The 60,292-nt window shown below is 37.9% G+C and overlaps 1 protein-coding gene across 4 annotated transcripts; it reads right to left on the minus strand.

Moving 5' to 3' along the window:
* Nucleotides 1-515: 515 nt before the first annotated feature.
* Nucleotides 516-43,899, minus strand: CD47 (CD47 molecule). 4 transcript variants are annotated; one of them, XM_036930764.2, is made up of 11 exons: nucleotides 43,525-43,899; nucleotides 31,374-31,721; nucleotides 22,822-22,911; nucleotides 15,086-15,193; nucleotides 12,355-12,447; nucleotides 11,277-11,369; nucleotides 9,860-9,952; nucleotides 4,742-4,773; nucleotides 3,300-3,324; nucleotides 2,638-2,670; nucleotides 516-740 (listed from the first exon to the last, which is right to left on the minus strand). In XM_036930764.2, the coding sequence occupies exons 1-11, from the start codon at nucleotides 43,634-43,636 to the stop codon at nucleotides 736-738; spliced, it is 1,032 nt and encodes a 343-aa protein (XP_036786659.2). In that variant the 5' UTR covers nucleotides 43,637-43,899; the 3' UTR covers nucleotides 516-735. The 4 variants fall into 4 exon arrangements, with proteins under 4 accessions (XP_036786659.2, XP_036786660.2, XP_057358410.1 ...); XM_036930765.2 differs by lacking the exon at nucleotides 43,525-43,899 and adding an exon at nucleotides 42,914-43,367; XM_057502427.1 differs by lacking the exon at nucleotides 2,638-2,670 and having other exon boundaries at nucleotides 43,525-43,894.
* Nucleotides 43,900-60,292: the final 16,393 nt, after the last annotated feature.

Here is a 60,292-nt window from a genome sequence, read left to right on the forward strand (position 1 = left end):
GCAAATAACAGGAGGACAAGACAGAGTTTAAAGGGTTGTGTGAACAGAAGAAAAACACATCTGCCAATAAAATTACCCTAAATCTGAAAATGATCTGTTATACTGTATGTTCAAGGAAAATGCTGTGTGAATGGCAACCCCCAAGAATGACAACCATAATGTCCATTGATACAGCATCACACATAGGTGGCACACAAGTTCCCAGTCAAACTCCTGTCTGTACTTAGATTTGCTATTTCTTTGACCAGAAGTGGCAAACACATTATTCAGCGAACACCATAAATGCCAAAGGGGCTGTGAGTTTGCTAAGGTTTGATGGAAACCATTGTTGTTCATAGGTATCTCTGGGTAACCACCAGGTTATTCTCACCCTGAACAAATTTACACTAGTGTGACCTAGAGTCAAGAGGCCCTATGATCTGAAAGGCATAATTCTTGGAAGTTGCTCACTCACTTTTGCCCCTAACTGAATAAAAGTAGCAATAAAAAACTGGATCTCAGTTGGGCACACAACACAGATCATAATTCTTTTATTAACTAAATTACAAATGCTTTGAATAAAAACTTAACCGTAACAATCACTTAAGGGTCAATGATTTATTTTCTCCCAAAGATGTAAACCAGTTACTTGTTTCCTTCTCATGAACCACGAATCAAGGCCATGGTGCTGAAACACAAGCATATTCCTTTCATGTCTTACTACTCTCCAAATCAGAGTCCATCACTTCACGTCAGTTACTCTGGAAAATAAAAAAATAAATATATAATCATTATTCGTGCCTACTTTCTATGCATTCACAGGTTGATATATTAAAAATTTGGAATTGTTCTTCAAATGTACAGGATCTAAAAATAAAGTATTTGATCTTAGGTCTGCAAAGGTCATAGACATAAACCAGGCAATTCATTAGCCTTTTTTTTAAAAGGTGCAGTAAGTAAAAGGCCAGTGCCAAACGAAAATAAAAATTGATAAGGTCTGATAATCTCAGTTTGCTGGGTTAGCTGAGAAGCAAAAAGGGGCTGATTTTTCAAAGCAAAATATATTCATCACAGGATAATATTCTAGCACAGTCACTTTAGATTTACATCATCCATTGAATGGAAGTGAAACAAACATGCAATTAGGTGTAAGTGGAAGAGGAAATGGTGTTGGGGTCCTGAGGAGGGACATCACTCACTGACCAGGCAGACACACTGTCAAGCAGTCTATCAGTAGGAACAGTCCACAGTAAGACATTAAAAAACAACAACAAAAAAACCCCAACAAATTATGAACAGCTAAATATTTACAAAATTAAGGGAATTTCAAAGGTCATCATGGATATCATTATGTTATGAGCACATAAAAACTACTGTATCTCCTGATAGAGTGATTCAAAGAAAGTCACATCTTAAGGGAAATTAACAAACGAAAAGGCACCTAAGACTCTTATACTGGCTTTCTGAAAATGGAGAGAAGTTCAGTTTCTTCATGTAACTACAGAAGAATGACACCATAGTAGGAAAAGGAAAGAGAAAACAATTTAACAGAAAGAACACCAGAATGCTAACATGGACAAACCACGCCACAATTCCAAGTACCAGTTCTTTTGTTAAGGTCATTTAATTTATTCCTATTAACTACATTTTTTTTAAAGGAGGACAGTATTTAGTGTAACAAAACATGCAGTTTTGCAATAAGGGCTGTGACACAAACCTACGAAAGTAGGATCATTCTGTGACTCCCTGTTGAACACAGCCTAAGCATTGTTTCAAAAGTCAATCAACACACAATCAGTGTGTTTTTAATTTTGCGCAAAACTTAATTTTGCTCAGGGGAATAAAGCCTCTTGGGTTAAATGCGCTTTGCTACAGAGGTGAGCGGGTAGGTCACAGACTTTAAAATAGTAAGAGACAGCAAATTATTTACATGATCAAGGAATGATTGCAAATATCAAAGGTATGAAGACATTTTTGATAAACTAAAAATACATAGTTATTAAAATATTAAAAGAACTGAAGTATCGTGGCATGTTAAAGTAAAATAAAATGAATACTTATAGCACTCAATATCTCAGACTTCTTGATCTTTAAGAACAAATATATATGTCTTTAAAATATTCAGTAAAAAGTAGAAGTAGCTCAAAGTTCCAGAACAAGAAGCAAAAGCTGCAGAGACTAAACATTTCTCTTTTTAAATCCATTCCCAAAAGGCTAGAACCAAATTCCTGCTTAGAAAAGCAGAGATATTAAGTCGCCATGAGTTAAATGCAATAAATTGCCAACACAAGCACAAAAGAAACTCTGTCAAGATGATAAAGATTTGTGTCAGATTATCTACATGTGTTATAAAAAGCACTGTAAAGTTACTTGCCAGTTACTGCAACTGAAAAATATTTTTTAAAAAGCGTTAATTTCTCTTTGCTATGAGCAATATGACTGGAGAGTCTGATAGTAATACCCTACAGCTTTTATTATCACCAGCTTTGCAACTTTTAACAGATTTAAGTTTCATAAATGAGGAAATGTAGACCTTTATGATTTGACAGTGTCCCTTTTACTAAAAAAAAAAAAGCCATACTTTTAAGAAGCAATTTTATTTCTTTTCAGTGTCCATATTTTAGCCAATCTATAATTGTAGGTGCACTTTGTACTTACCATCATTCATCATTCCTTTTGATTCTTTAAATGCTAAGAATTAGTAGTAAACCAAGCAAGCAGTTAGTAAGGTTACACAATTAGAAATCATTTCTAAATAAACAAATATGCACTAATATCATGCCAACTATATACCATAGCTGTAAAGCCAAATTAATTTTAAGGCTACCATTTATTACAAAAGGCTTTCTGTGGATCATACCCACAGCCTCCACAAAGGAAACAAAGTCAGTTGGGATACAGATCTATATTTAGAGAGAAAGAAAGAGATATTTTGTTCTCACTCCAGTGATAGACTGTATCTTTCTGAAATGTATAAATCAGAAGTTGAAATTAATTGAGAGTCTTCTCTAATGGGGATATTACAGGTCATTTTGGCCAATATGAAAAGGCAATGATCCCCTCACCCAACCATCACTTGGCTAGCACAAGCAACTACTTGAGCAACACAGTGCAGTGTATTTTTCTCAGAGATGAAAATATTGCAAAGCAGTACTCTTAATTCTTGGTGAATAATCAAGAAAAGAGAGGTCAAGGAAAGAAAAAAAACTACCTTCTCCCCAAGGTATAGATGGAGCATTTTAACTGCTTTTTGGAGCTAGTTCTAATTGTAATCTAGTAATGGATCAAGCAGAATATACAAGTTTGTAATAACCACATACCATTAAGGGGTTCCTCTACAGCTTTCTGGAAAATATTTAAAATATATTTACATAAAAATAGATTTTATTTCATATCCTTTTGTAATTTATATACACTAACATTTAAATTATATAGTAAACAGTGAATCCTACAATCTAAAAACAAAATAAGGCAATAAAGGTTAAAAAAGCAAACCTTGTCTTCCTAATAGTTTAATAGTAACTGTATCATTTTCTTAATATTCTTTTCCTATGCAGATTTACCCTACCCATCCTACCTCTCTCAAGAAATCCTAACTTCTTGAAAAAATTATTGAAGTGCAAACATAAGTAGCAGGATTATCAGTACAGTTAAACAAGAGATGAGAGCAAAGCAGAAACATTTTCAAGTGATGCAAAATTGAACTCAGTAATAGGGAAAGTGAATGCATTAGGATTGAAGGGTCCAATGGTTGGATTACCTTAAACAGAAGAACTTTAAAAACTGCTGGCTGTTTGTGACCAATGTAGAATAAACACCTGAGGTAAGATGTGCACGTGTGCATGCCACACACACACACACACACACACACATACACACTCCGTATGTGGCCTGCACCCCCCACCCCCCACGTATATATTCCCCAAACTGCTCCAGCCTTGCAGGCCTTTGTGTTGAGATTTATCAGACTTAGGAGTATGGGTAATCCTACCTCCTACCACACACAGGAGTCTGGATTTCACATTCCATAGAGCTGTCACTAATCCTTCACAGGAAGATGAGTACAATACAGTCCTTTCCAGAGCTTATTTTCATAAAATAGCCCTTGGGCCTGTCACTATGATGAGTGTCTATTTATAAGGGATTTTTTTCATACCCCTCCTTGATCCCTCTCAGTTTATCTCCTAAATTTGCTCCTCTTCTTGGAAGTTTCTCAGGTAACTATTAAGGTATCCAAGATACAGTGAAAACTACAGTACTGTTTGGAGGAAGAAAATGCTTATAAGATGGGGGAAGGAGGGAAGTGAATCATAATTCAGAGCAGATATTTTTCAGCAATATTTACATTTTATCAATTATTATTTTTAACAATATCTAATGTAAATCTCTCCCCCTCATTTTAAAATACCATTTTGTACATATACATCAAGTGGATCCAATAGATGATGCAATATATTGGGATCAGCTTTCTTCAACAGAGATAATAACCATCATTCTTACACATAAACTTTCCAGTTTCAGTGTGAGAAGTCAGCCCCATCTTAAGGAATCATTTATTATATCCCATTGCTACCAAATGACCAAACATAGGTTTTAAAATAGAATTGGACCTATTCATGCAAAAGTCATAAAATCACTTCAATGTTCTCTTAATTTAATGTTACACTGAACAGTAGCAAAAGGGTTCAATATTTCAATTACCATTCCTCAGTCTAAACCACCAAGTGATCATTCTCAATTCATTAAAGAAATTTTAACTTACCCTAGGAGGTTGTATAATCTTCTGATTGGAAGCTGATATAATTAAAAAATAAGGAAATGAATTTAATAAATGAAAAAAATCAGGCAATATAACATTTAATTTTATGATAAAATGTTCAGGGCTGAAACTAGACATGCCAGGAACTCCACTGAAAGAGTTCCAGCTTTGATAGTCTATTAAAAAATACAGAACATTCTTGATTACATGCATTTATAGAATACAGTGATCAAATAACCCACCTGCATCAAGTTATAAACATACATATTCTCTCTTTCATGCATGCCATATATCCCCAGAAATCAGCCACTTCCTTGTGGAAAAACACTATCATCTCCTCACCTGCACTGGACTCCACATCCTTCCCTACTCCACCCAGCCAGAATGAGGACAGAATGTGGCAATGACCAGTCTCCACCTTTACTCCTCACCTGCCCTTAGCTCACTGCTCTTGTTCCTTGTAGCCCACTCTTCTTTTATTTTCTCCTTCTACCTTTCCTTTTTCAAAGCTCCAGATAGCTAACAAACTCAAGAAAATATTCAGATCTCCTCTGAGTTTAACGAATTATTCTGAGCAGCTACTTTTAGCCACAACCAAGCCCTTCTCTATGTATTCCTTCTTAGCTTTCCAAGTTACCCTTTTCACTGCTTCTGAATGGACTGATTAATGAAGATGAAGGAACACAGGGCGTGAAGAAAGTGACAGAGCTGCACAGGGAAGAAGAGAGAATTTCCTTACAAAAACTAAGGGAGGAGGTCGCAGAGCAACTAAAATCAGTCCTAAATACAGAACAAGAGTCCCACAAACACAAAGTCTCAACCAGCAACATCTTATGAACTAGTCAGTAGGAGGGCAGTGCTACTGGATAATGTTGTCATCGCACTGTCCCCTGGATTGGACAGCACTGGATTTGCTTAGGAACCAACTGAGGCACACACCAGAACTGCTCTAGGGTTCTGTGCTATTTATTTACTACCACTCCTCCACGCCCACCCCATGAAGCTTCCAAAGCTGATGGGAAACAGGGTGAGACCTGACCCAAGGGCAGCCAATCTACAGTCTAGCCAGAAGCTGGCAAGGCTCTCAAACAGGGAAAATGGCAACTGGCCTGCAAAGTTTCTCTCTCCCACTGGATCCTAAAGAGGAGAAAGAGAAGACAACTAGAGAGTTGGTTATGGGAAAGAAATGTGGCAAGGAGACACTCAAAGCTTAGAGCCAAAGGTAAGGAAAATAATTAGCAAGAAGACAAGAATGAGATAAAAATATAAGGACAAAAAGAGAGGATGAGCTAGTTGGCTAGTAGAGAACTAAAGAGACAGGAACTAAATAACATAAACTGGCAGGAGGGTATCAATGGACTCTTACCGCAGGGAGGGCAGCATGAGGACTCAGTCCTTAGAGATGTATCGGATCCTTCCCATTCCTAACTTACTCACTGTTCTGCTCCAGGGAGGTCCAGTTATGTATCTGCTGTCATTAGATTCCTATCTCTGTCAGTGTCATGTGGCTTTAAAGTAAATCTCCTTTATTGGACACACTTGGGGAGCAATTGGGTCTTTGCAACCAAACAGGAAGACAATTCCTTTTTAAAGTATTATGGAGTGAAATGGGTTACGAATATGGGTGAATCACATTTAGTAGCCTTCCATAGAAGCCAAGTAGAATGACACAAATTTACTAGGGACCATCACAAGTTATACGTACAGTTGACTCTTAAACAACATGGGTTTAAACTGCGTGGGATCACTTATATGTGGATTTTTTCAATAGCTATATTGGAAACTTTTTTGGAGATATGCAGCAATCTGAAAAAACATCTTCTACCTTGCTTACCTTACTGTAACAATACAGTATATAACATAAACATATAAAATATGTGTTAATCAACTGTTTATGTTGTTGGTAAGGCTTCTACTCAACAGTAGGCTATTACTAGTTAAGTTACTGGGGAGTCAAAAGCTATATGTGTATTTTTGATTGTGCAGGGCATTGGTGCCCCATCCCCCCATTGCTCAAGGGTCAATTGTATATATAATTTACTTCAACTAAACCATGCTCTATATCTATGTTCTATCTGGGAAAAGAGAACTGAACTGGTAATGTAAATATGTAAATTTCAGACTGGTAATGTGAAAGTTCAGGGATAGGATTTTAGAGCCATATTTTTGAACTCATAAGTTTATCATAATTCGTACTGAGAACTGCCAAGTAACTCTTTTTCTACCCTAGGAATGTGTAAAGAATAGTTTCTGAGTTCCAAGGAACATCACATTCGGCTAGTCCATTGTGGAAAAAAGAGGTTCTATAAAGAACAAGGATTCAAAGGAACACCTATCAGCTGTGATCCCTCTGATAATATGTATTTAAAAAATAAAAGCTTCAAGGATTCCATATCAACTGACTTGCAATGCCATAAATATATTTTTAGGTGTTGAATTTTCAGAAATACTTTTCCTATGGATCCCAGATTCCCCTTCTTCCAAAAATGGGTGAGACAATATCATTAAATTATATATATATATTCCGTGTCCTTCTAAAATATCTTTGAGATGTTATAAATATGATTTCTGACTGCTAGAAGGCTGATTTGTATCAAGACATGATCATATGCCCTTATACTGAATTGGTAATGGTTTTTAAAAAATGAATTAGATTGGCCCTTAGAAATAATGGGTATAGAAAGTCCTATAAATATCAAGCCCAATGTTAGTGAGTTTAATCTTCTATATATGTTCTCACATTGTTATTGTTCCCATCCCCTGAATTCATTTTATAAGATTTAAATGCTTCCAGTAAAAAAAAAAAAAAAATCCAACATAGTTAAAAAAGATCATAGACAATGCAGGTTAAAACACTACTCTTTAAAGTAACAATTAAGGCCACAAATTTAAACTTGGAAATAATAAAAATTATAAAATTTAAAATTCTCATAGGGTCATTAACTTTCTCTTACAGAGGTAACTTGCATTTTTAAAAGAAAAACTATCTGAGGATTTTATTGCACTTAAGTTATGTTCATTTGGGTTTTCCAAAACAGAGCATCTGCAATGAATAAGAATTATTTTAGAAACATTTACAATTTTTAATTGGTACAAATGCTCAGATTTGTAACCTTACTGTTACATATTCTCAAGATTTACACATTCATATAAGGAAAAAATCAATTTTCCTATTCTACCACATCTAAAGAGCAACTTTCAGTACCTTTTCTCTTCTTGCCCTTCAACTGACCGAAGGTGTACCTCTGAACTCTGGCATCAGACAAGTTGATTTGAAAAATTAATTGAGAATACTCTCAAAATCAGACAAGTTGATTTGAAAAATTAATTTAGAATATTCTCAAAATGTCTTTTATAAACTCAATTCTCAACTTATATATGGTATACTTATATGTTAAATTACAATAAAGAAAAAATAATTTGGGGAACTTTTCAGGATTTCACTTTTGCTTTGATTTTGATGTGAGAACAGTACATTTGTTACACTGGTTTGATGGGTTTCTTAGGGATATAAGCAATGGAGAAAGGGGAAAGCAAGGTCAAAGGGGGTGGCAGCTAGACAATGCCTAAGTCCACTTGAGTCAGCATTCCAGACCTGCTGGCAACTCTAGTGAATATCACTCTTTGTTAGGCATGGGGGAACATGGGAATGCAGGGAGGGCAATCCAGATGACAAGGACAAAAAAGAACAATGATCAGAGCTGACCATCAGTCAAAGACACCTAATGCCACATCACTCTGTACAGATCACATATTGCTCACAAGCATATATAGGGAGCAACACAATCAAAAGTGTCATCTTCAAGAACCAGATAAATGGTAATTAGAAGACTCAACAAAAATAGAATATGTATCAACATTCATAATGTGATGCTCCTGATAGCTACCAAATGAATGCCACTCTGCTTTATAAGTCTTAATTGTGTTTTATTGATTTATGAGGCATGAACTAAGAAAACTGCATTGAGAAAACACCTCTAATTTATGAACACATTAACGAAAGATAGGTAGATTTTCATTAATATTTTAATTGTTTATATAAATTTTAGTTAAGTACAATTGTTTATCTAATAAGCATTAATTAAAAGGGGACAAGGAACATATCACAGAATTCTGAAATTCAGTGATTAATCAACAAAAGCTGAAGTTTAGAAATTAAAATTTCTTGAAAGTATTATGCAAGTTATATGGGAATTACTTGACTGTTTATATTGAGAAACACAGTAAAGTTCACCTAAAGCAAAGCAGGAACATCCATCTTTCTACTGCATTAATTTTAACTTTTGATTATTTTGACAAGTGATTAAGAATTTGCTTTACTTCATAAATAAAAACATACTTTTTTAAGGCAGACTAATGTAAATCAGATTGTAGGACCTTCTTTAGCTTAAGGAAGACAACGTACTAGTTATAGGCACTATTAGGAGAATCTATTCTAGAAATGTTATTAAATATAGGAATTTATAAAGAAACTTGTTATGAAAATTGTCAGACTGAACACAAAGTCTAGAAACAATGAGCTAATTCCGTATTTACTAAATTGATTTTAAAAGTAGTAAAAGCCTAAATTTTGCAACTCAATGTTTTTATTATATAGGTTTTAACAAAATATTTTAAAGTCAAGTGTCAGAGGACACTGCTCTTTAAAGTAATAAGTAATGAAGTTTGAATTACAATTCCTATTAGAGGAGTCAAGGTCTAAAAAATCTGTAAGAAGAGCAGGTGACAAATTGGTCTCTGTGAAAGAGCTCTATCATAGAAACAACGGGCCAATTAAAACTCCTTTTCTATTAATTAAAATGAATCCTCAATAATCTCTCCTATGACTTAAAAGTCTATATATTCTAAAACATGAACCATTTTGTTGTAAACTAGTTTACAATCTAAACCTTTCATTAATTCAGATGACTTCTTTCTCTTTTGTTACCCACAAATCATTCCAATGTTATTATTAAAAAAAAAAAAAATAACCAAACAGCAACAGCATTCAATGTGCTTTCTCATTTTTGGCGTTACTAATTCATTTCTTTGGTCCTAAACTGTAAGAACCAAGCAAAAGCATTTTTGAAATCATATATTTGAAGTTCTTGGAATAGGCTAACAAAAATAAAGCTGACTTACCAACAAATTTCATATAAACTAATCCAAGTAATTCTGCTAGAGCTGTAATACCCAAACCTGAAATCAGAAGAGGGCCATGCACTGGTGTACACTCTGTAAAAACAAATGAAAATTTAATTAGAAATTCAAAAAAGTAACTGAATTTTTAAAAAGAACCAAGAATAACAGTGCTTATCAAGTTTTAAGGAGGATAATTCCTTTCCTAATCACCAAAACCAAAAATTATCTACATAGATTTCTTAACTCATTTAGTGAAATGACTCCAGATCTTAAAAAACAAACTTTGTCTGCATAACGTGTTCCTTATCATATCAAGACTAATGGAAAATAGTGTGTAAAGCCTAAGGCTTCAACCAACTGCACCTGGTTATTTCAAAAGTTCTCCCACAAACACAGTCCTAGTGGTTTGGCTGCTCTAACAATTAGCCCACAAGCCATGTAAAAACTTCTCATGGCAATGTTGAAAACACCATTCTCAGCGTGGGGGAAATGAAAGTTAAAAAAAAAAAGTGCACAACGCCAAATGCTGTAAAGGATGTGGAGCAATAGGAACTTTCACTCATTGATAATGGGAATTGAAAAAGCCATTTTGAAAGATAGCTTGGCAATTTGTTACAAAACTAAATATATTCTTAACATAAAATTCAGCAACCACCTCTTTGGTGTTTACCTAAATGGAGTCAAAAACTTATGTCCGCACAAAAATATGCACATGGATGTTTATAGCCACTTCATTCATAATTGCCAAAAGCTGAAAGAACCAAGATGTCCCTCAATAGGTGAATGGAGAAACAAACTGGTAAATCCACCCAATGGAATATTATTCATTACTAAATAAAGATGATCTATCAAGCCACAAAAAGATATGGAGGAACCTTAAATGATTATTCCTAAGTGAAACAAGCTAATCTTCAAAGGCTACATACTATATGATTCTAACTATAAGATATTCTGGAAAATGCAAAACTATGGAGACAGTAAAAAGATCAGTGGGGATTTAGGGGAGGGAGGATGAATAGGCAGAGCTCAGAGGATTTTTTGGGTGGAGAAACTTTTCTGTATGATACTGCGTCTATGATCCACTGGCTTTACATTTAACAAAATCATAGAATGTGTAACACCAAGAGTGAGCCCTAATGAAAACTATGGACTTTGGATAATAATGGTATGTCAGTGTTGATTCAACAATTGTAACAAATGTCCCCCCTGGTAGGGGGTGCTGAGAGTGGAGGAGGCTATGAGTATGTGGGGAAAATGGGAACTCTTTGTACTTTCCACTCAATTTTGTTGTAAACCTAAAACTGCTCTGAAAAATATAGCTTATATATTTAAAAAAATAAAAGAAGAAAGAGAAGGAAGAGCTCTAAGAAAAACCCCTAGTAAGACAAACTGGGTCTGAGAGGAATAGGACTCTTACCTGAGACACAGAGGCTTAGTCCAACCACAGAGAGCCCATAGCCTAGCACCTGAAGTATCAGTATGGCAATGATGAAGGAGGACAGCCCAATAGCTGGAGGGAGGAAAAGCAGGTTGAGAGCTCTGACGTGGCAATCCTACTCGTATTTCATGCAGTCAAGAATAATATCCTACGACCAAAGACTGACATCCGGATTTCCTCGTCAGATGGCAGCACTCTTTCCCAGTGATCAAACCTTGCCTTTCCACACAAGTAGTAAGCTCCAGACTCACATATTCAAGTGTTTTATTTTCAACTGAGCTGAGCTGGATCACAGATTTTACCCAAAATCATAGGACAATGCTGCTTTTACCATATTTATGCATTTTACAGTATGAATGGCTATTGTGCATGGCTTTGCCACACGGCACACAAACGTTCTCTGGTGCAAAGAACCACTATGCAAACACGCCATTGTAAACATCATAACCTCTACTTGTGAACTTAGGTCTGTGATTTTATAACAAATTAATAGCTCTCCGATGTACAGCAAGCCAGAAATAGGCTCTAAGACCAAGAGTTAAATATGCAAATAGAAAAAAATAGCCTGTGTAACAAAACAAAATTATGTTAGTGGTTTATTCCAAAAATTCAGAGAAGTGATACCAATTATAGGTTAGATGTCTATGTTGTTTTTTAAGAGTACAATATTAAGATCTGCCAGAAACTAAAAAACTACATATTTCCACTATTTGTAATTTAAACAGCATTTTGCAGAACTAGTTTTTTTTAACAGAGAAGCTTAGCAGAGAAGAAAAAGAGCATATTCAATATCTACTTACAACTTCATAAAACTGAAGTAAAAATATGAAGATAGTCAATATATGGAAAACACTTTTTGCAAAATAACTGAATGCCTTGAAAACCTAAGCTAACCTTAAATTTAATCCATATGGGAAAAAAGTCACTTAGAAAGACTTGTGAAATATTTTAATAAACTGACTTTTGTTGAGTTGTTAAAAAATATGAAAATATTTTAACCAAAAGTGCTGTTTTTAAATGAAAAATATGGGCAAAGTCATGCTAAACAAATACTCACCTATCGTAAACACACAGTACTGAAGTAATATTAATATCGCTGTAGGAATTACAATTAAACCAAGTCCACAAGCATTCTTTATGGAATATTCACCTGTTAATAAAAACAATATTTAAAATATTTTCCTACATACTTCCAACCCCATGGGAAGTTAAATGAATTTATTAAATATATTAATGTCAATACTACTCTTCTAAACTGTGAAAGGTTTAAAAAAATAAAGGCATAACTCATATTATTGCACTTCACTTTGTCATACTTTGCAGATATTGCATTTCTTATAAATTGAGGGTTGGTGGCAATCCTGTGTCAAACAGGTCTATTGACACAATTTTTCCAACAGCACTTGCTTGCTTCATGTCTCTGTGTCACATTTCAGTATTTCTTGCAGTATTTCAAACTTTTTTCATTATTATTATATTTGTGATGGTGGTCTGTGATCAGTGATCTTTGATGTTACTATTATAATTGGTTCGGAGTGCCATGAACCGTGACCATATAGGATGGAGAACTTAATCAATAAATGTTGTGTGTGTTCTGACTGTTCCACTGACAGGCCAGTCCCCTGTCTTTCTCTCTCCTCCCCTCAGGCCTCCTCATTCCCTGAGACACGCAATATTGAAATTAGGCCAATTAATAATCTTACAATGACCTCTACGTGTTCAAGGGAAAGGAAGAGTTGCATCAAAGCTAGAAATGACTAAGCTTTGTGAGGAAGGCATGTCAAAAACTGAGTGAGACAGGTTGAAATCTAGGCCTCTTGCACCAAACAATTAGCAAGGTTGTGCATGCAAAGGAAAAGTTCTTAAGGGAAATTAAAAGTGCTACTCTCCAGTGAACACAGAAATAACATAAATGCCATAGACAGTGATTCCTCTGTGGATCTGGGCAAAGTCAGTTGAAAACCTTCTCGAAAGAATCACCATTCTAGATGGCATTAAGAACATTCATGATTCATAGGAAGAGGTCAAAATATCAGCATTCATAGGAGTTTGGAAGAAGTTGATTCCAACCCTCATGAATGACTTTGAGTAGTTCAAGATTTCAGTGGAGGAAGTATCTGTAAACGGGGTGGAAATAGCAAAAGAACTAGAATTAGAAGTGGAGGCTGAAGATGTGACTAAACTGCTGCAATCTCATGACAAAACTGACACATGAGTAGTTCCCTTCTTAGGGATGAGAAAAGAAAGTGGTTTCTTGAGATGGAGTCTACTGGTGAAGATGCTGTGAAGACTGTTGAAATGACAACAAAAGCTTTAGGACAGTACATAAACTTAGCTGATAAAGCAGGAGCAGGGTTTGATTCCAATTTTGAAAGAAGTTCTACTGCGAGTAAAATGCTATCAAACAGCATCCTGTTTCACAGAGAAACTGTGAAAGGCAGCCAGTCACAGCAAACATCATTGCCACAGCCACCCCATCCTTCAGCAAACGCTGCTCTGTGATCGGTCAGCAGCCACCAACATCGAGGCAGGACTCTCCACCAGCAAAAAGCTTACAACATCCCACTAAAAGCTAAGATGACGGCTAGCAATTTTTAGCAATATTTTTTAATTAAGGTACATACACTGTTCTTTTTTAGACATAACAAAAATCTATTTTGACTCACTGTATTGTGACACTGGCTTTATTACAGTGGTCTGAAACCAAGTCCATAGTATCTCCAAGGTATGCCTGTGTATGTTTCCCCCAAAACTTCACACAAAATAAGTGACTACTTTTTTATTATTTAAGACCAAACTTAAGATAGCTGAGTGTCATCATGTAAGTCTCAACTTGCCGAAACCCTGAATTGGCTCTGCCTCCTTTTAACTACTTAAAAACAGAATTCCAATGAGAAACTGTGGAGTCATCTCTCACCATTTCCTTCATTTTCTATGTTCAATCTGTCCCAAAGTCAAAACAGTTATCTTCTGAATTCATCTACCTCCTTCCCATGTCTTCACTAACTCTTAGCTGCAAAGAGAGCTGCCAAATTTATGCTCCTAAACATTACATCTATACTGTGTCCTGTTCAAAAACAATGGCTTTCTACAGTCTACAGTTTGAGTCCCAGCCTATCTTTGCTCTTCTTTCCATGTACTGCATACCTTTATTTTCCATTCACACTCCCTCCCTCCAAATTCAACTACTATTTCAGACTTGCTTCCCCCATTCATTCCCACTTCCATGTTTTGGCCAGTGAAGTTTGCCTTGGAATGCTAACCCTAAAGATCACCTTCTAATTCCCAGAATGTGAATATTAACATATATGGCAAAAGAGTAAGCGTTACATTATATAGCAAAAGATATGATTAAAGTTAAGGATTTTGAAAGGAGAAGTTTATTCTGGATTATCCAGGTGGGTCCCAAATCCAATGACAAGTGTCTCTGTAAGAAAGAGGCAGAAGGAGATTTGACAGACACAGAGGAAAAGAAACAGAGGCAAGGAGGAGGCAATGATGATGGATGCAGAAACTGGAGTTATGTGGCCATAAGCCAAGGGGCTGTAAAGATTGCCAGCAAACGCCAGAAGCCAGAAGGGCTATGGAACCCTGAGAGCCTTGGGAGGGAATATGGCCCACATGACATCTTTGTTTCAGACTTAACGGCCTTCAGAACTCAGAGGGCTTTCTTCTACTGTTTTAAGTCAGCCAGTTTGAGGTGATTCATTACCACAGCCCTAGGAAACCACCTCTCTGTAGCCCTAGGAATGCCCTCGTCTACGCCAGTCCTGCCCCCCTCAGCTTACCTGGGATGAAAAGAATGGCTCCAACAATGACAACTGCAGTGAGCACTAGGCCGGCAACAAATAAAGGAATGGTTTTCTCCTTCGTGTAACTGGATTTATATTTAAGTGCTTAAAAAGAAATCAAAGAATTACATTAACTCAATCACAAGAAGTGAAGCTTATAAAGTGCAGAGACAAACTGATAACTTATATAACTGAATAACCCATAAGGAACAACTGCTTCATATCATGTCAGGTCACTTCAAATCTTCTTCATAGTAAGTCAATGGCTAAATAGTGTTGTGGCCGTAAATATGGATGATAAATTTATAGGTGACACTTCAATCCTCTGTATTTTAAAGAATGCTGTTATATACATCAGGCTTTCTCAGTCAAGGCATTATTAACGATTTGGGCCAGATAAGTGTTTGCTGGGAGGATGCTCTGTGCATTATAAAATGTTTAGTAGCACCCCTGGTCTCTAAACACTACATGATAGTAACAGCCCCCTAGTAGGGTCAATTAAAAATGTCTCCAGATATTATCAAATGTCCCCTGAGGATCAAACCTGTTTCAGGCTTACAACTGACATATATAATGCTGAGGAGAAGTATCTCGCAAATTAGTAGTATCAAGAAAAAGAGAATTTTGTTCCACCTTATATAAAATTAGTATAGCATCTAGAAATCTAAATATTTTATTTTGAAAAAGTAGAATGAACAGTGGACAATCAGACCCTCTTGAAATCCTGAGGGGGGAAAATGCTTAAACTGTTCAACTAAAATAATCTCACAAAAATAAACTACAAATACTCAGTAGACTCATCATACATGTTATCGTTTTTGATACGAGCTCTACTGTCAAGTATCTAGTACCTTCTCTGAAAGAAGAGTATGATAGATAAGCCTAAAAATATCACTTCTTTTATTACTATATATTTACCACTTGGATTTTGTTTGGTTAATATTAAAATCAATTTTTCACTAAGAAAGTTGTTAAAAGTAACCTAACAGCAGACTGAGTAGCAGAGAAACAGAATGCGTGATTGAAATTCTGCTGTGCTTCACACACACACGATATTCTCCATGCTATTAATCAAGGGTAACTCTCTTGAGGGGCACAGTTTTTTAAAGTGCTGCACTTAAATTTGCTTCCACTAAAATGACAAACAGATTAGATATACTCAAACCAACAAATAAATCCTAAATGACCACATTAAATTCAATGTTACAGGTATTATGACCTAGGGTTATATTATAACCTATGGTTAAGGTGTTTAAGGTATAATACACCATAATAACATAGGCACCTGACTTTTAAAAAATCTCTCCCTCCTCATACGTTAGATTATAACCCCAACTTTATACCCATTAGGGGGAGATGGAAGGCTAGGCAATTATCAGTCCTGAAGCTGGGTAACTGGAATCTACATGAATCAGAAGAGTGAGAAACAATGTGGCAAATTCCCCAGGCTTTCACTTGATCCATCCAGTCTTGGAACTCATGTGACAATGACTCAGTCGTGGCCCCACCTTCTCACAAGGCACAGATTTTCACAGCTTCACTATTTTCTAGCTTCAAACACTGGCTAGGATGAAACTCCATGGATAGCTCATAAAAGGCACTGACACAGTTAGAAAAAGAAACTTTCTCTAGACACGTGTTAGATTGTCCATTTTAATTCCATATATACTGTTATCTAAATAGAGCTTGAAAATTCTGCAAAAGGGTTATCAAATAGAAGCCATTTCAAAGGTCCTCACAATCAAACATTCCTAAGAGACTCTTTCAGGTTTAATTCAATACATGAAAGGACTACTTAGATCAAGCAGCAAGAATTCAAGGTAGAGTACAGTAGAAGTTCATGTAAAAAGGTAGGCGTTCCATTCTTAACAAAAGTAAGAGTCTGAACCTCATATAAAATTCTACCTCTTCAGGCTTAGGAAGAGCTATAGAAGAAAAACAATGCCAACAATAGTAATAATAATAAAGCAACACAAAATATTCCTATTGACAATGTTTTACCACAGAATGGCCTTTTCAAAACCTTTGCATTTAACGACACTCATACTGGAGGTACCTTTAGTTCCTGTTGATTGGGTCAACTACTACTTATTTTCAAGGCTATCCCAACTCTTCTTTAAATTAAGCAGCCATTTCTAACAAATATACTAGTAAGGTCTATTTAAGTAACCATAAGCAATGAAAGAATACCTCCATGTTCCATTTAATAAACCTTTAAAAAACATTTCTTTTGACTTATTTTCTTTGCTCACAGTGACCATATTTTAGCAGGTCCTTAGGAAGTGTGAAGCTATCCTGTTGCTAGTCCAGTTGTCAAGTTTTCCAGTGTAGCTAAAGGGTCAGGAATCTAATATAGATGCCATAGAACCCAATAATCTCAAAGATTCTTTATTGGTGATCTTTTCTTATCCTTTGATAAATAGATTTATCCTTATTTATTAAACCTATCAAAACTTTAATTGTAACAGAGAAAATAAATTAAAGCCATTTCCCAAACATTTAGCATTAAGATGAAGATAATTTAATATGTTCTTAATAACAGGTATTTGTCAAACTTCTTGGTATGATTTTCTGGCTGCTTGGCAAGACAGTATAAGTCATTTAAAAAATCTGCACACTTTAAGCTTCCCTTTAGTTAACAGTACTGAAATTAGTATTGAAATCAAAATAAAATATGAGAAATAACAGTATTTACACTTCTTAAGACTACTTTTTTTGGCATAGTTTTAGGTTTATAAAAACATTGAGAGGGAGGTACCGAGTAAACCCATATACACCGTACCCCACACATGCATAGACTTCCCTATTATCAACATCACTTACCCAAAATGGTATGTTTTTTACCAAGGATGAACCTACATTGACATATCATAATCACCCAAAGTTCACGGTTTACCTTAAGGCTACTTTGGTGTTTTATGTTTTATGAGTTTGGAGCAACGTATAATGACATCTGTCCATCATTATGTCCTACAGAGTATTTTGTCTCAGAAATCCTTTGTGATCTGTCTATGCATCTCTCCCCCATCTCCCTGCTGCTAGTGACCACAGATCTTTCATTGCCTCTAGAGTTTTGCCTTTTCCAGAATGCCTCATAGTTGGAATCACATAGCATATAACTTTTTCCAATTGGCTTCTTTCTTTCACTTACTAATTGTTGCTTCAAGGTCCTCCATGTTGTTTCATGTCTTGATAGCTCATTTCTTTTTAGCACTGAATAATTTTCCATTGTCTGGATGTACCACAGTTTATCTGCCTACTTTGAAAGATATCTTGGTTGCTTCCAAGTTTTGACAATTAGGAATAAAGTTGCTATAAACATCCATTTGCAGGTTTTTGTATGGACATAAATTTTCAACTCCATTTGGATAAATACTGAGGAGCATACTTGTTGGATCATATGGAAAGAGTTACCTTTAGTTTTGCAAAAACTGCCAAACTGATTTCCAAAGTGGCTGTACTATTTTGTATTGCCCCCAGCAGTGTATGAGAGTTCCTATTGCTCCACAGTCTCACCATCATTTGGTATGGTCAGTATTTACATTTTTAACAAAAACTTAAAAACTTAGTGCTACCTGACACAGTAATATCCAATATATGGGGGGAGGCAATATCACATTATTTTTTAACAAATTAGGCATTCTAAAAATCTCCCCCTTTATACCCTTCTATAAAATAATTACATACAGCCAGCTATGTCTCAGAAATGAGCTAGGCTGGTTCATACATTCATTTTACAAATATTTAGTGTATACCGACAATGTAGTAGGCCTTTTTCTTAGTTGAAATATCAACCAAATCAAAGTACAAGTAGATCAGTCTATTCAACAATAACTGAGCACCTATAATGTTACAACCACTACCCTAAATGCTGGCATTGAACAGAAAAGACAATACTCTTGCCTTAATGCCCTTACATTCTAATGGGTGAGTGAGGATCTATTTTGGGGAGTGGGAGGAGTGAACGATAGAGGGTGTTACTCCCAAGATCTTCTCCAGTTAATTAAAAGATATGGGTTGATTGTGGTTTAAGAAAGCTCCTTTAAGTATTTAATCTTTCAAATTCATGCAGTTGAAGTACTGACATGTCCCTCTAGCCAACTGAAGAAATAGCTAATGTTATGACTAGATACTCCATTAAGGTTTTCTCATCTCCTATGACTGAAATAAATCACATATAAGGGAGAATGGCGGCTGTGATTGATGAAATCTACTGAAATTATCAGGACAAAGTGGAGACCAAATAAAATCTATCATCGTAGTTTATTTAGTTATTTTATAGAAGATACAAAAAGGAAAATTTTAGAATTCTCAATTTGTTACTCAGGCTTCTTCCTCAGTAGGATCAACAGCATCTTGAGATACAGTTCAGGCATAAACAAACTCTTTCTCCTCAAAGTAAAGGCACAACCTGCTGTCTTTACTGAATATTTAGCCTAAGGAAAGTTCAGGTTTTATCTTGGTCCACCAAAAGTCTGACATGAAAAACCAGCAAATTTTTCCAGCAGAGCTAGAAAAACCACTGAGAGAAACCCCCTGTGGTCAAGCACAGACCGTAAATAGTAGTCAGAAAAAGTTTAGGAGAACTAGAAACCTAGAAAGTGAAAGTTATGGGTTTGAGTTATTATTAATATTTTAGGGGCTGTTAGATACTGCACTCTAAAAAATGCATAACCAGGCAATGGGTGGAAAACAAAGGGGCTCTCCATTTATTGGAATCCCCAGGCCATAAACAGGAGTCTTCTTAAAAAGTGTACCTCTTAAAAAGTAGATTTAGATTCATGTCTATCTCCAAGATGTGACAGAAGGCACAAAACATGTACACTTACATGTCTCTTCAACTGAAATGTGTGCTCAAAGCCAGGGGCAATATGCATTTCATTTCCGCATTTTGATCCTATAGCACAGTGCCTAGTTACCACTAGTCACCCTGTCAATAGACAGTTGTTGAATAAATAAACAAAGCAGGTCCATATCCTGCTCTATAAATAACAGTTTCATCTACTCGGTGTATATACCCAGATATAGGTTCACTCATCATGGGAAAAAAAATTCTTAAGATAATGTCAAGACAGGGACTCTCTTGTCCCCTCCTGGGGTGAGCCAGGAGCTCTGTCCTTTCACTTTATTACTAAATAAATGCCTGTTCCTTGCTCTCCTAAAAAAAAAAAGAAGATAATGTCAAGACAGGGAGGAAGTACAGTGTACTATTAAACAGCAATGGCTCAAATCCCAGCACTACAAGGAAACAGCTGGGAGATGTAGGCAAATCATCTAACCGATCTGTGCCTCTGTTTTATATAAAACAGGAATGATAACATTTACAATAGTACCTACCCTGACAGAGTTCCTGGGAGAAGTAAACGTGACTGCAGATGAGGAGTCCTTGGCATAGTGTCTATCATACAGAGAAGAGTACCACAAACCTGTAGACACTATCACCATAAACACCTTTGAATGAGTCTCGACTCTGGGTTAGTCAGGCATATATATGTGCCTCCTCAACCAGCCCCCTCACAACACATTTACTTGTTCAAGATGATCCTAAATAAATAATTGCCACCAAAAGATTTTTTTAGGTTTCTAAGCACATTCCCTAAGATAAGACCAGTAGGATAAATACAAAAAGAACATGCAGCATCAGTAACACAAAAACGAAAATTAAAACAAGATGTTTTTTCACCCTTCAAATAAGCAAAGATTTTAGAATAATGATGATGCCAGGACTGTGAGGTGAAAGACAGGTGTTGTCATCTGCAGTAACTGATACAATGTTTCTGGAAAACATTTCGGCAGTATGCATCAAGAGCCTTAAAATTTCTCTGCTATTTTCAGTCTTACGTATCTTTAGCAGTTACTTTCATAGTATCAAAAATTTTGGAAATACCCTTAATAACCATCAAGATGAGAGTTAAGTAAACTATACTGCATCCATAAAAGTAGAGCACAGGCAGATATAAAGGATTTCTGAGAACGGGGGGAAAATAGGATGTACAAGTATATAAGTTCATTTATGGTTTTCTTTTTGTAAGAAAGATAATAAAAATGTATTTTAAAAAAAAAGAAGACAGAAAGAGAAGCAGGAAACTCACTAGAATACCCCAATTATTTATTTCTAGGTTGTGGAATACTAGATGATTTTTGTTTCTTCTCTATATAACTTCCTATATTGTATAAGGAATCCTAAAATAATATGCATATATTTTTTAAATGAGAAAAATTTGTAAAGCTTATTTTGTAAAAGTATGGCTGGTAGTGAACTGGTAGACTCACTCCTGTCTTAGTCCACTAAAAATAATGTCACTGATGATAATGTCATGACTAAAACTTCTATCAACCCAAATGCAACAAATCATACAACTGTGAAATAATTTCATGATCTTAAAAAAAGGCTATTCTCTACTTAATCATATGATGTAGGCCTTAAGGCCTGGGTGCACTCATAGGGTTAAAAGGTTTTCCTTAGCGTCACTGAAGACTGAATAGGTCTTGACACTGTACCAGTCTTTTTCTTGATATAAAAGGTTTACTGAAATTCCAAGAAAATTCCCACAAGAAGTCTAGACAGTTTTTTGAAAGTAAGAGCTGTGGAAGGTCTTGACATTTGTGACCATTAGCCCTTTCTTCCCCCTTTTTGCCTTTTAGACAAGAGTTGAGAACAGCTTTGAAATTACAAGGCATTTCCAGTGTCATACATTGAGAAGAGCCCTTAGAATATAAAATCAGTCATCTCCTTTCCATTTTTGCATATCACTTTAGATATACATGACTTAAACTTCTGAGTAAAGGTAAAGTTCACAGGCTATACAATGGGCCTAGTCACTACAGTACTTTATTACCTTTCACTTTTTTAAAGGTTGCAGAATGAAATAAATAAATGAAATCAGCAATATTTACTTCCTGCCTTGTATAAATGTGTACTGCATTCAATGACTGATTACTTCAGTGTACTATAGGGAGACAAATAATAAATCTTAACGTTTTAAAAGTTAAAAGACTTAGGCTGTCACCCCAGAACTTCACTACTTTGGTAAGTTTTCTTTACTAAATTGGTATGGAAATATGGTTCAGTATAAACACCAGCCAGGAGGTAGATTACCTTTTTACCTAGCAGTCACAATTCTATATTGTCATGTTGAATCTGATACAGCATATCAAGATTTGCCTGAGAGGTTCGATCACATGATTATTACAGCAAACCATGATTAAAAAAAACACAACACAGCTCTCCCATGACTTAAAGTCTGCAAAACTGCACAGAAAGGATGACAAAACATGGCTCCAACTAGGCTTTCCCAAGGATGAACACATGTACACAGAGAAGTGCAAACTGGGAAAATAAAGAGAGGGTAGTCTTAAAGCTCAAAAGTATAACATTTACCTTAACACCTATGTAGGCTGTGACCATCTCTTTACCAAAGAAAATAATGTATATATAATGCTCTGTAAACATTAAAATCTACATGAGTTTAAGGTCTTAGTTTTATTAGAATTCCCCTTATTCAGTCTTAAGAAGTTAAAAAAAAAAGCCTTCTTAGGAATTAAAAGTGAACTGTAGCAAATTATAGGGAGTTAATATATACTTCAAGGATACTAAGATTGTATATCCTTATATTTCACATTATCACATTTTCAAATACAACTTAGTTACATGAAATATTTCACATACACTGCCTACCAGAAATAACAATCTCACACTAAAACATAAATGAAAAATAGAAATAAGTACTTACTCACAATACCAAACTGTCCCCAGGACAGAAGTATAGCCAAAATTGGGAAAATAACAATGAGGATATTTTCATTTGGAGAAAACCATGAAACTGGCAAGAAAACAAAGAATCACAATTAGTATTTATTATAAGCACTTTTAAGTCCTATCAATGAATGGTCAACAATACATTTCATTGTGGACATAGAAAATTTTAAAAAATTAAAACTGGCCTTAAAATAAACATATAACCAATTATACATATAACTTACTTATATAACAAATTTTATGATATGAGAACCTCGTTATTTAAGTGTTCTCCACCTCAGTTTCCCTAACCTATGCCTGATGAAAGGAGGCAGTGATGCACAGGTGTAAGAGCAGGGCTCTGCTGCAAGACTGCCTAGGTTTGAAAACTAACCCTAGCTTACCATCTTCGTGACTCCGGCCAGTCTTAACACCTCTCTGTTCTTTAGTGTCCTCAACTGTTACACTGGTACAACACAGTACATACCTTGCAGGACTTTTGTGACTCTTCCAAAGTTAATATATGAAAAGGGCTGAAACAAAGCTTGCCCTTACCAAGGGCTTGGTCAATATTAACTACAATAATTATCATGGGCTCCTTTGGTGAATAACTGTGTGATGGCTGAGGGTTTACCTTAAAGCAACAATGAAGTCTTTCTGTAAATACAAACTCAGGGAATGAAATGATGAGGTTGTACAAAAGAGTACCCTTACCTTACTGTGACTAAGACTGAGATAGATGTGAGCCCTACCTTTTCTCGACCTTATTCTGTAACGGAAGACATATTCATGTATAATTAGGCTTCCAACCATTGTTTACATGTAAAGTAACATGAGGGGTTTTAGGCATTAAGTGGGTCACATGTCACGTAGAGAGTGAAAACAGAGCCACATTCTATATAAAGAAAATTGTGATGTTGAGACATCAAATAAGATTTCTTGAGAACTTTTTCAAAATCAGGTTTAATAGTATCTTATCAACTCATAAGACCATAACTTTGTCTATAAAATTTCTTCTTTAACAATGAAGCCAAGTAAATGCATTGAAAGCATTTTAAAGTTTGCCTATAGAAGAGGATCTGCTGTTTGATGAACATTTCTGAATGCTGCCCAAAGCAAGAGCTGACACTCTCCTGAAACCCACCCTGTGCGTTCGGATTCTCCACTGCTCTGCTTCTCCCCATCAGCATGTACAGACACTGTCGGCTTTCATTCCGGAATGATGGCCACCCATTTCTTGCCTTAATCTAATGTTAAAACTGATACATGTTCTCAATAATCCCCAGAATATAACATTAATTTCTATCTTAGAAATATTAGCTTTTCAGTATTAGCATTTTGCCCCATATATAGTAGAGACTTAACAGGTTTGTTGTTGAAGGTTCCAAGTCATAAAATAGTTTAATGGGTGAATAGAAGATGGAGTTTTTGATGTCCCCATGGTTGCAGGTCTCCACTCAGAGACTGACGTGCTCAGATACTGTGATTCAATACCTTAATTTCCAACTATTACTGAACATCTTCCTACACCAAAGAAAACGCATTTCATTTCAGTCAGAATCCTACCAGGAAAATTACTATAAATTATGCTTAGGTTTTCACATCTAATGCCCAAAGCATTAGATAAAAAGCTCTATGATCTAGTGACTATTCTTAGTTATTTTTCCCTACCCACTTTCTCTATTATTGAGTTGTGTACATTAACTCCTCAAACCTTCACAAGTATTACATGAGGAGTCAGTAACCCTCCCCTAATGCTGAGGAAACTGAGGCATGGTGAATTAAGAATCTTAATTATCTTCAATGTTTATTTCCCAAACTAAGTGCTGACACCCTTCCCCACTCCCCAGCCAAACCTCCTCTCTGGGTTTTTCCCATTTCAAAAGCGGCAACTCTATCTCTCCAGCTACTCAGAAGAGAATCCCTGGAGTCACCCTCAGCTCCCGGAGTTTCTCTCAGACCCCCATCTGGTCTGGTATCTGACCTCATGTTCAAGATGAGCTGACAACGAAATGTGCTTTCACTGATTTCCTTCCCTACACAACAAAAACAATCTTAGGTTGTACTGATGGAAATTGATTAGTAAAAATAAGAGGTGTGTCTGACCCTGGTCTGACCACTCATTTTCACTTATTCCACAAACATTTAAGGAAAGCCCTTCATGGGAAGGGTACTCTTCTAGGTGCTTGAGGTCTAGCAGTGAACAAGGCAGGTGGGGCCATGAACTTGAGGGGGAAGGGTTGAAGAACAGACTCTTGTGGGTACAAAGGAGAAGCCCATCGGGAGAAGAACTGGATTTGCGCCCTGGGGGGAAGAAACATGCCATGTTTTTTCCACACTGAAGAAGAGAAGCCAAAAGAACAGCAAGTTCCAGCAGCCAAGTGATGGCTACTGTGGCTCAAATTAAGTGATAGTCGGATGAGATGGGGAGAGTTCCTGGGCCAAGATCAGGTTGGGTCTTAACAGCTTTTTACAAGAGTCTGGCTTTTATTTTAAGAGCCATGATAAAGGATTGGAAAGCCTCAAATAAGGAAGAAAAATAATCTGAATTTATTTAAAATCTTTGACAGCCATGCAGAGAACAGATTACAGAGAAGACTTATCAGAAAGTTACTGTAGCCACCAGTTAGCAGCAGGAAGGAAGGGCATGGCCCACAACAGCAGTCTTGAATTTAGTTTTACTCATCACATTCAAAAACATAACAGGGACTTGCTTCAAAGGAAGGTGACCAGAATAGGAATCTTGAAACCACAAACAGTGGCTGAAAGAACTGGGTGGACAGTCTAACTTAGAGAATTTTAAACTTAGGAGAGAAATATTATAGCCCTTCTCATCAGAGTGAGACTGATCTTAGGTTTGCAAGTTTTAACTTGACCTACAGAAGAACTGGAACTGCCTGATAATAGACCAAGATCCTTTGAGAAGTAGAGGAGTTTCTATTCTTCTATATGAGGTTCCATGGGGAAAAAAAACCAGTGCTTCATGCAAAACCACTTGCATGCCCATTATGGTGTTGATTTGCTATGGTAGTACTGTCACATGACTTTAACTCTTGGGTCAAGAATTTAGGTAAAAAACCTGACTGACCATCTACCTGGGGTGTGATAGAAGTAATTCATGAATTAGATGGCAACACAGCCTGGAAGACTGCTAGATGACCCTCAGCCTCTATGAAAAAATAATTTGAAGTGTAAAAATATTTCAGTAACAGAAAGACGGTGGGATTATAGGACAAAAAATTGTTGTCTAAGTGATTCTTAACTAGAGCTTATCAGAATCATCAAGCACTTTACTCAACTTCACACACTCTCCCCTCTCAGCTCCCACCCCAAGATTTTAATATGTCCCCCACGGTACATGTGTGTGTGTGTGTGTTGAGGGTGGGGATGTTGATGATTCTCTGTTGAACATCACTGCTGCAGAACTCTGCTGTAATTCACCTGCTCTCACTGGCATGAATGTGTTACTTTTCTCCAATTTGTTAAGGTAGGAAGAGTCTGAGGATCACTGAATTGGCTGTGCTAGCACTATATGAGGTGCCAGGGGAAAAAAAACCAGTGTTACATGCAAAACCACTTGCATGCCCATTATGGTGTTGATTTGCTATGGTAGTACTGTCACATGACTTTAACTCTTCACTCTCCAAGGGGAGAAGCAGACGGTATATTTCACTAAAGTTCCTTTCAGTTCTAAATTTCATGGCACTAAGAAAATGAATTAAACTTAGAAGAGACCAAGAACAATATCAGCTCTTTTTCCACCTCAGGATTAAGAAAGACAATCCAAAATCCATACTTTTACTCCATTCAAACTATGACTGACAACTCTGCCCATTACTCTCCCCCAGTTTCTGGTAAGGTAGAGTGGCTCCCAGGAGGATTGAGTTATTAGTGGAAAAGCAAAGAAGTGATATTAAGAAGGCCTTGACCTATGGATGAGTGTTTAAATTTTTTGGCCAAGCCTAAGTGTTATAAGAACCCAATACTACTTCTCTTATTGCTGTGTACAAAATGGGATAACCCCCCAAAAGTGAAGATTACTCCAATCAATTAGGTGTGCCTCTCCTTCAAATATACACATGGTAAGCTTCACAAACAGAGAGAGCCAGCTTTCCCAAAAGAAAATGGCAACAAAATTTACAGCATTAAAATTCAAGCCAAGTTTTTTTACTTTCTTGTTTAAGGATTGTGATAGCTTTTCTGATGTGTCAATTTGGTGAGGTTATAGTTTCAAATCACTTAATCAAATCCAGAAATCTAAGGTGGCTCTCCAAATCCATGTCCCTGCAATCAGCCTTCTGTATATTCCCTCCCCTTGAAGGACAGATGAGACTCTGAATATGACAGATTTCATTCCCATGATTATGTTGTGTCATATGGCAAAAGGGATTTTGCTGAGATAATTAAGGTCCCCAACCAGTTGAGTTTAAGAAAGGGAAACTGTCCTTGGAGAGAGGTGCTGACCTCATCAAGGGTGCCCTTAAAAGAGTTTGGGCTCTTCCTGGCAAAAGAAAGTTAATATGTGAGAAAGATTCAATAAGAGAAATTTCCTGGCTTTAAATATGGAAGAGGCTGTGTGGTAAGGAATGGGGGCAACTTCCAGGAGTAGAAAGAAGCCCCTGGAAGATATCCAGCAAAGAAACAGGGACCTCAGTCCTACAATCACAAGGAGTTTTGTCACAATCACGAGAGCTTGGCACAGGACCCCAAAGCTCATATGAGAACAGCAGCCTGGTCAATACTTTGATTTTAGCCTTGAAAGACACTGAGTGAAGACCCTAGTCACAGCATGACCAGAACTGTGCCCTACAAAACTGTGAGCTAATAAATGGGTTGTTTTAAGCCACTACATTTTCAGTGATTTGTTACATAGCATTAGAAAACTAATACAAGGATCTTGCAATGCCTTCATGCAGCATTATGAACATAAGGTATATCATGCTGATAATGATGGAAATGGCAACTCTGCTGAACTTGAGCTGACCTTTCTAAACAAAACCCTAATAGCTTCTTTGAAGAAACGTAAAATTTTAAGTTTGCAAATTTTTATATTGTTAATAATGTAAACATAGATATAAGTATTAATAACAAATTTTATAACTAGTATTTATTTACATTTAACATTTGGTTGTTTACAAGGTTTTTCACAGAAACTATAATGTATGGTTGTAAAAATACTGGGTTTTTGAAGATGACAGATGTTAGGTTAAAATCCTGGTATGACTTTGACCTTGAGCAAGTATCCTAAATCTGTCTTGCTTCTTCATGTGTAAAATGGAAGATCACAGGACACACCATACAAAATACCTGGCATGTGCTCAAATAAACGTTGGGTTATTTTACTGTTCTAATTTATACTACTGTTATCACTTCCTTGAAAGCAGGGGTCAGTCACACCTCAGTCATCAATCCACAGTGACTAACACAGTGCCTCACACATAGTAAGTACTCAATAAATATTTTATTTTTTTAAGTAAGATGGTTGTTAACTTATTTACATCTCAAACAATCCTGTCATATGGATGGTATCTTCATTTTATAGATAAAAAACTGAAGACCAGACAGGTTGTTTGTTATCTAAGTTTTCTTAAACTAGAAAATGGTGAAGTATAGAAAAAATTTTCTAAATTCAAGTCTTATGCTCCATCCATGGTACTAAACTATACATATAGAAACCAGAGGAATGTAAAACTATATCTCATAGATAGTATTTCCACATATTCAGTCCTAGTGCTCTAAAAAAGGGCATAGAGAATGGCCACCATTACTCAGCACTCTACCAAGTAGAATTCTCTATTAAGCAATTTCTATTCCTCACTTATGCCTATATTTGCAAAAAACCGTAACACAGTAAAAATGGTTTCTATCGCCTAAATCCCCAAGGTCCACATGATGGGTAAGTATCATTATCACAATAAACATATATTCCACAGTAGAAGTTCTACCCCAATTAACCTTTCTGTACAGAAGAGGTTTTCTTTTTTTAGTAAAAAATGGGTTCAAAATAGTGACACCACTAGATGCTGGCAAGGATGTGGGGAAACTAGGTCACTCATATATTGCTGATGGGAATGTAAAACAGAATAACTGCTATGTAAAACAGTTTGGCAATTTCTTTAAAAACTAAGCATATGCTTACATACAACCTAGTAACTGTACTTCAGAGCATTTATCCAAAGAAATAAAAACCATGTGCACATAGAAATCTCTACACAACTGTTCACAGCAGCTTTGTTTGTAATGGCCAAAAACTGGAAACAAGATGTACTACAGCAGGTGAATGGTTAAACAGGCTGTGATACACCCATACCATGGAATACTACACAGAAAGAAAAGAGAGAGAGAGGGAGAAAATGAATTACTGATGCACACAACTTGGATAGATCTCAAGGGCATTGTGCTAAATGAAAAAAGCCAATCTCAGAAGGTTACATTCTGTATGTTTCCATTTACATAACACTGTTGAAATGACAAGATTATAGCTATGAAGAACAATCTAGAGCTTGCCAGGTTAGGAACGGTAGGCAGTATGACTATAAAGGTATTGCATGAAGGAGATCTTTGTGTTCATAGAATAGTTCTACATCCTGATTGTGGTGATAGTTACATAAATATACACATGTGACACAATGACTAAGAAATATACACCCATTGTACCAATTGTGAACTTGCTCGTTTTGCTGTTTCCTACAGTTACATAAGATGTGCCCATTGGGGGAAAATGGGCAAAGTGTACACAGCACCTGTTTGTTCTATCTGTGCAACTTCCTATGAATCTATGTTCATTTCAAAAAACAATAAAAATGTGTGTAAAGCCAAATGTCTGAGACCTCTGGTAGAATTTTCTAGTTTCTCTACAATAAAATAATACCTACTCATCTTAATGGGTCAAAAAGTAAGCACAGCTCATATTTTTAGAAGGTACTTTGAAAACCAGGAAAGACAAAACAATCACACAAACAATTATAAGCTCTGTCTTCATTTCAGATATTGGTATTCCTTTCCCATCCATCTTCAGTCTTTCTTCTGGCCTTTGAAGTCTCGTATCTTGAGTTGACCAGTTCACCTCTCAGTGATGTATATACACTCCACTCCAGAATTACTGCTCCTCCACGTCTTGTTTTTTCATTCCCATAAAACTGCACATTCCCTCAGAAAAGTTTCCACTAGATATTAGATTATCTAATTCCATTCACTCACAATGCATATGATTGAACAATTATACCCCCACTGAAAGGGATACATTTAAAAAAGCTCCTTAGTCCAAATTAATATCAAATTAATAAAAGTTATAAATGTAAGAGATTCCCAAGCAGAAAAGCCATCCAAATTCTGCTAGGCTGCTCTAAGTTATCTCCTGCCCATTCCTCATTGCACAGAAATCCCTCTCACAACACCCCAGGCCAGCTTCAACATGATACCTACTTCATAAAATAAACATCCCAGGAACACACTAACATTTACAAAGCACTTGGGTTCACAAAGAACTTGTACACAAAGGATCTCTTCTGATGCTCATCAGACTGTAGAATACATCAAAGCAAGGATCTATTTTCATCCCCATTTCACAGATGAGGTAACATGAGACTCAGTGAAGTAACTTCCCAGGGTCATATAGGCAAATAGTTAAGTTGCAGAATACAGGATACAACTCAGATGTCCTGATTCCTAATGTTAAACAATGTCAAAATATTCCATCAGACTAAAGACCCTGTTCCCAGTCTGGTAGCAGATATTTTAAAGCAGTAAATGTAGAAGAACAGAAGGAAAACAGTTGAACCAACTGAACTTTTGTGATCCCACCTAAAGCAGTGGTTCTCAAAGTACAATCTAATCCTGAGATGTCTGGTAATTCAAAACAGAGCCTTCAAAATATACATTCAGAATGCACAGGAATGTGGATGAAGAAATTAGGCACAGCAATGAATTCTTAAGAAAGCAGACTTGACTTCAGCAGCTTTTCAGAAAACTCACCAACTAGTTTGTGAAGAAAGGGAAGAATCAGTGCTATAACCAAGGCTGACTTCAAAATAAATCAGATCCCTGGCTGTCCCACATTTTGGACAAGGAAAAAAGAATGCTAAGGCAGGGCTAAACCCAGGAAACTTCAAGGAATCCCCAGGATAACCTGATCACCTAACCTACACTTTCCAGAGGAGCATGGCTGGGACTTGTCAACACTTGGCCAAAGTTAAGATTAAAAAAACAAAGGCTAAATAATTGGAAACAGTCTGGAAAATTACTATATGAAAGAAAGTACTTCTAATGACTGGGGACCTCAGAACAGCTCACCCCAACAGACAAGTCCTCAGAACAAAAGCGTGAGAATTACACAAGACACAAATTAACAAACAAGAAATGAGTTTTACTGTGCAAAATAGTAGAGCAAATTAGATAAAAATCATAATCTTATAGATGCTAAACACTACATCAACATTTATTGAATCTGCTTTTAGTTTCAAAGGAGTTCCTGGACCCATTTTGCCCCATAATAGGGTAAGGTTGACACATGACAAATAAAAGGGAAGCTTTATATGGAAGTCTTACCAATACGGTATTTTAGTTCTATGATGGTTTCGCCTTCTCTGCTTAATTCTGTTACTTCACAAGTGTAGTTTCCTACAACGGCATTACTCTTATCCATCTTCAAAGAGGCAATGCCCTTTAGTAATTCTGCCGGTGAGATTTCTGCACTTGGAAATTCATTGCTGGTAGTGGACAACTGTTTATATCCATCAAAGGTAAAAATGTCTTTTCCTTTAAGTTTCCACTTTACATACATTTCATTAATGTTCTTTGCCTCCACATTATTAACAAAGCATGGGATGATAATAGTCTTATTGCAAATTGTATATTCTACAGATTTGGTTACATTAAATATTAGTTGAGCTGAACCTGGAGGAAAAAAAGAAGAATTATTTCAGTTTGTTATAGAATTCTGTACTTTCAGATCTTAAGTATATTACAAATCCTTAAGATAAAGAGCATGTTAAATTGTTCACTTAAGCAGGCAGTGCAGCTAAAGAGAAGACAGGCAAGGTGAAAAACTAATTATTGTAATATTAATGTACACAGCTGGTAGACAACATTGTAACTTTTCCTTATTCATTTTCAGTAATACAAAGTATACATTACCATGCATTTTGGGAGTAAGTTCAGCAATGGGTGTTAGAAAATTCAGGTATAGTATCTGGCTTTAGAAACTAAGAAGTAATTATTACTGCCTACTGATATATGTAGAAAGATATTCTCCTTACTATGGGAAAATTCTGAACAGAAAATCAAACCAAATATTATATTCAGTCTCAATTTTATACACTTCCTCCAAACAGAACCTGCTAAACTGATAGGAAGTTTATCTCTATCCTTATGTTGCATTTCCAAAAAAGGTGGCAGGCTTTACTGTACTTTAATATAAAAAATAAATTGGATGAATCACATCACATCTTTCCACTAGGATGGAAAGTTTAGAATACTAAGGAGAAAAAACATTCTCTGTGGCTATTTTCCATTGCAAAATACAGACAGCAATAGACGTTTTGCAGGCAAGTATTATAAAGGATTATATACAATTGAAAGGCATTTTCCCACCCCTACGTTTCATTGAAACTAAAGAGTAACAATTTCCAAATGTATATTTCAGATTTCCTTCTTCCTAGAAACCATAAACCATTCAAAGTAAAGCTAAGAAACAAGTCGAAATAAAAAAAGCTGATACTGCTAGTAAGTAAGGTATGCACAGTAGTCCCTACTAATCCGTGGTTTTGCTTTCCATGGCTTCACAGCCAACTGCAGTCTAAAGGGGATAATCCTCCTCCTGATGTATCATCAGGTCAACAGTTGCCTAGCGCTATGTCACAAGGCTACATTATTCACCTCACTTCCTCACTGCATGTCACCACATAGGCATTTCATCACCTCACATTATCACAAGGAGGGTCAGTACAGTACAGTAAGATATTTTCAGAGAGGGACCACACTCACATAACTTTTCTTTACAGTATATTGTTATAATTGTTCTATTTTATTATTGGCTTTGTTTTGTTTTTAATCTCTTGCTGTGCCCAATTTATGAATTAAACTTTATCACAAGGATGTGTGTATAGGGAAAAACATGGTTTATATGGGGCTTGGCATTATCTGGGGTTTCAGGCTTCCACTGGGGGTCTTGGAAAGTACCCCCTGTTGAGTAATGGGGGACTACTGCATTCTATCAATTCATCTCAGTAGGATAAACTGCCAGTTGTTGCCTTATGAAAGAGTGATTGGGAAAGTAAACGTAATTGCTCATTTTTTATGTGCAAGGTATAAGATGTGGAGAAATTGCAGTTGTCTTCCTATTCAGCCACTTATCAATTATCATATCTAAGTAGTTAGTTGGCTTTTCTCTCAGAAAACAAAACAAACACTAACAAATATAAATAAAATACAACTTTAATAGTTCATCCCTAAGATTTCTTCTTTCTATATAAACTGGGAAAAGAAATCAGGGACACAGGATGTTATTCTAGGAACATACCTATTATTCAATAAATGCCCACTGAATTGAATGCAAGGATGTATAGTGGCATGTGAACTGGATATGGACTAGGAATGTTCAGAAAGCCTAATGAATGTACAAATCCTAACTCTGTCACTTTTCAGTATGCAACCTTAAGTAATTCACTGACCTTTGCTATGCCTTGGTTTACTCTCTGCGAGTAAGAGGATCAAAAATGAACACCGGGCTATTTCACAGAATTGTAGTGAACATCAAAGGAGAAAATACATGGACAAGTGCTCTCTAACAATACCATGCTATAAATACGTAGGGTGATACCATCAAACTAGGCAATATGGCATTTTAATGTAATGACTGGGACCTTCTCTGACTTGTAGGTTCAAACTGTTACGTTTGGAATTTGCAATCTGAACCAACCTTGTGGGCATCCACAGCTCATGTCTTCCCAGTTTTCTACATTTCTTACCATCCAAATATTAGAAATCCCCAGGAAAACCTAGACTTCCAAATGCATACTTCAAAACCTTGGGGTTGTAAATTATTTCCCATGAGAAAGTAGCATTTAAGGGAAGAATACAGTGTACAACAAGGAGAGAAGAAAGGGGCGATGATGTTAGAATTAGAAAGAAAGGAAAGTCGGAAGATAGGTGAATGATTTTCAAATGGACAAGATTATTACTGAGTGTCCTTTTAATGGAGTGCTGGGCGTTGTCTGAGAGATACTTTGGGAATACCAGTTCTGTAGGGGTCTGTGCCTCTTGCTGTATTTGATTATGTTATTTTACAATTAAGTTTAGAAAACTAATGGTAATACAAGTAATTAATGTCCATAGAGAGACAAAGTTTGTTCTGTAATTGATTTCCACCTGGTGGAAGAGAGGATTTTTAAAAGTTACACTTTATTGCCCTGAGGATATTGACCAGTTTGGTGTCTATTCAAAAATTAATTTCAGCATTCATGGTTGCCTATACCGATAAAATGTGTCTGTCCTTTTTTGTTTTAAAACTAAGATGGTTTTATTATGTTGCTGGTTTGCTTATTAATTAATACATGAAATAAAATCTTTGACACATGTTCATTTTATATTTGAGTCAAGATTTACTTTCTAAAAATTACCTTTCAATAACAGATGCAAGTGGAGAGCTCAGTTATCTTGGCGAGCTTTATTAGAAGGCTCAGAGTTAAGCAAAAAGTGGTCAACAAACACTCAACAATTCCATAACTTATGTTTGAGAATCAGTTTTCTAAATGTACAGAAAGCACTAATTGCACCGCATTATTTGTTGTAATAAAAAAATGTCACAGCTGAAGCAAGTTAAGTAGAATAAATGCTGTCAATAAAACTTAAAGTAAAACTGGCCTGGCAAACATAACCCTGTACTAATAATTAATGTATAACTGTAGTCCAAAATGTCACACCACTAGCGGTTAACAACTTCATCCTCTAAAAACATTTATTAAGAAGCATTAAGTAATAAAATTATCTGATTTGAATTTTTTCTGTTTTGCTCATTGCTTTTAGATGAAACAGCAAAGTGAAGGAAATATTTAAAACACAGAGAGCAAATAAAGGGACACATGTAATTAACATAAATAAGAAAAATCTGAATAATTATGATATTACTACAGCAGTCTAAATCAGACAGGAATATATAACTATTTGTGAAGCCAGAGTTATATATAAATTACCAAATGAAATAGGAAGTTATTTTATATCAAATGCCAAAAATATTGGACGTTATAACCTCAGTGAATATAGACCACTAGCCCAATCTATCACACCACTGTCTTATAAAGAGCTACTATGTAGTTGAGGAGTGGGTTCAATACCTGGTGGTCATAGCACACAATTCTAGCTCATAAATTTAAAAATGCAACATTTATTGAGAATTATCTGATCTGAAACATTGTGATAGGATGTGGGGATATAATGGTTAAAAAAATGTAGGAATTGTCTTTCAGAAGCTTCCAATTCTCATTTGGGGTAATGATTCATACTTTCTGTAACACAAGGTCATAAATGCTTATCTTCCTGTATGAACAAAGTGCTATGGTGGGCAAGAGAGTTATCAGTCTTGCAGATTTCTAAGAAAATTTGCATAGGTCCTGGGGTAAAGAAGATTGTCATAGTCCCCAACCATCTGGGTCTTCAGTCTTTTATCTTTTAACTTGTTCCACGTCAAAATATCTTTGCTTTGCAACAAATCTTAAATCACTCTCCTTAGGCAAGAACTTATCCTATATGCTCCAAAGGAGCCCTTTCTCCTGACTTAATTCAAATTGAGTCCTTCAAATGAGAAGCCAGAAGCTTCCAATACTCCCCACCTACAAACTTACCTGCGATCCCCACAATCCACTTCCTCATCTTCAGAACTGATCCCTTCACCTGAGAGCTATTTTCCATTTGTGCCTTCACATCCAACAATCTTCTCAAAGACTTTCCTGGTTGATTATCAGCCTCCTAGACCCCCCTTTTCCATTAAAATTTTTTTTTTAACATTTAAAAAATGCTTGAATATTGGCCAACTTTTACAAATCCCTCATACTTGTCTCTCTCTTCCCTAGTATCCTAAAATAATCTCAGTGCTTTTCTTCATCTCCTATTCACTTTCTAAACCTCTACTACCTGGCGTTTGCCTCTCCTTCTTCAATGGCTCTTGCCAGAGTCACCAATAATTCCTTGTGAAAATTTTAATGTGCATAGTTCACTTTCTATCTTGACTTCTCTACAGTTATGGAGCCAGTGGGCAGCCCCTTTCTTGTTCTTGTCCTTTGGTTTCTATCTTTTTATTCTGAATTTCCTCCTATTGCTCTGTCCACCCCATTGCAGCTTTCTTTCTTCATTTAAATCTATTTCTTGACTCACAATAAATTCGAGCATTCCTAAGGACTTCCTATTTAGCATTACCTCCATCTGCCCACCCCCCAGCCCAGTATTCTCCCTTACTCCACAGTTTTAACTACCTATGAACTTTTTATTTAACCAGGCCACATCGTTCTTCTTAATTGCTGACCTTGGAAAGCCAAATGTCTGTGATGAATTTTCACTTGGGGATACTACAGTTACTTCAAAGTCAGCATGTACAAAATCTTATTTACCCTCTCCCTACCCTGCTCCTAAATCCTCACCTCCATGAAGTATTTTCTATTATCTACCAGTGAACCAGATCTGAACCTAAGACTCATCCTGAATTCCTCCTCTCCTCAGCCATGGAAACTTTTTGTAGGCTCAACCTACTGAATAGTCCCTAAGTTCATTGCCTGTTGCATAAGTGAATTAAACACTCATCCTTTCTCCCTTGAACTGCTACCATATCCTCCTAACCAGTTCTCTGCCTCCAGCCTCAATGTTTCCCCATCCCAGCCCCAATGTATTTCCCAGTTCCCAAAATAACTGTCCTAAATGGAAATGTGCACTCTTTTACCTAATATACCTTAGCAACATCCTCCCCCTTTTACAGACTCAATTCTAAATGCATTAGCATGGAATATAAACTAGGTCCTTCAAGATCTTGTCCAGCACCACCTCCTGTGTTCCCTCATTTCCAAACTATGCTCCAATCATAGTAATGACCTTGAAATTTCATGAATATGCAAATGTACTTTCATCTCTATGCTTTTGCACATGTGTTTCCCAGCCCAAAGAGGCCCATGCCTTTCACTGGGCACATAGATAAGAGCACACACTTTGGAATCAGACCTTGGCTCAAGACTTAGCATCTCCTATTTGTATAACCTTAAGAAAGCTACTTAACCTCTGTACCTCAGTTTCCTCATCTATAAAATGTGAATAGTGATAGTGTACACCTAATAAAGATTTTGTTAAGATTTTAAATAATGAACACCAAATTCTTATTGCAGTGCCTTTCACATACATGCAAATGCTCAATAAAAGGCCACTATAGTTTGCTAACTTTGGCTCTTCCAGCTAAAACGTGTGGAGATGTTCAATCCTATTACCCTTCCTTACCCCTACCATGTTCATCCTGTCCTTACTACTCCTGCTGCCCCCTATTCAAGTGTTGTCATTGTACTAACTATGGACTCTTATAATTACTTTTTTTATTTAACTGATCTATTAGGTTCAAAGGTAGAAAAGCAGGGATAATGTCTTAATTTGGTATCCTATAGATCTAATCCAGGGTCCAGCAAGTAGGACTCAATACATTCCTTATGAATGTAAAAAATTTAAAGTATAAGTCCCAACAACAGAAAATCTAAAAATCACATCAAAGAGGATTTAGTCTTCTTCAGTATTTTAAGAGAATCCTTCACTGCTTTTCACTTTTATAGACCTGATTATGGAATCGTGAAGCTACATATTTTAATGGAAAATCTCAATCAAGTCAGTTGCCGATTGGGTGGAAGAGTTTCTTGAAAATTACACTCATGTGTCCAAGAACGCTATTTCTAAAGAGTGATGTTTAAACTGGGTCTTAAAGGATGAGTAGGAATGTTATAGAAAAGGAAGGGCTTCCCCGGCAGAGTGCATAACATGTGCAGAAGAAGTAAACAACTGGAAGCAGAAGGTCGTTCAGGTGAGCTCTGGAAAGAGGATGGAAAAGATGGTTCAGAAACAATGTGAAGGCTTTTCCTTTAATATTCTTCTGAGAGTTTGGACTCGATGACATAAGTAACAGTGAAACAGTTAGATTTACTTAATATTAAAAAAAAATACAGCCGTTATGAAAGGTGAATTGAGGGCAGCAAAGTAGATGAGAAAAGGAGACACATTAAGAGATCACTGCAATAGTTCTGGTGATTGAAAACTGCAGAGAAGGCCAAAATGTTATAGTAAAAAAACCAAAAAAGTAAAATTACCATAAGTCAGATGTGGGAAGTGAAGGACAAGGAGGAAGGATTGAAATTGTTAATTGAAATAGTATGTGTAACTAGTTAGATTGTGGATTAACTATACAGAAAAGAGATTTAGGAGACTTAGGGGGGGAATATTCTTCAATATTTAATAGGCTGAGTAGTAAAGGACCTGTGATATAATAAAATGGAAAGACATCTGGACTTAAGAAGAAAGAATCAAGCTACAAAGACTTGAGGATTACTAAGAATAAAGCTGGTAACTGAAAGCATGAGGATAATCAAGGTAAGCCAGAGTTCCTGCAAAGCAAATAGATCAGGTTCTGGAGAATAAAATGATGGGGAACACCAATATTTATGGAACAAACAGTTAAAGAGGAACAACCAAGGAAGTGAGAAAAAGAAGTGAGAGAAGGAGTGAAACAGCCAAGAACACCACTGAAGACACCGAGGAAGCTTATTACAGACAAAACAGATGTTAAGTGACATAAGTAAAAACAGCCTATAGACTGAAAATTACTTCGTTATCTTCTGTATCTCCTGCAAAGTCAACAGACTAGTGGGATCAGAAGCCAGATTGCATGTGAGAAGTGAATGGGAAGGGAGAAAGAAAAGGCAGAGATTCTTTCTTGGCAGTGTAAGAAGAAAGAAAGAGAAGGCAGTAATAGAAATGGAGTGTGAAATAGGGAGAAGGCCAAAGCTTCTGGATTCTTGTTTTTGTTTTAATAGGGTAAAACCTGAGTATGTCTGCAAGCTAAGGTGAAAGAACCAGTGGAGAGGGAAAGTATAGGACTGAAAAAGTAAGCTGACTGGGCAGTTCTCCAAGACGGTAGAAGTCCAAGAGCCATAGATAGGTGGTCCTTTCCTCTGAAAGGTGAATGAGTACACTTTTGAAACTGGGTAAGAGAGGAAAATGAGATGAAGGTTGCCTAAGATATTAGAGACAAGTTTAGCAATGGTGGGAGGGAAGTTGAGAGAGTCCACACCACACATCACTATTTTTTGCAGTAGAGTAGGAAGTTAATTATGTGCTTGGAACAGATGTTCAGGAATTGGGTAAGAAGCCACAGCAGTCACTAAGGTAAATGAAGCTAACCTCAGAAAAAAGATACCTGCTGGAAATGAGTCCTACCAGGTTTTGCCGTCAGACCTAGCTCCTGGTGTGAAGAACTGGCATCTCAAATTGAGGTGGGTTAGAATTAGGGTCAAAAAGGATTTAGTCAGATCTCTTGTTAATAGACTAAATAAGGTATGGGGTATAGTGACGATGTCCACAAAGTATTTACTTTTGATGCAGAGTACTCCCCTACTAGATTTTAAAGTGGCCTTATAAGAATGAAAGTGGTGAACTGAGAATTACATGGGGGCATGACTGTTTAAAGTCAGTAATACCCAGAATTATAGCTTTATCAAGCACTTCACTTAAAATTTATTAAGTATCACTGAGGGAAAAAAAACAAAAAATTTCTACTTCTATAAATTATGTTTTAAGCTATTAAGAGGCATCCTGAAATTTTTCTGTATGACCAAGAGGGCCCTGCAAAGTGCTTGGAGCATAGCATGGGCTCATAGGTGCTTGGAACAGAAAAAGCATTTTTGATAGGTCCTGTGCTTGTCAAATCCCTTGCCTTGACTTTTAACCTGTATATGTGACATGTATTAAAATATTCCCATTTATTCTCCTAATCTAAATCAAATTCTGGGGTTGACCAGATTCTGAGCCTTACACAACTGCTCCATGGATATGTAATGACATTTTCAGAGGAGGTTGTTACCTTCTAATTCCTGTTTCAACTCCATGTAAACACAAAGAGGGAAAATCCAGGTTCTACTGTCTTAGTCTAGGTTTATCAGAATCAAATTTCTGGGATGCTTTATATCTCTTACTTTAGTACTACAATGAATTTGGCAAAATTGACCCTACACTCTTATTCTTTTTCTGTCAGAAGAAATATCTGCACTAGTATACAAAATGAAAGTAGTTTATGATAACCCAAGAGTACATTATAGTAGGCTGAGACACAAGATGCAAAAATATAGAAATTTTTATCTTGCATTAAGAACCATGACAGCAAAAACGTGAAGGATGGTTAAAATAGTTAAGTGAAAATTATATCACAAAAAGAACATTAATGTATTTAAAAACAATGTCTCTACTAGCCATAGTTGAATAAACGCTAAGGAATGCAAACTTAGTTTTAATAATGTGAGTGATAATTTTGGACTTAAAGTTATAAATTTTGCAAAAAACACCTATTTTTCTTCTTTAGAACCTGGCCTCTCAAATCTACATTAACAACTCATTGGTAAAGATAAAATATCTGCCAAAATAGAGATGACAGCATGAGCAAGTGTCCTAATGGCAGGCATTTAGTGTAATGCTCTAACACACTGCCTCTAGACTGCTGGGGTGGCCCTATAAATAAGTACTTTTAAATAGGCATTTACTTCCTTAAAATGGCAACTAGTGTTTAAAAGTAATATGTTCTTTAGGAGAAAAGAACACATTTCCAGTTAAGCAAGCCAAATTACTACTAGGCTTAGACAATAAAAATGTTTTTTATTCATGTGTACCCTTGATTTTAAAACTCACTTTGAACAATGAAAAATCATGGAGCCTCTGAAAATACAGTTCACATCATTATTTGAGTAAGATTTTTATTTACTAGTTAGTGAATACCACTGAAACTGTTTATGTGCTTTTAAACAAAGTATAATTGGTCATATGCTGTAGATGGGGGAAAGGAGCATAGTAATTCATTCTGCATCTTGTAAACCAATACAAGGCATTGCAGTTTGCCTGTAATCAGATGGAGTCAGCATTTTTGACAATTTATTTTACTTTAAACATCAACTGAAACTGTAGTGACTACCAGGAAATGGTCTTTGTAGTCATTTATAAATGAAACAAAGCAAAATCAAACTTAAGTACAAATAAATGTACAAATCCATGACTTCCTGACTCATCCTCGATTTTAATTCAGTCTCCCAAATACTTTGGTTTACAACTATCTGTGTTCTGAGACTATTAACACCTTTTCATACACATCCTTTTAAAACTACATTATAAATCACACGGACAAAAATTCACTGTATTTTCTGACAAACACTATCACTTCCTGTTCTATATTCAACATTTAACAAAACTTAAATGCAAAATGCCATTATTTTGTTTTTTTCAGATTATTAACAAAGTACAATACAATACCATAAATTGTGGTCTATGACTTTGTAGGGACTTGACCACATTAATGTTGTATGTAAATTGAGTGCTAATTATATGTGATCTTAACCATGACTAAAGAAGGCCTAACAGAATTTCTACCCCCACAAGTACCATTCTAGCAGTTCTTTCTATTCTACTTGAAAACAGGACCCATTTTTAAACAGTATATGATTTATATGTTTAACTATTCAGTCTAGCTTTGGTGCCAACAGACTGAATTAGTGATATTTGATGACAAATTTATAATCTGGTTTAATCTAAAGATTTTCTAATAATATAACAGGTTCTGAAAGCAGTATTATTTTAGCTATAACGATAGTAATGACAAGCCATTACTAATGATAAGAAACATTAATTTATTATCTAATATAAGAATTAGATAACAGAATTAATATTACCAGGTCCCCACATCCTAGGATGCTTCAGAGAGGGGAGAAAGTGGTAAGCAGGGGCTTAAAGACATCTTGGAAATGAAGTCACAAGCCTTTATGAAAGGCAGTGAGGCTAATAATCAGTAGCATTCTAGAATTCAATGTGACAACTGCTTTTAGTATTACTCAACTCAATTATGAATCTTACAAAAAGTTCACAGAAGGCTGCATAGATATTAAGTGTGACTGGCACTGCAGAGCCATGAAAATTCCTATTCCTTCCTCAGAATTTACGGAGGAAGCACACATTTTTAAAAAGCGAAATGGATTCCAAAGGCCTGGGGGGCCAAAACGCCTTTAGCGATGAAGACACCAAATCCCACTCTGCTGCAAGGGTGTTTTGACTAGAGGTTACTGCCTTCGTATTTCAAGCGAAATTTGGATTACCTTTAAACCCGTTCCCGGAGATAAGGTGAAAACACTTGAACGTGCAATTTGGACTGTATTAAAGTGGTTGATGGGGCGTGGGGATGGTGAGAGTTTCCAGGAAGCTTATTTCTAGGGTTTAAAAAAAAAGCCACCGGAAGGCTCTTCTGATTAAATGCTGTGTTGGAAATGAAACTTAATTGTGTCCTTTATGTTCCCTTAACTCCTCTGTTCAAGTGGGAGGGCAAGCAGGAGAAACCCAGTCTTGCAGACTTCGCCAAAATACGCACTTCCATCGAAAAAGGCCCGGGCCCTCCCACTCTCCCTCCCCTTCATCCCCAAATGCGTTTAAGCTCTGAGGAGAGAGAGGGGTGCGAAAGAGGGGGCACCCTAAAGCTGCCGCCCGCTCGCCTCCGATCGCGCCCTCTCTCTCTCCAGTTAATTTCTGCGCGAGGTGCACGGTTCGGAGTCTTCCTCGGTGCGTGCCTCTGGAGGGGGAGAACGGGGGAAGCCGAGACCCGCTCTCACCCAGGGGAAGAAGAGGGGAGGGAAGAAAAGAAGGGGGCGCCGATCACCCACGGGCCCTCCCACATTCGCACCCGGGAGTGCAGGGCCCGCGCGTCCCGTGCCCCGGCAACCCTCTCCAGGGCGCCACGGGGCCAGCCAGGGAGCAGGGCACACGCCCGCGGAGGCGCCGCGGGGGCGGCGAGACTCGAGCCGCAGAGCCCGGGACTGGGGGCCACTCACCGCAGCACGCCGAGCCCAGCAGCAGCGCCACAACCAGGGGCCACATCTCCGCGCCCGCCGCGGGGTCGCCGCCGCCGCCGCCGCCGCCGCAGGTGTCTGGAGCAGCCGCCGCCGCTGTCACAGACAGGACCGGCCGCCGCCTCTCGTCACGGGCAGGACCAGCCGCCCAGGCTGGTGGCCGCGCGCACGCGCGCTCCCGCAGCCCTACACCCGCTCCCCCGTCCGCGCAGGCCGCGCACGCGCACTTCCCCCCGCCCCCGCCCCGCCAGCGCAGCTGTTGACGCGGCGCCCTCGGAGCCAGCCGGCTCGAGCCCGCGCTCCGCCGCTCGGTTCCCGCGGAGCCCCGACCCACTGCCGGGCCGCCGAGCGCGCCGGACCTCTCGATCGCGTCCCGATCGCGCCCTGCCACCCCCGCAGTCCGCTCCCCTGCTCGCTCCGCGCGGCTGCGCCTGTGTTCCCACGCTCACCGGGGACTTCTCCGCGCCCGCGCCGCCCCGCGGCTCCTGTCGTGCCTCTAGCTCCGCCCTGGGCCCCACTGCCCTCCCTCTCCTTGTCCTCGCCCGCTTTCATGCCCACTCTCACGCCTCGGGAGCGCCGCCAGCGCTGCTCACCCCGGCCGCGGAGCCTCTGCCCCGCCGGCGCTCCTGATCGCTCTCCTCTCCAGGGCCCGACGCTCGCCGCGCGCGTCCACCCTGACGCTCGTGGCCTCTCACCTCTGCCCATTTACCCCGAAACTCCGCCGCCTGCCCCTGAAGCCCACACCGCGCGGGGGCGTCTCCGCACTTCCCGGGCCGTCAGCGTCCAACCTGGCCCCGCCGAGGGCAGGGCAGTGGCCGGGCGCCTGTCCGCAGGGAGCTTTCACTCGCCCCTCGGGGGGTCCCGCGCTCCCCTCGATTCACCGGCCCCCATCTGCTTCTGTATCTGCTGCGGTTCTCGTGAGTTTCTCCTCTCGTTCGTTAGTGTTTTCATCATTTGAACAGGATTGCTCTAACTAGTTCCGCGCGTGGTGATAAACATTTTGAAATGTGATTAACGCTGAAACTCCAGGGGCAATCTGGCAGAGCCGCAAACGTTGGCGGAAATATGCAAGACCCCTGCCAGGAACCTCATGAGCCCGGTTAGTGTACGCGCCCTGGGCAGCCCTCAGCGCTGCTCGGGTTTAGCATGCTTGAAAAATTAGTTCCAAATGTGCCTCCAAGCTACAAAATGCACAAGGCCTTTGAATAGTCCACTGAATCGCACAGGCCACATCATTCATCCTGAAGTAAAAGCCCTTGTAAAACTACCTTTAATATTTATTCTAAATGATGAACTCTCTTGTCAAAAAGTCAGGCTCTGGTGGCTGCTCTAACGGGGGCGTATGTCCTGTCAGCTCCTCTGGTTCTTTTTCTCTTACCCGCAGGTAGAGGAAGCAGTTCCTACCACTACATCCCATTTCTCCAAATCCTCTACTGATGGTCTTTATCCATTGCACCCTGTCCCCATCGTAATAAAATCCGGGAAATGAAATTGCCATTCTGACAGGCTGTAGCAGATCATTATGTACTATGTGACTTTTTTCTACTGTGTGTGTGTGTGTATAAACTTCTTCCCCACAGTGTTATCAATTCTTTAAAATCAGAGTGTTTTAAATATTCCCTCTTCCAAGACTTATCATTGAACTAGGCAAACGGAAAACGGAAGGGGTTTAATAAATGTACTTATGTGACTTGAGGCAAGCATTGCTCCAGTGAAATGTGATTGTTTTTTAATGATTGAAAAAAGAAAAACAGTTGCCTGGCAGATATCTCACTAAAACAATGGTTAATAATTATGGTGGTAATAATTTGAATGGCAGCCTTGACACCCTGAGGCTACCAAAGGGACTGATGGATTCTCCTCCAACTGCTGCTTATATGGATACAAAAGAACCGTCCACCAGACTCTGAGCATTCGGGACATTGTGTATCACAGAGCAGCTGGTTGGCTAAATAAGGCTGTCAGCTGTCCCTGAGACAAACCAACCCCCTAAAGCTGAAGAAGGATTGTCCCCAATCTTTAGGAGAGCGAGGGATGCTCTGTTTTATACTGGGAGCTACTGAGGCCCTGTGCTTAAGGTGGCTTTGTGCAGGAAATGCAACAGGATTAAGTCAGATACAGAAGAGCAACTCTGCTCTTGGGAATCTAGCTGGGATGTGTTTGCATGGTGGTTCAGAGGAGGCCTGTTCTAGGAGAGAATCCAAAGCAGCCTGCCTAGGTTTGATTACCTTCTGAGATAACCTTAGCCTTTTCTCTCCTGGAACTAACCACCTTATATTTGTGTTTCCTTTTTTATGTTTCCAAGCATTTTTATTTGGGTTTCCGGCTTATATTGAGTGGAAGGTGAGGAAGTAATGCGTATTAGAATGTTTTGAGCAGAGGTAATCCACTATTACCTAAATTAATCTTCATTACAGCCTTGAAACAATATTCATGATGAAAACAATATTGACAAATGAAATGATATTCATTTTTAGCATTGAGAAAAACAAAGGGAAGGAGGGATGCTGTGACATGTGTCCATGGTCACAGATCATACTTGCTTCTGTCTCTCTTGTTTATGTCTATCTTTCCTGTCCTCTAGTCTCTACTTTTTCTTTTCACCCTATAACATCTAAGATGTTACAGTTTCCCCTTTATGGATGAGGAAACTGACAACCCCAAAACAACCATTATCATGACCCTTCACAGAAGAGGAAAGTGAAGCTTGCTCACAAACTCAGGGAGAGGACTGTATTTGCACTGAAGTTTACCTGACTCCAAGACCAGTGAAAAAATTCTCAAACTTCCTTTCTCAATCCATGACCAATTCCCCTTCCTTTCACTTCCTATCTTAACAATGCATCTACTTTTGTTTTCGACTCCAAACTATATCTACATCCTACCACATGGTGCATATTGATATGATATTGTTTAAGCAAGTTTATTGATAGTTGCTTCCTTATTTTTCATTCAACAGATATATTTTGCCCCTTGTTGCACCATGCATTGTCTCCTGATACTCCTGAGAGTTGGCTCTGAAGTGTACATGCCTAACTATACATGGCTTGTGCTTTGTACAGGGTCAAATACACCTTCATAAGTGGACCCATGTCAACACAGTAGATGAGAATCCAAAATAATGCCAGTATAGGTTAAGTGCCCCTTCTCTGTATTTTAGTTGAAGGGGAGCAGAATATACTACCCCAAAATATGCCATTTTTGGCATATTGATTATTTTGATTTAAAGTTACTTAAACAGCCAGTGCAAGGAGGACACTGACCCTCGTTATTCCCCTCTGAAGGCATGAAAGAAATCTCCCATGTGAAACGTACCCTTTCTGTACAAAGAGGAAGAGAGAGATCTTCATTTCCAGAGATAGGGAATTTAGGACCAAGATGGTGGCATGAGAAATCTTGTTACTTCTTCACTAATTTACTACCCCTAGGCCCCTTTGTCTTGTCAGTTCTTCACAAATTATTTTTCTTTGTCTAAAAGGTATAGATGCTGCCTGCTTTGATCACTTCTTTGAGTACCATATTTTTATAGGCTCCCATATATGCAAAATTAAATTTGTTTTTCTCCTATTGATTTTATGTCAATTTAATTATTAGATCAGCCAATGAAGGGAAGAAAGAACAAGTTTTCCTCCCCTACATAGTCATGTTAGTATGTGTTAGTTACCTTATTATATTGCAATTGTCAGTTTCCATGGCTGCCTACCTGTTGAATCCACTCCTTCCTAGACTGTTAGCTCAACAAGGGGAGAGACTGTATGAATCGGGTTCACTGCTATCCTCATTGCCTGGCACAACTTAAGTAATCAACAGGTAGTTGTTAAAAGGATGAATGAATGAGTAAAATAAACCTCTCAAGGCTGGGGTGTCTGACAAAGTACCCAGCATAAAGGGGTGTTCAGTAAACATCTGTGAACTGAACAGTTGAACTAACCCAACATATCAGAGGTTCTTAGCATCACTAAGTTCTGATTTTTGGCTTATCAATCACCAAGCTGGTTGCAATACATGAGTATTACCTCTCTGTGTCTCTGAGTGGTTTTTTGGTTTGTTTCTTAAAATGAAGATTTTTGTATTTTTAATACTTCTGACCAATGTGATCCTAGCTAACTTCTATGCAAGGGTCAGGCAGTTTATACTAACAACACTAGGCTTTTCCATGCCAAGAGTATACTTCCAGTGTTCTGTGCTTCAATCATGCTGTTCCCTCTACTTCATATGTTCTTCCCCAGTTTTCTTCTCTCTTCAGTCCAAAAAATGCTAGCTCATCCTTCAAGGGCAAGATCGGATTTTGCCTTTTCCAAGAAGCCTTTCTCAAGCCTACTTCCCTCTCCTATAACTCTCCACCACTTTGTGGGCCTAATGACCTCTTCCACACACTTTGTTCATGCTGCTAATAACATGTGACAATATATATCTTTTTCTACATAACTCTCTCCTCTTCTATCATATTAGCTAGGAGGAAATGAAATTGTTCCTGGGTATATTTTTGTCTCCAGGGTCTAGTGCAGTGCCAGATAGAGACCTAAGGGCTCTGTGTATATTATCCATTCAGAGAAATCAGTATGTAGTACACAGGAACACTTTAGCCAACGTTTGAGTTACACCTCCAGCCATGTACTACCAGTTAACCTTGGACAAGTTACTAAACTTTTCTCAGGACTAGTTTCCTCGTTTACAAAGCTAATTGATAAAAATAATAGAAATTAACTCTTCAAATTGCTGTGAAAATTTAAGAAGTTAACACTTTTACACAGAGCAGTGCCTGGTGCCCATTAAGCACATAATCAAGAGTAGCTCCTCGTACTACAGTCTTCTGATAGTGAGATGGGTCTCCTAGCAAGGCAGGGAAAATTATTCTCCAAAGGATCACCAGTTGCTGGTCTGGAGCTTTAAAGAAGCACCTTGAATTGGCAAAGTGTCTATGATTTTGATTCAAGTTAGAGGCACATGTCTGTGCCCAGTAGGTAGCCCTTAATCCTCTTTCTCTTCTGTATACTTTGTGAGTGATTGAACACTGAGTGACCCACACTTCTGACACCTGGCTCAGGGCCCAGTGTCCTAGGGAGTTATTTCAATATGACCCAGTTATTAAAATATAGGAACCCCAGTCATCAAATAAAGCAGTGCAGCAATGAGGATCTGCATCCTCTGGGCAAGGACTGAGTTTGGGTGGTTAAGACACTGGAGGATATTGACATGTGATTGGAGAGATGGATTTGGCTTAGGAAAACAGAATGAAGACTCCAGAGCAAGAAACGATCTTCCTAGCCTGCACTTCAATTAGGGGCAAACATTAGAAACAAAACTGCCTCCAGGTCTCAGGAGTAAGGGTTTCAGGTAAGGGATATTCTAACAGTCTGATCCAGTGTGACTTTCCCTCTGGCTGTCAGATATGCACAGGCTCACTTTGCCTAGATCAGCGAGAAGCACAGCGTTTCCTCTTCCTCCCCTGTCTCCTTCCCCTCCTTTTCCTTCCCCAAATCCTCCTCATCCTCCCCCGCGGGGGCTGCTGGAGGCTGCTCATGCAGGGGGCCCATAATCATAGCAGCTGGAAAGCACTAGAGAAAGCCAGCTTCTAGGTTAGGTTGAAAAATCATAGCAGGCTTTTTTCTTTGAGAACATATAATATTTGGGGTACTGGGTAGGCCCCTTTGTATCTTGCCTAACTCTCATCTTTCAGGGCAGATAACATACATGTAGTGGGTACCTACAATGTACAAAGACCTCACCATGCTAATGTATTTATTCTCTGTTACTGCTGGAACAAATGAATGCAAATTGAAGGGCTTAAAAACAACACTCATTCATTACCTCCTAGTTCTGTAGGTCAGAAGTCTAGTGGGCTCAGCTGGTTTCTCTGCTTCTGGTCGCATGAGGCCAAAATCAAGGCGTTATCTGGACTGCTTTCCCTTCTGCTTTCCCAGGGGAGGATCCATTTCCAGGTCCATTCACGTGGTTGGCAGAATTCAGTGTCTGTAGGACTGAGGTCCTTGCTTCCTTGCTGACTGCTATCTGGGGAGCCCATTTAGCATCTTTTGGGTCATTGTATGTATTGCATGTAAGTCCCAAAATACCTCAGAATGAGCAGCAGTACATTATATATTTCTTATGTTGTATCCCTTCTGCCTCCCCTTCTTCTGCCACATTTCTATAACTGATTCTTCTGCCTTCCTCTTCTACTTTTATGTGCTGAAGTTATTGGATTGGGTCCCACAGGTAATCCAGGAAAATCTCCCTATTTTAAGGTCTATAACGTTAACCACATCCACAAAGTCTCTTTTGCCATGTAAAGTAACATATTTGCAGATTCTCAGGGATTAGAGCCTGGCAATCTTTGAGCTGCTTTATTCTGTCTACCACAGCTGGGTTCTTTTCATCTGTATCTCCCTTAATCCTCATAACAGCCCAATAAGGGAAGCATTGTTATACCTATTGTGAATGTGGAGAAACTGAGGTTCAGAGAGATTTATATCACAGGTAATAATGGTAGAGCTGGAGTCTGAATCATTTCAGAGAGAAGGAATCATGGAAACCAGCAATTGTGTGACGTGTCCCTCTCACTGCAGGGACACTATTCTCACTGCTGTTTCACTAGTGCTGCTTCTCAGCTTAGTAAGGTCATCACCGCTGTGTCCACCAAACTTCCCGTGCCCCTCCTAGGAACCTGATGTGTTTCCAATGGCTTTAGCAGAAAACAGATGGAACACACTCATATGAAGTTATTTAGAGGCGATCAATAAAGAAATGTTTACAAAGGTGTGGGCAGGGTTAAGGAAAACTGAAGAGGAATGGCAGTATTGTTAGCTAACAACAGTATCATCTCTAGGTCCCTAGGTCTGGAAGCACAAGGGGGAGAAATGGTTAGCAGAGCCCTGGGAGAAAAGGGAACCTGAAAGAGGGCTGCCTGGCAGCAGCTGTGGCCTCTGATGGAGGGAGTCAGTCACTACCTGCTTGGGGGAGAGGAAGGCAGCAAAATACTCTGTCTTCATCCCTCCCTCCCTCTGAACTGCTGCTGTAGGCAAATCTCAGCCAGAAGTCAGAGGGAGAAGAGTCTGTTCCTGCAGTTCTTGAAGTTTAGCTTTCCAGGTTTAGAGGGTAGTAAGGAAGGGTGGAAAGTTGAGCCAAGAGGGACTGTCCAGAATGGGGGGACCAGCCCGCCCCATCCCCCTGAAATTGGGTGTGATAATGTGACTGACTTTGCCCAGTGTGCTAATTTTCTAGGGCTGCCCTAACAAGGTACCGTCAATGAGCACTTAAAACAAAAGATATTTATTCTCTTAGAGTTCAAGAGGCTGGAAGTCTGAAATCAAGACATCAGCAGAGCCACACTCCCTCTGAAGGCTCTAGAGAAGAATCCTTCCTTGTCTCTTCTTGGCTTCTGGTAGATCTTGGCAGTCCTTGGAGTTTCTTGGCTTTAACTGAACACTCCAGTTTCTGCCTCTGTCTTCATATGGCCTTCTCTGTCTCTATGTCCTCTTTTGTCCAATGATGGGGCACCAGTCATTGGATGTAGAGCCCACCCTTAATCCAGTATGGTGTCATCTCCAGATCCTTAACTAAATATAATTGCAAAGACCCTAGTTCTAAATAACATCACATTTGAAGGGATATTTAACCCACTACAGCCAGTCAAGTGTGTTACTTCTGGGCAAAAGCAGAAGACCTAGTGTGCAACTTGCCACTTCCTCTTTCCCTCCACCACAGCAACCCGTAACGCTCCAGACAGTGGCTGCTCCCTCTGCCTGGGTCCTGGAGTGAGGACGAAGCAGAGTAGAGCTACAGCTGACCTATAAAGGAAACACAAGAATAGAAATCAATGTGTCATCTCTCCTGATGGATACCATCTTCAGTATTTAACTGCCCTTCAGTGATATTCCCAGCAGCTCCCCACTTCCTTTCTTACATACACCCTTAAATAGTAACATTCACCAACACCATTCTGCAGGCTCACTGTTCCTCTTAGTCCCAACTACACTGGCAACATTTTACTATATCAGTGTTCCTGTTTGGGGCCAAGGTGGAGAAAGAAATAGATTAAAGACTGCTTGTTGTATCCTTAGAGGGGCAAGTGTTCTAGGAAAAAAAACAACGTGCTGTCTGGAGCATATGGGTGTTCTTTGAAATGAGCTGCAGAGTAGCTGTGTGTGTTTCAGGTGACAATCTCTGAAGAGTACCCCTCCTGCAACAGCCAGAACATCTGCAGAGAAATCTTGTTCTCTGCTTAAACCAGGGCTCTCTAGCTGTGTTCTCCCTGCCCTGTCATGGTCACTTACACAAAATTTTTGGAAGCACAGTGCCTCGTGAAATTTGCTTATTGATGCTACATGAGTTCTCTGGGTACATCTGCCAATCTCCTTCTCTCTAATACTGGTTCTAATTGCTATGGGTGTGGGCCAATGGACTCAAACTATCATCAGATGGGCTTTAAAAGTGACGTGGATAAACTAGGATCAAACTGCCAGACAAGGCAGATGTATGCATTTGGAATCACAAAAAAGAATGCCTGATTCCATGTGGCTTTAACCTCACTTCTCTGTTAGTCTTGAATGGCAGTGTGAAATTGCAGTGTCCCACATGCCTGCTTCTGCTATGGTGGCTGCACCTTCAACCCTCGCTTCCCCAACCACAGGACCCGTGAACCACATAGTAGGAGGAAAGGAAAAAGTCTTATGAACACTTGGCTTAGGAGGGCAGTTCTCAGAGTGTGGCACCTAGATCATCAGCAACTATAGCACCTAGAAATTTGTTAGAAATGCAAATTCTTGGGCTGTACCCCAAACCTACTAAACCAGGAACTCCAGAGTGGGGCCTAACATTCTGTGTTTTAAGGAATTTTCAGGTGATTCTAGTGCACACTAAAGTGTGAGAGGCACTGCTTAACTCTGGGAGCTTTGAAATCCAGTGGGGTTTAGCTCTGGGGTTGCCAGAACACTGGGGGAAACCAAGACTCTGCTACTAAAAGGTCCATGCACAGTCTCACTTTCTCCAAGACCAGCACAGAGGTGTCAGTTTAAAAAGCACCCAGGCCATACATGAAGGAGATTTATTGACTAATTTTAGGCCATGTGCCAGAGGAGCAGGGATCCTTAGGAACTTTCTCTGGGAATGGAAGTGCTGGAAGGCACAATTTTTCTTGTCTTTCAGAGTAGCTGGCCTGATGCTTGCTCAGAGTTACAGTGCCTCATGAAGTTTATTTATTGATGGTAGATGATCAGGGCCCAGCCGCCTGATGCAGAGGCCAGCTCTGACACTCTCCATCTACCTGGTTAGCATGACTTGCCCCATCCTGGTCTTCTTCTGTGGACCCACCCTGCCCGACCTACCTGCTCTGGCAGGCACCTCTTCACAGAGGTTCCCACCTCACCACACGCAGTAGGCAGCAATAGCTGGGACTAGCACCCCTCCAAAGTACTACTGCCCCAGTGAGGGGGGAAGCCCTGTGCACCCACATGCCTGCAACACTTTTATGGGCCTCACAGCCAGCCATGCTGGGGGCTAACCCCACCCACCAGCACACCAGGAGCAGCCACGGCCCAGCCATAACAGGAAGACATGTGAAACCCACACAAAGAACACCCCGGAGCTCCTGATTTCTGGTGACCAGGGGTGGCTGTACTTCTGGGCCCCACAGGATGCCTTCTATTTCAGGCCACTGCTTTCGAGACCAAGAGTTGTAGGTGACCTACCAAATACACTGAAACAAACAACAAGAGGCAGGCAAAATAAGGAGACAGAGGAATGCGTTCCAAACAAAAGAATAATGCAAAACCACAGGAAAAGACCTAAATGAAATGCAGATAAGCAAACTACTTGAAAAAGAGTTCAAAATAATGGTCATAAAGATACTCACTGAACTTGGGAAAAGAATGGGTGAATACAGTGAGAACTTCAACAAAGATAGAAAATATAAAATGAACCAATCAGAGATGAAAAATATAAAAACTGAAATGAAAAATACACTAGAGGGAATCAACAGCAGATTACAGGATGCAAAAGAATGGATCAGCAATCTGAAGACCAGGTAATGGAAATCATCCAAGCTGAACAGCAAAAAGAAAAAATAATTTAAAAAAATTATTTTAGATTAGGATATCTCCAGGACAACATCAAGTGTACTAACCTACACATTATAGTGATATATTTATGAGACAGGCACTTTAGCCACCTAAGCCACAGAGCCAGGTTACATTATAGTGATATGTGAAGAACAAAGAGCAAAAAGGGCAGGAGAGTTGTTTGAACAAATAACAGGTGAAAACTTCCCTAACTTGGGAAAGGAAACAAATATCTAGGTCCAAGAATTAGAGAGAGCCCCAAATAAGATGAAACCAAAGAGGTCTAAACCAAGACACATAATAACTAAAATGTCAAAGATTAAAGATAAAAAAGTCTTAAAAGCATCAAGAAAAAAAGAGAATAGTTACATACAAGGGAACACCCATGAAACTATCAACTGGTTTTTCAGCACAAACTTTGCAAGCTGGAAGGGAGTGGCATGATATATTCAAAGTGCTGAGTGGAAAAACCTACAACCAAGAATAGTCTACCTGACAAGGTTGTCATTCAAAATTAAAGGAGAAGTAGACTTTCTCCGGCAAACAAAAGTTAAAGAAGTTCACCACTACTAAACTGGACTTATAAGAAATGTTAAAGGGATTTCTTTAAGTAGAAAAGAAAAGGCCATAACTAGAAGTAAGAAAATTACGACAGAAAACATTTCACTAGTAAAAGTAAACATATACTAAAGACAGTAGATCAATCAGTTCTAAAGTTAATATGATGGTTACAAGACAAAAGTAGTAAAATCAACCATATCTATTAATTAGTTAAAGGATACACAAAGTAAAAAGATGTGAAATATGATGTCAGATTCATAAAACATGGGCAGGGCAGTAAAAATGTGTGTTTTTATAATGTATTCAAACTTAAAGCAACCATAAATGTAAAACAGCGTGCTATATACATAGGTGTTATATATGAACCTCATGGTAATCATAAACTAAAAACCTATAATAGATACACAAAAAATAAAAGAGAAAGGAATCCAAATATAATACTAAAGAAAGTCTTCAAATCACAAGGGAAAAGAGAAAGAGAAGAAAAAAGACCTGAAAAGAGCTACAAAAACAACCACAAAGCAATTTTTAAAATGGCAATAAGTACACACCTATCAATAATTACTTTAAATGTAAATTGATTAAGTGCTGCAATCCAAGGACAGAGGGTGGCAAAATGGATAAAAACAATTAAACCCATCCATATGTTTCCTACAGGAAATTAATATTAGATGAAAAAACACATGCAGACGGAAAGTGAAAGGCTGGAAAAAGCTATTCCATGCCAATGGAAATGAAGAAAAAAAAGCTGGATTAGCAATACTTATGTCAGACCAAGTGACTTTGTAACAAGAGACAAAGGACATTATACAATGAAAAAAGGATCAATCCAATAAGAGGATCTAACAATTGTAAATATCTATACACATCAGTAGGAGTACCTAAACACATAAAGCAAATTTTAACAGACATAAAGGGAGAAATTGACAATAATAGTAGGGGACTTTGACACCGCACTTCCATCAATGGATAAATCATTCAGATAGAAAATCAATTAAAAAACACTGCATTGAATGATATTAGACTAGATGGACTTGGCAGATACATACAGAACATTCCATCCCAAAACAGCAGAATAAGCATTCTTTTCAAGTGTACATGGAACATTCTCCAGGATAGATTGCAAGTTAGGCCACAAAATAAGTCTCAATAAATTTAGGAAGATTGAAATTATATCAAGCATCTTTTCCAGCCACAATTGTATGAAGCTAGAAATCAATTACAAGAAAAAAAACAAGTATTTGGAGGTTAAAAAACATGCTACTGAACAACCAATGGGTCAGTGAAAAAAATCAATAAGAAACTAAAATATACCTTTAGACAAATGAAAATGAAAACAAAATATTCTAAAACTTTGAAACACAGCAAAAACAGTTCTAAAAGGGAAGTTTGTAGTGGTACAGACCTACCTCAATAAACAAAAATCTTGAATAAACAATCTAACCATATACCTAAAGAAACTAGAAAAAGAAAAACAATGTCCAAAGTTAATAGAAGGAAGGAAATAATAAAGAGAGTGGAAATAGAGACTAAAAAACAATAGAAAGATCATGAAATGAAGAGTTGGTTCTTTGAAAAGATAAATGAAATTGTTATCAATTTAGCCATATTTATCAAGATAAAAGAGATGACTCAAGTAAATAAAATCAGAAATGAAAGAGAAGTTATAACTGACACCACAGAAATATGAAAGACTGTCAGAAAATACTATGGAAAATTATACTCCCAACAAATTGTACAACCTAGAAGAAATTGGTTAAATTCCTAGAAATCCATAATCTTCCAAGACTGAAGCAGGAAAAAAATAAAAAATCTGAACAGACCAATTATTAGTAATTAAAAATTACTAATTTGATTGGAATTCAGAAAACTCCCAACAAACAAAGGTCCAGGACCTTATGGCTTCTGAGGTAAACTCTATTAAAAGAAGAGTTAATACCTATCCTTCTCAAACTACTCCAAAAAAATGAAGAGGAAGGAACTCTTCTATGAAGCCAGCCTGATACCAAAACCAGAAAAAGACACTACAAAAGAAGAAAATTATAAGCCAATATCCCTGATCTAAACAGAAATGCAAAAATCCTCAGCAATATATTAGCAAACTGAATTCAACAATGTATTAAAAGGATCATTCACAACACCAAGTGGAATATATTCCAGGGATGCAAGAATGATTCAACATCCACAAATCAATCAGTGTGATACACAAAATTAACAAAATGAAGGGTTAAAAACCATATGCTTATTCCAATAGATGAAGAAAAAGCATTTGACAAAATTCAACATCCATTCATAATAAAAACTCTCAACAAAATGTGACCAGAGGGAACATGCCCCAACATAATGAAGGTTATATGGAACAAACCCACAGCGGCATCATACTCAATGGAGAAAACCTGGAAGCTTTTTGTCTAAGATCAGGAACAAGATGAGAATGCCCACTGTCACCACGTTCATTCAACATAGTACTGGAAGTCCTAGCTGTAGTAATATGACAAGAAAAAGAAATAAAAGACATCTAAATTGGTACAAAAAAGGAGTAAAAAAAAATCACTATTGCAGATGATACAATATATAGAAACCCTAAAGACTCCACCAAAAAACTGTTTTACTTAATACATGAATGAATGCAGTAAAGTATCAGGATACAAAATCAATATACATAAATCTGTTGTGTTTTTATATATAAATAAGAAAAAAGAAAAAATTAAGAAAACAATCCTATTTACAGTTGCATCAAAAATAATAAAATACCTAGAAATAAATTTTCACCAAGTTGGTGAAAGACCTTTACTCTGACAACTATAAGACATTGATAAAAGAAAGTGAAGATAACACAAGTAAATGGAAAGACATACCATGCTTATGCAATGGATTAATTAATATTCTTAATTACTATATTAATTATTATTATAATTGCCATACTACCCAAAGCACTCTACAGATTCAGTGCAATCCCTATCAAAATGCCAATAACATTTTTCACAGATCTAGAAAAGATAATCCTAAAATTTATTTGGAACTATTGAAGACCCTGAGTATACAAAGCAATCTTGAGAACAAAGAACAAAGCAACAGGTATTGTGCTCCCATATTTCAAACTATACTACAGAATTAAAGTAATCAAAGCAGTATGGTATGTACAAAACTAGACACACAGATCAAAGGAACAGAATAGAGAGTCCAGAAATAAACCCACACTTAAACGGTCAGTTAATGTATAACAAAGGAGGCATATACAATGGAGAAAAGACACTCTGTTCAATAAATGGTGTTGAACAAATGACAGCAACAGGCAAAAGAATGAAACTGGACCACTGTCTTACACCATATACAAAGATAAACTCAAAATAAGTTAAGACCTAAATGTAAGACTGGAAACCATAAAATGTCTAAAAGAAAACATAAGTAGTAAACTTGGATGTTGGTCTTCATATTATGTATTTTTTTGAATTTGCCTCCTCAAGCAAGGGCAACAAAAGCAAAAATAAACAATTGGGACTACACTAATCTAAAAAGCTTTTTTTCACAGCAAAGGAACCATCAACAAAGCACAAAGGCAATCTATTGAATGGAGGATGATATTTGCAAACGGTGTATCTGATTAGGGATTGATATCCAAATTACATAAAAACTCATACAACTCAATACCAAAAAAACCAAACCATCCAATTAAAAAATGGCAGAGGACATGCATAGATATTTTTCCAAAGAAGACAGACAGACAGCCAACAGACACATGAGAAGATGCTCAACATCACTAATCATCAGGGAAATGAAAATCAAAACCACAATGAGATATCACCTCATGCATGTCAGAATGGCTAGTATCGAAAAGACAAGAAATAACAAGTGTTATTGAGGATGTGGAGAAAAGGGAAGCCTTGTGCACTTTTGGTGGGAAAGGTAAATGCATAGTGGTGCAGCCTGTATGGAAAGCACTATGGAGGTTCCTGAAGAAATTAAAAATAGAACTACCATACAATCCAGCATTTCATTTCTGGGTATTTACCTAAAGAAAACAAAAACTCTTTTCAAAAAGATACATGCACCCCCATGTTCATCACATTATTTACAGTAGCCAAAATATGGAAATAACCTAAGTGTCCATAGATAGATGAATGAATTTGGAGATATGGTATATATATACACACACAAATATTAGCCATATAAAAGAACAAAATTTTGTCTTTTGTGACAACATGGATGGACCTAGAAGATATGCTAAGTGAAAATAGGTAAAACACAGAGAAATGAATATTATATCATTTTACTTACATGTAGACTCTGAAGAACAAAACTAATGAACAAACAAAAGGAAACAAAGACAGATACATAAACACAGAACAAATTGATGTTTGCCAGAGGGGAAGGGCTAGGGGAATGGCCAAAATAGGTGAAGGAGATCAATAGGTACAAACTTCCAGTTATGAAATATCATGGGGGTGTCAAATATTGCATGGGGAATATAGTCAATAATATTCTAATAACTTTGTGGGGTAACAGATGGTAACTATGTTTATCATGGCATTTTGTAATATATACAAATGTCTAATCACTATGTTGTACACTTGAAATTAATATAATATTGCATCAACTATACTTCAATAAAAATAAATAAAGTAAAGTCTGAAAATTGAAAAAAACGCATGAGCACTATTGGCTTAAGATCTGACCTCAGAAGTCAGATGGCCCTCCTTGGAGTGATCCAATTTGGTAAATGTGTTATCAACTCCTCTGTCCCCTTTGATTTGGTGGGAAAGACCCACCTAATATACGGTGGAGAATTTTTTGGAACCTTGGTTGTCTCCTGACCGAGGGGGCATTTTATGTATTTTAGCTATAGGTCACAAGTGCTCATTGAGCTAGGAGATAAAAATCAAATTGTATCAGCTAAAAGAGAAGCCTCTCAGATGGAAACAGGGTTTCTCCAATATCTCATGGTGAAGGACCACATATCCTACTTTGATCTGATAGAAACCAATGTGCATTTCAGAGTGGCGTGAGGATCACCTTAGTTCTACATTTAGTGAGTTTAGAAGAATGAAGTAGTCTGGTTGCACTGTAGTTTACAAACTACCTTTTGTATGTCCATCAAGGTACTTAGTATCTGAAATCTGAGCTAATCTCTTGTGAGTTTCCACTTATGAGATGTCACATTGATAAAATGTAGAAATCTTCCATATGGTTACATAAGCGTGTCTCTTTGTCTAAAGAATGAAGAAATGAAATGGGAGGATTCCCTGGAGGAATGACAGATCAATGCCCATTTCACCAGATGCCAAATTCAGAGGCCCCTACAGGGCAGTATGTGTTGGAGGGGAGAAAGGAGTCATGCTCTATCATAATTCAAAAGGAAGTGATTTGTTCATTTTTCACAGCCACACAGGGTAGACCACCTGGAGCTGGCTTTGGTAAACTAAGGTAAAGGACTCATCTTAACCTGCTATATCCTAGAAAGGTATGTGGCATTCTTTTCCAGGGGATATACATGAGCAGTCCTTCTTCTAGGGATGTAAAAGGAGCTCCTGATGGACAGATTAGTCAGTTTTGCTTATGGATATATTCCTCTTCTTCAACTGTTCAGATGATTGTCTTAATTTTGTCTCTTGGTACTGGATTACCTAAAAAAGTCTACTAGTTTCCTTGCACAGCACAAAATCTTGTGAACCAAGATTTTTTTTGGTCCTTTTTTGGTAAAAAGATTGCCTTTCTCAATCTTTTCCTCCTGTCCATTCTCAGAACCCTCACTGTGTTGTGGAATATGGTAAATTTGGCCCCAGAAGGCCAATGAAACATGCTTGTAATTTGTGCTCCAGTAGGCACCCTCTTCCTGTCTTGCCTCTTTGGGGACTGAGCTGCTTTTTCCTCCCCAACTGGCTTTGTGCCAGTGGGACTGTAAGCGAGATAAAAAGCTATCAAGGCACTAAGGGAAGGAATCGATAGTAATACATGTAAGTGTGTACATCTATCACAAGTGACAGGCTCATTTCCATGCAAGTTAAGATGTTCTCAGTGCCTCTAATTGACACCCCACATATCTGAATGCACACACTCTGATGAGGGTATACATGGCTGCTTTCACCCTGCCGTGGCAGAGTGCACAGCTGCTGATGGGCAGTGATCTGATTTTGCTGCAGGGACCTCTCCATGACTACCCCAGCTGGCCCAGGCCTTTTCCTGCTGAGAATTCCCACATGACTGACCTCTTTGGATTCAGGCACTGAAAGTTGTTTAAATGCAAATTATTTTCTAGGAGGTAGAGACATTATTATTCATTAATATTTGGGCTTTAATGAGTTTATCAGCTTAGAAGAGAATTGGCCAAAACTTTTTGGTAATAGAAGCCAGAGAGATATGTTTTAATAATGATAGGTGAAAAAGAATGAGATCTGAAATACTATGGAAACTATAGCCATAGCTCAAGGAATAGTGCAAGGACACTAGTTATATGGTAAGAATAAGATGGAAAAAGGAAAGTGGGAAATAAAGTGCCTCCCCAAGTCCGCAGGTCATTTCTGCCTAGAAATCCTTGCAATTCTTTCCTAAGAAGAGTGTTTGTAGAAATCTTTGCTGAGACACTGATACATATGACATAAGCTGCAGCATTACTACTTCCAAAGATTTGTTTGTTTATTCAAAAATAGTTATTGAACACCTAATACATGCCTAGGCATTGGGGGTGGTCTATCAGGAAAACATACCAGACAAAACCCTGCCCTGGTGGAGCTTGCATTTTAGTGGG

This window comes from Manis pentadactyla, chromosome 1 (assembly GCF_030020395.1).
Source record: "Manis pentadactyla isolate mManPen7 chromosome 1, mManPen7.hap1, whole genome shotgun sequence".
Taxonomy (NCBI): Eukaryota; Metazoa; Chordata; class Mammalia; order Pholidota; family Manidae; genus Manis; species Manis pentadactyla.

Bases quoted from the DNA above. Each gene is read 5' to 3' on its own strand.
- CD47 (XM_036930764.2), bottom strand. From the start codon at position 43,636: ATGGGCAGAGGTGAGAGGCCACGAGCGTCAGGGTGGACGCGCGCGGCG. The intron at 31,722-43,524 runs GTGAGCAGCGCT...TTTTTCCTCCAG, and splicing joins GCAGAGGCTCCGCGGCCGGG to GTTCAGCTCAACTAATATTT. The intron at 3,325-4,741 runs GTAAGTTAAAAT...AATATTTTCCAG, and splicing joins AGATTATACAACCTCCTAGG to AAAGCTGTAGAGGAACCCCT.